This window comes from Salmo salar, unplaced genomic scaffold (genome assembly GCF_965601325.2).
Source record: "Salmo salar unplaced genomic scaffold, fSalSal1 ptg000136l, whole genome shotgun sequence".
In the NCBI taxonomy this organism is placed as follows: Eukaryota; Metazoa; Chordata; class Actinopteri; order Salmoniformes; family Salmonidae; genus Salmo; species Salmo salar.
In genome coordinates this window covers 749,409-821,497 of record NW_027675321.1, presented here as the reverse complement: position 1 = coordinate 821,497, position 72,089 = coordinate 749,409, and the positions used below count along the sequence as shown (strand labels likewise).

At 41.2% G+C, this 72,089-nt stretch overlaps 3 protein-coding genes across 3 annotated transcripts; all 3 read right to left on the bottom strand.

Annotated features, from left to right (window-relative positions):
* Positions 1 to 36,352: 36,352 nt before the first annotated feature.
* Positions 36,353 to 43,108, bottom strand: LOC145866913 (uncharacterized; the record flags this gene model as incomplete). Its single annotated transcript, XM_082970985.1, has 1 exon — positions 36,353 to 43,108. A coding segment is annotated over one exon (1,137 nt), but the record flags the coding sequence as incomplete, so codon positions are not given.
* Positions 43,109 to 49,579: 6,471 nt separating this feature from the next.
* On the bottom strand, positions 49,580 to 55,375 carry LOC145866939 (uncharacterized). The gene is made up of 2 exons (XM_082971002.1): positions 54,895 to 55,375; positions 49,580 to 50,809 (listed from the first exon to the last, which is right to left on the bottom strand). Exons 1-2 carry the CDS (start codon positions 55,109 to 55,111, stop codon positions 49,923 to 49,925), a joined length of 1,104 nt encoding a protein of 367 aa, XP_082827128.1. The 5' UTR covers positions 55,112 to 55,375; the 3' UTR covers positions 49,580 to 49,922.
* A 6,731-nt stretch (positions 55,376 to 62,106) lies between these two features.
* Positions 62,107 to 68,515, bottom strand: LOC145866912 (uncharacterized). The gene is made up of 3 exons (XM_082970984.1): positions 68,506 to 68,515; positions 63,820 to 64,542; positions 62,107 to 63,735 (listed from the first exon to the last, which is right to left on the bottom strand). The coding sequence occupies exons 1-3, from the start codon at positions 68,513 to 68,515 to the stop codon at positions 63,317 to 63,319; spliced, it is 1,152 nt and encodes a 383-aa protein (XP_082827110.1). The 3' UTR covers positions 62,107 to 63,316.
* Positions 68,516 to 72,089: the final 3,574 nt, after the last annotated feature.

Genomic DNA, 72,089 nt, shown 5'->3' with positions numbered 1-72,089 from the left:
TTGTACCTAGTTTCCCTCCTGTTTCATATATTGCTGTTCACTGAACCCTATGATCACTTGGCTACATAGCTGATGCCTGCTGGACTGTTCATTAATCACGGTACTCCATTTTGTTTGTTTTGTTTATCTGTCGGCCCCAGCCTCGAACTCAGGCCCCGTATGTAGTTAACTGACCCTCTCTGCCCATTCATCGCCACTTTACCTGTTGTTGTTGTCTTAGCTGATTAACTGTTGTTGTCTTACCCGTTGTTGTCTTAGCTAGCTCTCCCAATCAACACTTGTGATTGCTTTATGCCTCGCTTTATGTCTCTCTAATGTCAATATGCCTTGTATACTGTTGTTTAGGGTAGTTATCCTTGTTTTATTTTACTGCAGAGCCCCTAGTCCTACTCAACATGGCTCAGAGAACTCTTTTGTCCCAACTCCCACACATGCGGTGACCTCACCTAGCATAACTGGTGCCTCCAGAGGAGAAACCTCTCTCATCGTCACTCAACACCTAGGTTTACCTCCAGTGTACCCGCATCCTACCATACCCCTGTCTGTACATTATGCCTTGAATCTATCCTACCACGCCCAGAAATCTGCTCCTTTTATTCTCTGTTCCCAACGCACTATTCGACCAATTCTGATAGCCTTTAGCCGTACCCTCATCCTACTCCTCTGTTCCTTGGGTGATGTAGAGGTTAACCCAGGCCCTGTGTGATGTCCTGGCCGTGTCTGAATCCTGGCTTAGGAAGGCAACCAACAATTCTGAAATTTCCATCCCCAACCACAACATTTTCAGTCAAGATAGAACTGTCAAAAGAAAGGAGTTGCAATCTACTGCAGAGATGGCCTGCAAAGTTCTGTCATACTTCCCAGGTCCATGCCCAAACAGTTCGAGCTTCTAATTTTAAAAAATGTATCTCTCCAGAAATAAGTCTCTCACTATTGCGGCCTGTTACAGACCCCCCCAGCTCCCAGCTGTGCCCTGGACACCATATATGAATTGACTGCCCCCCATCTATCTTCAGAGTTCATTCTGTTAGGTGACCTAAACTGGGATATGCTTAACACCCCGGCCGTCCTACAATCCAAGCTAGATGCCCTCAATCTCACACAAATTATCAAGGAACCCACCAGGTACAACCCTAAATCCGTAAACATGGGCACCCTCACTGATATTATCCTGACCAACTTGCCCTCCAAATACACCTCTGCTGTTTTCATTCAGGATCTCAGCGATCACTGCCCCATTGCCTGCATCCGTTATGGGTCCGCGGTCAAACTACCACCCCTCATCACTGTCAAACGCTCCCTAAAACACTAATGCAAGCAGGCCTTTCTAATCAACCTGGCCTGGGTCTCCTGGAAGGATATTGACCTCATCCCGTCAGTAGAGGATGCCTGGTTGTTCTGTAATTATAATTTCCTCACCACCTCAAATAAGCATGTCCCTTTCAAAAAATGTAGAACTAAGAACAGATAAAGCCCTTGGTTCACTCCAGACCTGACTGCCCTCGACCAGCACAAAAATATCCTGTGGCGTACTGCACTAACAGCTCCCCACCCCCCCAAGCCTCCCCAGCTTCTTCACCCAAATCCAGATAGCTGATGTTCTGAAAGAGTTGCAAAACTTGGACCCGTACAAATCAGCTGGGCTTGACAATCTGGACCCTCTCTTTCTAAAATTATCCGCCGCCATTGTGGCAACCCCTATTACTAGTCTGTTCAACCTCTCTTTCGTATCATCCAAGATTCCTAAAGATTGGAACGCTTCCGCGGTCATCCCCCTTTTCAAAGGGGGTGACACTCTAGACCCAAACTGTAACAGACCTATATCCATCCTGCCCTGCCTTTCTAAAGTATTCAAAAGTCAAGTTAACAAACAGGTCACTGACCATTTTTTGAATCCCACCGTACCTTCTCCGCTGTGCAATCTGGTTTCCGCGCTGGTCACGGGTGCACCTCAGCCACGCTCAAGGTCCTAAACGATATCATAACCGCCATCAATAAAAGACAGTACTGTGCAGCCGTCTTAATCGACCTGCCCAAGGCTTTCGACTCTGTCAATCACCATATTCTTATTGGAAGACTCAATAGCCTTGGTTTCTCAAATGACTGCCTCGCCTGGTTCACCAACTACTTCTCAGAGTTCAGTGTGTCAAATCGGAGGGCCTGTTGTCCGGACTTCTGGCAGTCTCTGTGGAGCTACCACAGGGTTCAATTCTCGGACTGACTCTAACCTCTGAAAATACTAAAGATGTTGCTCTTGCTGCGGGTGATTCCTTGATCCACTTCTATGCAGACGACACAATCCTGTATACATCTGGCCCTTCTTTGGACACTGTGTTAACAAACCTCCAAACAAACTTCAATGCCATACAACACTCCATCCGTGGCCTCCAACTGCTCTTAAACGCTAGTAAAACTAAATGTATGCTCTTCAACCGATCGCTGCCCGCACCCGCCCGTCCAGCATCACTACTCTGGACGGTTCTGACTTAGAATATGTGGACAACTATAAATACCTAGGTATCTGGTTAGACTGAACTCTCCTTCCAGACTAATATTAAGCATCTCCAATCCAAAATGTAATCTAGAATCGGCTTCCTATTTCGCAACAAAGCCTCCTTCACTCACGCTGCCAAACACCCTCGTAAAACTGACTATCCTACCGATCCTTGACTTCGGCGATGTCATTTTCAAAATAGCCTGCAACACTCTACTCATCAAACTGGATGCAGTCTATCACAGTGCCATCCGTTTTGTCACCAAAGCCCCATATACCACCCACCACTGCGACCTGTATGCTCTCGTCGGCTGGCCCTCGCTACATATTCGTCGCCAAACCCACTGGCTCCAGGTCATCTAAGTCTTTGCTAGGTAAAGCTCCGCCTTAACTCAGCTCACTGGTCACCATAGCAACACCCACACACAGCACGCGCTCCAGGAGGTATAGCTCACTGGTCATCCCGAAAGCCAACACCTACATTGGCCGCCTTTCCTTCCAGTTCTCTGCTGCCAATCACTGGAACGAATTGCAAAATCGCTGAAGTTGGAGACTTATATCTCCCTCACTAACTTTAAGCATCAGCTATCTGAGCAGCTTACCAATTGCTGCAGCTGTCACAGCCCATCTGTAAATAGCCCATCCAACTGTCTACCTCATCCCCATGTTTTTATTTACTTTTCTTGCTCACACCAGTATTTCTAACTATGTGTTTCTATGTGTCGCACTGCTTTGCTTTATCTTGGCCAGGTCGCAGTTGTGAATGAGAACTTGTTCTCAACTGGCCCACCTGGTTAAATAAAGGACTTGTTCTCAACTAGCCTACCTGGTTAAATAAAGGACTTGTTCTCAACTGGCCCACCTGGTTAAATAAAGGACTTGTTCTCAACTGGCCCACCTGGTTAAATAAAGGACTTGTTCTCAACTGGCCCACCTGGTTAAATAAAGGACTTGTTCTCAACTGGCCCACCTGGTTAAATAAAGGACTTGTTCTCAACTGGCCCACCTGGTTAAATAAAGGACTTGTTCTCAACTGGCCCACCTGGTTAAATAAAGGACTTGTTCTCAACTGGCCCACCTGGTTAAATAAAGGACTTGTTCTCAACTGGCCTACCTGGTTAAATAAAGGACTTGTTCTCAACTGGCCTACCTGGTTAAATAAAGGACTTGTTCTCAACTGGCCTACCTGGTTAAATAAAGGACTTGTTCTCAACTGGCCTACCTGGTTAAATAAAGGACTTGTTCTCAACTGGCCCACCTGGTTAAATAAAGGACTTGTTCTCAACTGGCCCACCTGGTTAAATAAAGGACTTGTTCTCAACTTGCCCACCTGGTTAAATAAAGGACTTGTTCTCAACTGGCCCACCTGGTTAAATAAAGGACTTGTTCTCAACTGGCCCACCTGGTTAAATAAAGGACTTGTTCTCAACTGGCCCACCTGGTTAAATAAAGGACTTGTTCTCAACTGGCCTACCTGGTTAAATAAAGGACTTGTTCTCAACTGGCCCACCTGGTTAAATAAAGGACTTGTTCTCAACTGGCCCACCTGGTTAAATAAAGGACTTGTTCTCAACTGGCCCACCTGGTTAAATAAAGGACTTGTTCTCAACTGGCCCACCTGGTTAAATAAAGGACTTGTTCTCAACTGGCCCACCTGGTTAAATAAAGGACTTGTTCTCAACTGGCCCACCTGGTTAAATAAAGGACTTGTTCTCAACTGGCCCACCTGGTTAAATAAAGGACTTGTTCTCAACTGGCCCACCTGGTTAAATAAAGGACTTGTTCTCAACTTGCCCACCTGGTTAAATAAAGGACTTGTTCTCAACTGGCCCACCTGGTTAAATAAAGGACTTGTTCTCAACTGGCCTACCTGGTTAAATAAAGGACTTGTTCTCAACTGGCCTACCTGGTTAAATAAAGGACTTGTTCTCAACTGGCCCACCTGGTTAAATAAAGGACTTGTTCTCAACTGGCCTACCTGGTTAAATAAAGGACTTGTTCTCAACTGGCCCACCTGGTTAAATAAAGGACTTGTTCTCAACTGGCCCACCTGGTTAAATAAAGGACTTGTTCTCAACTGGCCCACCTGGTTAAATAAAGGACTTGTTCTCAACTGGCCCACCTGGTTAAATAAAGGACTTGTTCTCAACTGGCCACCTGGTTAAATAAAGGACTTGTTCTCAACTGGCCCACCTGGTTAAATAAAGGACTTGTTCTCAACTGGCCCACCTGGTTAAATAAAGGACTTGTTCTCAACTGGCCACCTGGTTAAATAAAGGACATGTTCTCAACTAGCCCACCTGGTTAAATAAAGGACTTGTTCTCAACTGGCCTACCTGGTTAAATAAAGGACTTGTTCTCAACTGGCCTACCTGGTTAAATAAAGGACTTGTTCTCAACTGGCCACCTGGTTAAATAAAGGACTTGTTCTCAACTGGCCCACCTGGTTAAATAAAGGACTTGTTCTCAACTTGCCCACCTGGTTAAATAAAGGACTTGTTCTCAACTGGCCTACCTGGTTAAATAAAGGACTTGTTCTCAACTGGCCTACCTGGTTAAATAAAGGACTTGTTCTCAACTGGCCTACCTGGTTAAATAAAGGACTTGTTCTCAACTGGCCCACCTGGTTAAATAAAGGACTTGTTCTCAACTGGCCTACCTGGTTAAATAAAGGACTTGTTCTCAACTGGCCCACCTGGTTAAATAAAGGACTTGTTCTCAACTGGCCCACCTGGTTAAATAAAGGACTTGTTCTCAACTGGCCCACCTGGTTAAATAAAGGACTTGTTCTCAACTGGCCCACCTGGTTAAATAAAGGACTTGTTCTCAACTGGCCACCTGGTTAAATAAAGGACTTGTTCTCAACTGGCCCACCTGGTTAAATAAAGGACTTGTTCTCAACTGGCCCACCTGGTTAAATAAAGGACTTGTTCTCAACTGGCCACCTGGTTAAATAAAGGACATGTTCTCAACTAGCCCACCTGGTTAAATAAAGGACTTGTTCTCAACTGGCCTACCTGGTTAAATAAAGGACTTGTTCTCAACTGGCCTACCTGGTTAAATAAAGGACTTGTTCTCAACTGGCCCACCTGGTTAAATAAAGGACTTGTTCTCAACTAGCCTACCTGGTTAAATAAAGGACTTGTTCTCAACTAGCCTACCTGGTTAAATAAAGGACATGTTCTCAACTAGCCCACCTGGTTAAATAAAGGACTTGTTCTCAACTGGCCTACCTGGTTAAATAAAGGACTTGTTCTCAACTGGCCTACCTGGTTAAATAAAGGACTTGTTCTCAACTGGCCTACCTGGTTAAATAAAGGACTTGTTCTCAACTGGCCACCTGGTTAAATAAAGGACTTGTTCTCAACTGGCCCACCTGGTTAAATAAAGGACTTGTTCTCAACTGGCCACCTGGTTAAATAAAGGACTTGTTCTCAACTGGCCCACCTGGTTAAATAAAGGACTTGTTCTCAACTAGCCTACCTGGTTAAATAAAGGACTTGTTCTCAACTAGCCCACCTGGTTAAATAAAGGACTTGTTCTCAACTGGCCTACCTGGTTAAATAAAGGACTTGTTCTCAACTGGCCTACCTGGTTAAATAAAGGTGAATAATAGTCACATGTTCAACTATCATCAGCTGATCCAGGAAATCATTTTCTGAATGACAGTCAAATGACAAACATCACGACATATGTGAGGTTTGGGTACTACAGTAGGTCTATGTTATTGTTAGGTGAAGTTATGGGCCAATTTGGCAAACACTGTACAAACCCTCATTGTCAGGCTGATGTTAAAGCTAGCCAAAGAGCATTTTACTGTTTGAAGTGTTTTTTAAGTATAAAGCGGTTGATTTGCGATGATGACACAACCATTATATTAAATAGAACATTAAAACGAGCCTTACAATTATAATCCAAAGTAGTGTGAAATGTACTCATAAGCAACCTGGAAATGGAGGTTACTCCCCTGAGTTTTCCCCCATTCACTTTCAGAATACATTGTGAAAAACTAAAATCTTTGCTCACCATTTTTGCTCCAGGCAGATATACTACATCCATAGCTAGTGGTTTCCTCATTACCAGATATACTACATCCATAACTAGTGGTTTCCTCATTACCAGATATACTACATCCATAACTAGTGGTTTCCTCATTACCAGATATACTACATCCATAACTAGTGGTTTGCTCATTACCAGATATACTACATCCATAACTAGTGGTTTCCTCATTACCAGATATACTACATCCATAACTAGTGGTTTCCTCATTACCAGATATACTACACCCATAACTAGTGGTTTCCTCATTAGCAGATATACTACATCCATAACTAGTGGTTTCCTCATTACCAGATATACTACATCCATAACTAGTTGTTTCCTCATTACCAGATATACTACATCCATAACTAGTGGTTTCCTCATTACCAGATATACTACATCCATAACTAGTGGTTTCCTCATTACCAGATATACTACATCCATAACTAGTGGTTTCCTCATTACCAGATATACTACATCCATAACTAGTGGTTTCCTCATTACCAGATATACTACATCCATAACTAGTGGTTTCCTCATTACCAGATATACTACATCCATAACTAGTGCTTTCCTCATTACCAGATATAGTACATCCATAACTAGTGGTTTCCTCATTAGCAGGGAGGTGTTTCTGCAATCAAATTGTGTGCGCATTGCCCTCGTGTTGCAATTTTATTAAACACAGAAAGGGGCCTATAGAGAGAGACCAAAAGTCGTCTGGCACACTGCTTAGAGTTTCAACAACATGAATAACTTATTTCTAGCCTACAATCATCGATGTTACTACTAATGTGAAAACAAGACAAAATATAACTTTTCTTGCTCATTTTAAGGCAAATATCAAATAATTTTAACATTCATTACAGACGTCAATTGTTGTCCAACATCATGGCTCCGCTGTTGGCATCACCTTTTACAGTGGATTTCTGCTGTTGTGGGCCTTTAATCATCTGTCTGACTTTGTTGTTCACACAGGAGAGAAACTTCACTATTGTGGATCCTCTGGGGAGCCTCAACAACCTCATGATGCTGAAGAGGCAGAGAAGAGTCTCTCCAGATCACAACACCTCAAGAAACACCTGCAGAGATCCACAGGGAAGAAATCTAACTGCTACTCTGAGTGTGGGAAGAGATTCACCTCCTCAGCAGGCATTAAAATTCATCAGAGAATCCATACAGGAGAGAAACCTTTTACCTGTACTCAATGTGGGAAGGGTTATAGCTCATCTAGCAGTCTGACAGTACACAAGAGAATACACACAGGAGAGAAATCTTATAGCTGTGGTCAATGTGGGAAGAGTTTTGGTCAATCTCGCCATCTGGTATCACACCAGAGAACACACACAGGAGAGAAACCTTTTAGCTGTGGTCAATGTGGGAAGAGGTTTGCTGCATCTAGCACTCTGACTCATTCACCAGAGAACACACACAGGAGAGAAATCTTATAGCTGTGGTCAATGTGGGAAGAGTTTTACTACATCTAGCACTCTGACACTACACCAGAGAACACACACAGGAGAGAAACCTTATAGCTGTGGTCAATGTGGGAAGAGTTTTGGTCAATCTGGACAGCTGACAGTGCACCAGAGAATACACACAGGAGAGAAATCTTATAGCTGTGATCAATGTGGGAAGAGTTTTACTACATCTAGCACTCTGACTCTACACCAGAGAACACACACAGGAGAGAAACCTTATAGCTGTGATCAATGTGGGAAGAGTTTTACTACATCTTGCGATCTGACTTCACACCAGAGAACGCACACAGGAGAGAAATCGTCTAGCTGTAATCAATGTGGGAAGAGTTTTACCACATCTGGCTCTCTGACTTCACACCAGAGAACGCACACAGGAGAGAAACCTTATATCTGTGGTCAATGTGGGAAGAGTTTTAGTCAATCTAGCTATCTGACAATGCACCAGAGAACGCACACAGGAGAGAAACCTTGTATCTGTGGTCAATGTGGGAAGAGTTTTAGTCAATCTAGCCGTCTGACAGTACACAAGAGAATACACACAGGAGAGAAATCTTATAGCTGTGACCAGAGATAATCTGATAAAAGACTTCTGATCAAACATCAGAAAATACATGAAGGAGTTGTTTCATGATATCAATGAATTAATGTCTCAATGTAGAATGTTTTAACATTGTAGTAGGAGTATTTTAATGATGTCACAATGTAGAACCCTAAACGTTTGTCCCCTGTTCTATTGATTTCAGCATGATATGGATATTAGCCTCAGGGGGAAAATCCAGGCTCTGAAATGGAAGAGTTACTATTTATGTGATTTAACTAAAAGTGACTAACACAAAAAGAGCTGTGTTACATTTACCATGTTGGTGACCCACTGGAATCAAAATGCACCACTTCAAAATGTAGCTAGCTGTTTTCTACAAGTTGTCCTCTAACCAGGGATGTACACATTATTCCCAGATTCTGTGTGCTTTTTGAGCTGTTAGTTTTAACAGGACGTGCAACCTCATCTCCCTCCTCTCGCACAATTGATTTCAACATGATATCTATGAGTTATGACAAATAAGTGTTGTGTTCCTTTGTTTAGCGACCCCTAAATTTAAATGCATCACTCCAAAATGTAGCTGACTGTCTTCTGCAGGTTGTCCTCTAACCAGTGAGGTGAAATATATCTCCCATTTCCATGTGTTTTTTTAGTTGTGTTAGTTTCAACATCACGTACAACCTGATTTCCCCCCTAATGGATATCAGTGATTCATTGCTACTTGTGCAGTTTTATAAAGGTGCTTGTTTAAAAAAAATCCAAGTAATATGATTATTATGGCTGATGTTTGTGTATATTGCACATTTTATGTTTAGGTTTTCAATATCACAAACTCTTTCTGCATATTGGTTATTGATTTGGACCCATTAAAACTGTGTTTTGACATTGGGGATATCCCACCTAGCAACATGTCATTGAAAAGCTGTTGAAAGTAGACTATGCAACCAAATATTTCATATTTACATTTCATGTAACATTTAGTAATGATTATTTTTAATGCAACCAACTGACATTTTTGGTACAATTATATTGACATTGTTGCCCTGCTTTTAGAATATCAGGGTTCATTCTCAGATGTGCCAAACCAAATGTACTAGAGCATGACATTTTGGACTGGGCCTGATCCAACAACATGCCTATCTAGTGAACCCTGAAAAGAGAGAGAAGCTCTGCAGTGAGGTGTGGAAAGTTACTATGGATATTGCAGGAGTTTCATGGTGAGTGTCCATGGTGAGGACATCTTGGTTTCTGATTTTCTCAAGGTGGGCTGTTTTGCGTTTAGCCTGTGAGTTGTCATGGATCTTATCTTGACTGCACGTTTTTCCGTTTTGGAGATATGTGTTGTTTGGGCTCGTTCGAGAGTTCTAGAAGCTAGTGGGGGGAAAAAAAAACATTTTTTTCTTGTTTTTAATTGTTGACATCCTGTAGACACCATGTTTATATTGGTGAAGGTGAAGCATTGTAGTTGATTATAATGTGAAATAAAAGTTGTTTTCTGTTGGTGGTGAGCATTCTCGTAAGGTGTTACAGTCTTTGGTTTTTCCATTTATGTTTTGAGGTTTGGATTTTAGCTCGTTAGCGCGTCTAGCTCGTTAGCAGGTCTAGCTCGTTAGCAGGTCTAGCTCGTTAGCCCGTCTAGCTCGTCAGCCCGTCTAGCTCGTTAGCCCGTCTAGCTCGTTAGCACGTAGGACGCACTGATTGGTGTCACCTCGTTAGTCAGTATGTGTTACACCTGTGCTGGCTTGTCCATCTCGTTAGTGGGAAGGTGTTTCACCTGAGCTGGTCCAGGTTCTATTTAAGAGTGTCTGGCCCAGTGCTCCAGTTGTCTTGATACATGTGGAGAGTCAACACCTTTAGTTGCTCCACCTTTTTGGTTTGCTTCCTGTCTTTAAGTTTGGTGTGGGTTTTTCTTCTGTTTGCCTCTTCTTGGGCAGATTTAGTGGGTCTCATGGTGGGTGTCTTTTATGTCCCAGTTGTTGTTACTAGTCAACTTTCAGTGGACACTGAGAGCAAAATTGCAACATTATGTTATAATACTTTTATTGCATCAAATGGTTGTTTTATGCAACAGAATAGAGGGTTCTTGGAACTATTGTGTCTGTGTGTTCTACTGAGGATGGGCCTCTGGGAGAAAACACTGACAGGAGATTTACAATGTCTTTTGGGTGATAAAACCTAAAGAGACTGCATTCCAGAGCATGAGTTAATGTTTCTGTTCTATATGGTACCAGGGAGAGATGACCCCAGGGCCAGACCCTGGTCTCTACACAGAGTACTGTTTTTACAGCAGATAGTCTCTGCTGAGAATTTATAAGTATCTTTCATACAAATCTTAACCTTGTGACCCGTTCTATACATCTGTTGTTGGTCATGTAGGTTAAAAGGGGTGTGTCTTGGCTGTAAAAGACCTTTGTACTTTTGTATCGTGGTTCTCAACGAATCATCTGGGGGTGATTCATCTCTCAACGAATCATCTGGGGGTGATTCGTCGACCAGCCATCATTTATCGTAGAGCACTCAATTGATTCACTTTATATGTGTACGTTGTATTGACCTGCTCCCTTATAAGTGAATAAAGATTGATTTTAAGAATAACTCTGACTTGTGTCATAAGTTTGTCTCCTCATTTGATATTAAAGAAATTAACCACCACATTTGGCGATGGGAATGTGAATCTTGACTTGGTGACCGCTCCTGACGACCTGGGTAAAGGGTGCATGAGGGATCCCTCAAACTTGGGATCTCAGGGAAACCACACAGACCATTTATGATAGTACGGTGCACCTGTAATTGTTTTAAACCTGTAATTGTTTTAAACCTGGACCCCATTTTAGAAGTATTGAAATATGTACATGTATGAGTTACATTATCCTAGGAACTAACCATGAGATAGAAATGTGAAGATATTCCTGCAGGTTAAAATATTGTTGAAAAACAACTAATTGATTAGGTATGTTTGGGAATAGCATTGTGTGACTGTGATATGAGAGTTGTGTGACTGTGGTATGAGAGTTGTGTGACTGTGGATATGAGAGTTGTGTGACTGAGTCTTAATCTGATGTTTGGATAGTAACATAGAGATCTATAGTTCCTCACAGAGATTTATAGTTCCTCCTAGAGATCTATTGTTCCTCACAGAGATCTATAGTTCCTCACAGAGATCTATAGTTCCTCACAGAGATCTATAGTTCCTCACAGAGATCTATAGTTCCTCCTAGAGATCTATAGTTCCTCCTAGAGATCTATAGTTCCTCCTAGAGATCTATAGTTCCTCACAGAGATCTATAGTTCCTCCTAGAGATCTATAGTTCCTCCTAGAGATCTATAGTTCCTCCTAGAGATCTATAGTTCCTCACAGATATCTATAGTTCCTCACAGATATCTATAGATCCTCCTAGAGATCTATAGTTCCTCCTAGAGATCTATAGTTCCTCACAGAGATCTATTGTTCCACACAGAGATCTATAGTTCCTCACAGAGATCTGTAGTTCCTCCTAGAGGTCTGTAGTTCCTCACAGAGATCTGTAGTTCCTCCTAGAGGTCTGTAGTTCCTCACAGAGATCTATAGTTCCTCACAGAGATCTATAGTTCCTCCTAGAGATCTATAGTTCCTCCTAGAGATCTATAGTTCCTCACAGAGATCTATAGTTCCTCACAGATATCTATAGTTCCTCCTAGAGATCTATAGTTCCTCCTAGAGATCTATAGTTCCTCCTAGAGATCTATAGTTCCTCACAGAGATCTATTGTTCCACAAAGAGATCTATAGTTCCTCACAGAGATCTGTAGTTCCTCCTAGAGGTCTGTAGTTCCTCACAGAGATCTGTAGTTCCTCCTAGAGGTCTGTAGTTCCTCACAGAGATCTATAGTTCCTCACAGAGATCTATAGTTCCTCCTAGAGATCTATAGTTCCTCCTAGAGATCTATAGTTCCTCCTGGAGATCTATAGTTCCTCACAGAGATCTATAGTTCCTCACAGAGATCTATAGTTCCTCACAGAGATCTATAGTTCCTCACAGAGGTCTGTAGTTCCTCACAGAGATCTGTTGTTCATCCTAGATGTCTGTAGTTCCTCACAGAGATCTGTAGTTCCTCCTAGAGGTCTGTAGTTCCTCACAGAGATCTATAGTTCCTCACAGAGATCTATAGTTCCTCCTAGAGATCTATAGTTCCTCCTAGAGATCTATAGTTCCTCACAGAGATCTATAGTTCCTCACAGATATCTATAGTTCCTCCTAGAGATCTATAGTTCCTCCTAGAGATCTATAGTTCCTCCTAGAGATCTATAGTTCCTCACAGAGATCTATTGTTCCACACAGAGATCTATAGTTCCTCACAGAGATCTGTAGTTCCTCCTAGAGGTCTGTAGTTCCTCACAGAGATCTGTAGTTCCTCCTAGAGGTCTGTAGTTCCTCACAGAGATCTATAGTTCCTCACAGAGATCTATAGTTCCTCCTAGAGATCTATAGTTCCTCCTAGAGATCTATATTTCCTCCTGGAGATCTATAGTTCCTCACAGAGATCTATAGTTCCTCACAGAGATCTATAGTTCCTCACAGAGATCTATAGTTCCTCACAGAGGTCTGTAGTTCCTCACAGAGATCTGTTGTTCATCCTAGATGTCTGTAGTTCCTCACAGAGATCTATAGTTCCTCCTAGAGGTCTATAGTTCCTCCTAGAGGTCTATAGTTCCTCCTAGAGGTCTATAGTTCCTCCTAGAGATCTATAGTTCCTCACAGAGATCTATAGTTCCTCCTAGAGATCTATAGTTCCTCTCAGAGATCTATAGTTCCTCTCAGAGATCTATAGTTCCTCACAGAGATCTATAGTTCCTCACAGAGGTCTGTAGTTCCTCACAGAGATCTGTAGTTCCTCCTAGAGGTCTATAGTTCCTCACAGAGGTCTGTAGTTCCTCACAGAGATCTATAGTTCCTCCTAGAGGTCTATAGTTCCTCCTAGAGATCTATAGTTCCTCCTAGAGGTCTATAGTTCCTCCTAGAGGTCTATAGTTCCTCCTAGAGATCTATAGTTCCTCACAGAGATCTATAGTTCCTCCTAGAGATCTATAGTTCCCCCTAGAGGTCTATAGTTCCTCCTAGAGGTCTATAGTTCCTCACAGAGATCTATAGTTCCTCTCAGAGATCTATAGAAACTTCCGGGTTTGGAGCGAGTAGTCGTGCTGCACTTCGCTCCGCAGGTAATATTACATTTCACTACATTACAACGGTTTGATTTGTTTGATCTGAGCAATTTTAGCTAGCTACATAGCTGTCTTTGCTGTCGTTGTATCAAAGATAGTGGTGTAGTTTAGAGAAATTTTCGAGGTTAGCTAGCCAGCTATTTTCGTCCGCCGCGACACCGTTTTCCAAACCTAGTCATCACCACAGCCACTGCTAGCTAGCCTACATTACCAATAGCAGCACTGTAGAAACTAAATAAATTACAACGGAACGATTTGATTAGTGTAGTGTTAGCTAGCTACATAGTTGTCTTTGCTGTCTTTGTATCAAAGATAATTGTGTAGTTTACCGCCAACTTTAGAGAAATTATCGAGGTTAGCTAGCCAGCTCGCAGCGGCGCCGTTTTCCTAACAGTCAACTCCACAGCCACCGCTAGTTAGCCAACTTTACCAATAGCAGCACTGTAGCACTGCAGAAACTAATACATTACAACGGAACGATTTGATTAGTGTAGTGTTAGCTAGCTACATAGCTGTCTTTGCTGTCTTTGTGTAGTTTAGAGTAATTTTTGAGGTTAGCTAGCCAGCTATTTTCGTCCGCCGCGACGCTGTTTTCTAAACCTAGTCAAACTTAGTCAACACCACTGCTAGCTAGCCAACTTTACCGACTAGCAGCACTGTAGAAACTCAATACATTACAAAGGAACGTCTTGATTAGTGTTACGTTAGCTAGCTACATAGTTGCCTTTGTATCATGATAAAGGTGTAGTACAGATAAACTATCGAGGTTACCTAGTCCCTGTGCGCACAACCCACATGGAGTTCCAGGTCTCCGGCAGCCTCTGGAACTGCCGGTCTGTGGCCAACAAGGCAGAGTTCATCTCAGCCTATGCTACGCTCCAGTCCCTCGACTTCTTGGCGCTGACGGAAACATGGATTACCACAGAAAACACTGCTACTCCTACTGCTCTCTCCTCGTCTGACCACGTGTTCTCGCATACCCCGAGAGCATCTGGCCAGCGGGGGGTGGCACTGGAATCCTCATCTCTCCCAAGTGGACATTCTCTCTTTCTCCCCTGACCCATCTGTCTATCTCCTCCTTTGAATTCCATGCTGTCACAGTCACTAGCCCATTCAAGCTTAACATCCTTATCATTTATCGCCCTCCAGGTTCCCTTGGAGAGTTCATCAATGAGCTTGACGCCTTGATAAGTTCCTTTCCTGAGGATGGCTCACCCCTCACAGTTATGGGTGACTTTAACCTCCCCATGTCAACCTTTGACTCATTCCTCTCTGCCTCCTTCTTTCCACTCCTCTCCTCTTTTGACCTCACCCTCTCACCCTCTCACCCTCCCCCCTACTCACAAGGCAGGCAATACGCTTGACCTCATCTTTACTAGATGCTGTTCTTCCACTAATCTCATTGCAACTCCCCTCCAAGTCTCCGACCACTACCTTGTATCCTTTTCCCTCTCGCTCTCCTCCAACACTTCTCACTCTGCCCCTACTCGGGTGGTATTGCGCCGTCGCAACCTTCGCTCTCTCTCTCCCGCTACTCTCTCCTCTTCCATCCTATCATCTCTTCCCTCTGCTCAATCCTTCTCCAACCTATCTCCTGATTCTGCCTACTCAACCCTCCTCTCCTCCCTTTCTGCATCCTTTGACTCTCTATGTCCCCTATCCTCCCGGCCGGCTCGGTCCTCCCCTCCTGCTCCGTGGCTCGACGACTCAGTGCGAGCTCACAGAACAGGGCTCCGGGCAGCCGAGCGGAAATGGAGGAAAACTAGCCTCCCTGCGGACCTGGCATCCTTTCACTCCCTCCTCTCTACATTTTCTTCCTCTGTTTCTGCTGCTAAAGCCAATTTCTACCACTCTAAATTCCAAGCATCTGCCTCTAACCCGAGGAAGCTCTTTGCTACCTTCTCCTCCCTCCTGAATCCTCCTCCCCCCTCCCCCCTCCTCCTTCTCTGCGGATGACTTCGTCAACCATTTTGAAAAGAAGGTTGACGACATCCGCTCCTCGTTTGTTAAGTCAAACGACACCGCTGGTCCTGCTCACATTGCCCTACCCTATGCTTTGACCTCTTTCTCCCCTCTCTCTCCAGATGAAATCTTGCGACTTGTGACGGCCGGCCGCCCAACAACCTGCCCGCTTGACCCTATCCCCCCACTCTCCTCCAGACCATTTCCGGAGACCTTCTCCCTTACCTCACCTCGTTCATCAACTCATCCTTGACCACTGGATATGTCCCTTCCATCCTCAAGAGAGCGAGAGTTGCACCCCTTCTCAAAAAACCTACACTCGATCCCTCCGATGTCAACAACTACAGACCAGTATCCCTTCTTTCTTTCCTCTCCAAAACTCTTGAGCGTGCCGTCCTTGGCCAGCTCTCTTGCTATCTCTTTCAGAATGACCTTCTTGATCCAAATCAGTCAGGTTTCAAGTCTGGTCATTCAACTGAGACTGCTCTTCTCTGTGTCACAGAGGCTCTCCGCACTGCTAAAGCTAACTCTCTCTCCTCTGCTCTCATCCTTTTAGACCTATCTGCTGCCTTTGATACTGTGAACCACCAGATCCTCCTCTCCACCCTCTCCGAGTTGGGCATCTCCGGCGCGAACCACTCTTGGATTGCGTCCTACCTGACAGGTCGCTCCTACCAGGTGGCGTGGCGAGAATCTGTCTCCGCACCACGTGCTCTCACCACTGGTGTCCCCCAGGGCTCAGTTCTCGGCCCTCTCCTATTCTCGCTATACACCAAGTCACTTGGCTCTGTCATATCCTCACATAGTCTCTCCTATCATTGCTATGCAGACGACACACAATTAATCTTCTCCTTTCCCCCTTCTGATAACCAGGTGGCGAATCGCATCTCTGCATGTCTGGCAGACAAATCAGTGTGGATGACGGATCACCACCTCAAGCTGAACCTCGGCAAGACGGAGCTGCTTTTCCTCCCGGGGAAGGACTGCCCGTTCCATGATCTCGCCATCACGGTTGACAACTCCATTGTGTCCTCCTCCCAGCGTGCTAAGAACCTTGGCGTGACCCTAGACAACACCCTGTCGTTCTTCGCTAACATCAAGGCGGTGACCCGATCCTGTAGGTTCATGCTCTACAACATTCGTAGAGTACGACCCTGCCTCACACAGGAAGCGGCGCAGGTCCTAATCCAGGCACTTGTCATCTCCCGTCTGGATTACTGCAACTCCCTGTTGGCTGGGCTCCCTGCCTGTGCCATTAGACCCCTACAACTCATCCAGAACTCCGCATCCCGTCTGGTGTTCAACCTCCCCAAGTTCTCTCACGTCACCCCGCTCCTCCGCTCACTCCACTGGCTTCCAGTTGAAGCTCGCATCCACTACAAGACCATGGTGCTTGCCTACGGAGCTGTGAGGGGAACGGCACCTCCGTACCTTAAGGCTCTGATCAGTCCCTACACCCTAACGAGGGCACTGCGTTCATCCACGTCTGGCCTGCTGGCCCCCTAGCTCTGCGGAAGCACAGTTCCCGCTCAGCCCAGTCAAAACTGTTCGCTGCTCTGGCACCCCAATGGTGGAACAAGCTCCCTCACGACGCCAGGACAGCGGAGTCAATCACCACCTTCCGGAGACACCTGAAACCCCACCTCTTTAAGGAATACCTAGGATAGGATAAAGTAATCCTTCTAACCCCCCCCTCCCCTAAAAAGATTTAGATGTTCTATTGTAAAGTGGTTGTTCCACTGGATATCATAAGGTGAATGCACCAATTTGTAAGTCGCTCTGGATAAGAGCATCTGCTAAATAACTTAAATGTAAATGTATAGTTCCTCTCAGAGATCTATAGTTTCTCACAGAGATCTGTATCAAATACAATTTATTTATATAGCCCTTCTTACATCAGCTGATATCTCAAAGTGCTGTACAGAAACCCAGCCTAAAACCCCAAACAGCAAGCAATGCAGGTGTAGAAGCACGGTGGCTAGGAAAAACTCCCTAGAAAGGCCAAAACCCAGAAAGAAACCTAGAGAGGAACCAGGCTATGAGGGGTGGCCAGTCCTCTTCTGGCTGTGCCGGGGTGGAGATTATAACAGAACATGGCCAAGATGTTCAAATGTTCATAAATGACCAGCATGGTCAAATAATAATAATCATAGTAGTTGTCAAGGGTGCAACAAGTCAGCAACTCAAGAGTAAGTGTTATATATTATATGCAACATTTTGCTGCGTGGCAATACTGTGTTGGGATTCTGAAGGGCATTTATACAAAAGAGGTAGTCTAGACACTGTATTAATACCATTATGCATTTGAATCCCATCTAGAGCTACCATCTAAGATATTAATTTCCCTCCACAAGGGGGCGGACATGTAACGTTTCCAAAATGGGATAGTATTGTACATGTAACGTTTCCAAAATGGGATAGTATTGTCTATGTAACGTTTCCAAAATGGGATAGTATTGTACATGTAACGTTTCCAAAATGGGATAGTATTGTACATGTAACGTTTCCTAAATGGGATAGTATTGTACATGTAACGTTTCCAAAATGGGATAGTATTGTACATGTAACGTTTCCAAAATGGGATAGTATTATCCATGTAACGTTTCCAAAATGAGATAGTATTGTACATGTAACGTTTCCAAAATGGGATAGTATTGTCCATGTAACGTTCTGCCCCCTTGTGAGTTAATAGTATTGCATGCTGTAGCAGGCTATATAAAGAGGAAGACCTCCATTGACGATTCAGTTCGTTGTAACATCTGGTCTGGACAGGTCACCGTCCTTAGTTAGTTAGTTAGTTAACGAAGCTAGTTGTACATGTAGATTGGAAACTTACGTTAATGAGTGTAAAGCCATGTTGTCTTTATGGAAACGATATACAATATATGGGAAAGAATATGGTTGAGGAAATAATCCAAACCTAGTTGTGCCTAGTTAGGACATAACGTTAGCTAGCTAGCTAACGGTACTGTACTGTAGCTCATACAACGCCGACGGTCAAACCCGGCTTTCTAATATTTACGTTCATTAACTATAGTAACGTTATGGAAGATATTCACAGAAAACCATCATTGTCTTCGTTATTCATTATTAGTATGTTATATTATTATAATAAATGATTTCGAGACATATTCAGAGCCAAACATCAACCCAACCTAACCTTTTTAACTGTTGTCGCATCCAAACTTGTCACCATCGTTTTCAGTTGTAATTGCGAAGTTCCCGGAAGAAGTCCAGCAACAACGGAGGTTCCTCGATGAACCCACCTTCTAACAAGTTCTTTGAAGAACCTTTTGGGGCTGTTTTTCATTGACCAAGAACCCTACGGTTCTTAGGGGATCTGAGAACAACTCCAGTTGAACCCTTCATTTTTAGAGTGTAGTCGGCTCTATTTACTCTCAGATTCAAACATGATGATTAGCATCAACGATCAAGCTGCTGCTGCTCCAATACAGTATGAGGTGAGATGGTGAACTGACGTTCAACTGGGCAGTCAGCTGCTGCTGCTCCAATACAGTATGAGGTGAGACGGTGAACTGATGTTGAACTGGGCAGTCAGCTGCTGCTGTTCCAATACAGTATGAGGTGAGACGGTGAACTGATGTTGAACTGGGCAGTCAGCTGCTGCTGCTCCAATACAGTATGAGGTGAGACGGTGAACTGGGCAGTCAGCTGCTGCTGCTCCAATACAGTATGAGGTGAGACGGTGAACTGATGATGAACTGGGCAGTGAGCTGCTGCTGCTCCAATACAGTATGAGGTGAGACGGTGAACTGATGATGAACTGGGCAGTCAGCTGCTGCTGCTCCAATACAGTATGAGGTGAGACGGTGAACTGATGTTGAACTGGGTAGTCAGCTGCTGCTGCTCCAATACAGTATGAGGTGAGACGGTGAACTGATGTTGAACCGGGCAGTCAGCTGCTGCTGCTCCAATACAGTATGAGGTGAGACGGTGAACTGATGTTGAACTGGGCAGTCAGCTGCTGCTGCTCCAATACAGTATGAGGTGAGACGGTGAACTGATGTTGAACCGGGCAGTCAGCTGCTGCTGCTCCAATACAGTATGAGGTGAGACGGTGAACTGATATGAGTCTGGTCTTTCATTGTTGGTATTGAAAAAGCCTACTGCACATTGTGGTGGAAATTCTAACCAATCAGGAGAGACTTTGTCATTTCTTCAAACAATCAACCTTTATTTGATAAGAATTGCAATAATGTAGCTGGTCAGCCCTACACTCTGAGGTGGAAGGCCGAGAGCTCGATGACACAAGGAGTACAGAAGCCTTATATAGTCAAACTATCTTGTGCATATAGAAAACACATGATCTTGGTATGTGTACGTGTGTGGAGAACGAGACACAGACTAACTGTGAATTGGTCGTCTCGTTCTGTAGCAACAGCTAGTTATTCTAGTTTTCCAGTGAGGTGTCAAAACAACAGGAAATCACTCTAGACACAGTTCCTCTGAAGTAGATCAACGGTTCCCTGAATTGGGCCAAGCTCCTTTGGCCTGTCTGTCCAGAGGGTGTGTGGTTGCAGACCCACACAAACATACACATAAACTTCTCAACCTTAAAGAGATCCTTCAACACATTAGAAGTCATATCAACTTAAAGAGGTTAACATAGATTTTTCCCTCACAACATTGCACAGAGATAAATCAGATCCAGACTGAACTGTGTAATGTAGTAGGGAGTTGTAGTTTCTCTAGAGATAAATCAGATCCAGACTGAACTGTGTGATGTAGTAGGGAGTTGTAGTTTCTCTATAGATAAATCAGATCCAGACTGAACTGTGTGATGTAGTAGGGAGTTGTAGTTTCTCTAGAGATAAATCAGACCCAGACTGAACTGTGTGATGTAGTAGGGAGTTGTAGTTTCTCTAGAGATAAATCAGATCCAGACTGAACTGTGTGATGTAGTAGGGAGTTGTAGTTTCTCTATAGATAAATCAGATCCAGACTGAACTGTGTGATGTAGTAGGGAGTTGTAGTTTCTCTAGAGATAAATCAGATCCAGACTGAACTGTGTGATGTAGTAGAGTTGTAGTTTCCAACAGGTCAATATTCTACATAGTTTAGGGCATAAAACTTTCTAATTAACTACAATGACCATAATCCACTGCGCCTACTTGTCTTGTCTGTGTTTCTTTTACACCTGCGTTAAGTTCTAAATAAAGAGTAAAAACTCATATGATAAGTAAAGCTCAAACCAAGTTTATTCACCCACTGAGTCACAGCTGCATAAGACCAAGACATATTCACACAAGCTACTGGTATTAACCCTTTATGCTGAGTCTCCTCCTTACTGGTATTAACCCTTTATGCTGAGTCTCCTCCTTACTGGTATTAACCCTTTATGCTGAGTCTCCTCCTTGCTGGTATTAACCCTTTATGCTGAGTCTCCTCCTTGCCGTGTATTAACCCTTTATGCTGAGTCTCCTCCTTACTGGTATTAACCCTTTATGCTGAGTCTCCTCCTTACTGGTATTAACCCTTTATGCTGAGTCTCCTCCTTGCTGGTATTAACACTTTATGCTGAGTCTCCTCCTTACTGGTATTAACCCTTTATGCTGAGTCTCCTCCTTACTGGTATTAACCCTTTATGCCGAGTCTCCTCCTTACTGGTATTAACCCTTTATGCCGAGTCTCCTCCTTACTGGTATTAACCCTTTATGCCGAGTCTCCTCCTTACTGGTATTAACCCTTTATGCCGAGTCTCCTCCTTACTGGTATTAACCCTTTATGCTGAGTCTCCTCCTTACTGGTATTTAACCCTTTATGCTGAGTCTCCTCCTTACTGGTATTAACCCTTTATGCTGAGTCTCCTCCTTACTGGTATTTAACCCTTTATGCCGAGTCTCCTCCTTACTGGTATTAACCCTTTATGCTGAGTCTCCTCCTTACTGGTATTAACCCTTTATGCTGAGTCTCCTCCTTACTGGTATTTAACCCTTTATGCTGAGTCTCCTCCTTACTGGTATTAACCCTTTATGCTGAGTCTCCTCCTTACTGGTATTAACCCTTTATGCTGAGTCTCCTCCTTACTGGTATTAACCCTTTATGCTGAGTCTCCTCCTTACTGGTATTAACCCTTTATGCTGAGTCTCCTCCTTACTGGTATTAACCCTTTATGCTGAGTCTCCTCCTTACTGGTATTAACCCTTTATGCTGAGTCTCCTCCTTACACCTCTGTTGCTAGGCAGAACTTTAGTGATATCAGTTCTTCCTCACTTCATCTGACCTGACCTCGGCCTAAATTCCTCACTCCTCCCCACCTCACGGCTGTCCTGTTGACTTGTTCCAGACTGTGGCCCTTCTCCTCCCCACCTCACGGCTGTCCTGTTGACTTGTTCGAGACTGTGGTCCTTCTCCTCCCCACCTCACGGCTGTCCTGTTGACTTGTTCCAGACTGTGGTCCTTCTCCTCCCCACCTCACGGCTGTCCTGTTGACTTGTTCCAGACTGTGGTCCTTCTCCTCCACACCTCACGGCTTTCCTGTTGACTTGTTCCAGACTGTGGCCCTTCTCCTCCCCACCTCACGGCTGTCCTGTTGACTTGTTCCAGACTGTGGCCCTTCTCCTCCCCACCTCACGGCTGTCCTGTTGACTTGTTCCAGACTGTGGTCCTTCTCCTCCCCACCTCACAGCTGTCCTGTTGACTTGTTCCAGACTGTGGTCCTTCTCCTCCCCACCTCACAGCTGTCCTGTTGACTTGTTCCAGACTGTGGCCCTTCTCCTCCCCACCTCACGGCTGTCCTGTTGACTTGTTCCAGACTGTGGTCCTTCTCCTCCCCACCTCACGGCTGTCCTGATGACTTGTTCCAGACTGTGGTCCTTCTCCTCCCCACCTCACGGCTGTCCTGTTGACTTGTTCCAGACTGTGGTCCTTCTCCTTCCATAGGATCCCTGACGTCTAACAATAACACATTCTGACAGAATGTAAACGTTCTACATCCCCTTCTCTCAAACAGTGACATGAATAAGGATATTTCATATTTTCAAGTTCAGAACCCATCACCTGCTATGTAAAAGAGACAGAAGAATGCACAATGGTCAATGCTATCTGGGATCCTTGGGACATCCCTACCCTAAACTTAACCCTAACCTTAACCCCTACCTTAACCATTTTAAATGTCAACTTCAACGGGCTATGGACGTCCCAAGGATGTATCTCTACCTGAAAATACATGATCTAAGTGATTGATAGTTGGTATTCAGCAGTCATAAAGCCTTATTTACTTTAATGAACTACTAAAATAGTGATTTAGTCAGACAGCATAGACAGCAGCTCTACACTTTATTGACTGACTGATCCATTCATCCTTCCATCCCTCCTCAGCCTTCCTCTCCTCTGAAGACCCAGTGAGGGTGGAGCTCAGTCAGAGAGCTGTTGAGGGACTGGTTAGGAAGAACACTTCTACAGCCAGAGAGGTGAGAGGTCACACATGGTTTAGATGGTAAATATTTATGTCCCCTTAGTGGTTCATCATGTCAGCAAAAGGGAATATGTTCCATCATCTATGTTTATTTACATTAGTACAAATTGTCCACTGATATTGGTGTAATTTCTCACTCCTTTTGGCTGTATGAAAGTTAATTTCCCCTCAGACACACACATTTGTTCTTTGATATTATGAAGGTCATTTGTGTCAAATGTACTTTTCCCCTCATTCACCCCATCTCTTTACATTGCTTATGTATATTCAGTGGCCTGACTGTGTCAAAGGCCCATCCCGGTAGATCTGAACCTAATGCAGCTTGGAGTGATCGGATGACAGAAGTCACATGTAGGTGCCAGGTGTAACTGAGGCCATAGATGCTCCATATCCATTACTTTGAGTGTTTTATATAATATAACTAAATGTGTTTCTGTGTTGCAGGGACAGTCAAGAAATGGAACAGCAAGGCCACAGAACATGACATAAGCAGAGCTGTGGGAGACCACCTCAAGCCCCTGGTAGAGCCGGGGGTGGTGTTTACCACTCCACCACGCCTTCAGCAGGCTGGAAAAGTGGGATTGATCTGGTTGATCCATTTGTTTGTTTCAATGTTTAATAGTTGAATCCTTTGTTGATTTCAACACTATTTTTGATATACATCATTTATACTGTTTTTCATACTAAGATGGACCAAGATATATATTTTTTGTTTAAAAAAATTACATGTATTTAACTAGGCAAGAACAAATTCTTATTTACAATGACGGCCTACCGGGGAACAGTGAGTTAACTGCCTTGTTCAGGGGCATAACAGATTTTTACCTTGTCAGCTTGGGGATTCAATCAAGCAAATTTTCAGTTACTGGCCCTACGCTCTAACCACTAGGCTACCTGCTGCCCAAAATATGTGTTGCTTTTGCAAGAGTCTGTTGATTGGTCGGTCATTGGGTTGATTCATTTCGCAATATATTCAAATCAAGCTTTATTTATATAGCAAATTTCAGACATGGCTTCACGGAAAGAAAAAAATGAATAAAAACTCACATTTACTACATAACAAACTTAAGGATAAAAAACAAGATTAAATGGAAGACTAATGAACATTCTAAGGAAATGCCATTTGATTAAAATATTAACAATATGATGCAACGTCCAACCCAAAATAGAAGTTTGTTTGTTGTTACGTTCCCCAGCAGGAAACCAGAAATGTCCCTTAAACAGAAGAGGAACTAACAAAGAGTCACTGACAACAACCACAACTAAACAGGTGGGTTTTAGGAGGGGCTCTGAAAGACACTATGGGGGTGTCCACTGGAAGTTGACTAGTAACAACAACTGGGACCTAAAAGACACCCACCATGAGACCCACTAAATCTGCCCAAGAAGAGGAAAACAAAAGAAAAACCCACACCAAACTTAAAGACAGGAAGTAAACCAAAAAGGTGGAGCAACTAAAGGTGTTGACTCTCCACATGTATCAAGACAACTGGAGCACTGGGCCAGACACTCTTAAATAGAACCTGGACCAGCTCAGGTGAAACACCTTCCCACTAACGAGATGGACAAGCCAGCACAGGTGTAACACATACTGACTAACGAAGTGACACCAATCAGTGCGTCCTACGTGCTAACGAGCTAGACGGGCTAACGAGCTAGACGTGCTAACGAGCTAGACGTGCTAACGAGCTAGACGTGCTAAAGTCCAACCTCAAAACATAAATGGAAAAACCAAAGCCTGTAACACCTTCCCCCTTAAGACAACAAATATATCCTACATTTCTTTTGGACAAATTTGCTCACCACCAACAGAAAACAACTTCCATTTCACATTATAATCAACTACAATGATTCACCTTCACCAATATAAACATGGTGTCTACTGGATGTCAACAATTAAAAACAAGAAAAAAACACGTATTTCTAAATAATAATATACAATAGTATTATTTGTTTCTCCTTTTTCTTTCTATAGAATCCTAAAACTCACTAGCTTCTAGAACTCTCGTCTTCCTAAATCCCACTAGCTTCTAGAACACTCGTCTTCCTAAATCCCACTAGCTTCTAGAACTCTCGTCTTCCTAAAACTCACTAGCTTCTAGAACACTCGTCTTCCTAAATCCCACTAGCTTCTAGAACACTCGTCTTCCTAAAACTCACTAGATTCTAGAACTCTCCTCTTTCTAAATCCCACTAGCTTCTAGAACTCTCGTCTCCTTGGAACGAGCCCAAACAAAACTCATCTCAATACGGAAAAACATGCAGTCAAAATAAATAAAGATCCATAGCAACGCACTAGCTAAACGCAAAACACAAATCTTATATCCATTTGGGGGGAAATCAGGTTGAACCTGCTCTTGAAACTAACACAACAAAACAAAAAACACATGGAAATGGAGATATATTTTACCTCACTGGTTAGAGGACAACCTGCAGAAGACAGTCAGCTACATTTTGGAGTGATGCATTTAAATGTAGGGGTCCCTAAACAAAGGAACACAACACCTATTTGTCATAACTCATCGATGTCATGTGGATTTTTTTTTCTTTTTACCGTTGTTTTACCAGTTAAGTTGACTGAGAACACATTCTCATTTACAGCAACAACCTGGGGAATAGTTACAGGGGAGAGGAGGGGGATGAATGAGCCAATTGTAAGCTGGGGATGATTAGGTGGTCGTGATGGTATGAGGGCCAGATTGGGAATTTAGCCAGGACACCGGGGTTAACACCCCTACTCTTACAATAAGTGCAATGGGATCTTTAATGACCTCAGAGAGTCAGGACACCCGTTTAACGTCCCATCCGAAAGACGGCACCCTACACAGGGCAGTCACTGCCCTGGGGCATTGGGATATTGTTTAGACCAGAGGAAAGAGTACCTCCGACTGGCCCTCCAGCAGCATCTGGTCTCCCATCCAGGGACTGACCAGGACCAACCCTGCTTAGCTTCAGAAGCAAGCCAGCAGTGGGATGCAGGGTGGTATGCTGCTGGCAATCAATTGTGCGAAAGGAGGAAGATGAGGTTACACGTCCTGTTAAAACGAACAGCTCAAAAACCACACGGAATCTGGGAGTAATGTGTACATCCCTGGTTAGAGGACAATTTGTAGAAAACAGCTCACTACATTTTGAAGTGTTGCGTTTTGATTCAAGTGGGTCACCAACATGGTAAGTGTAACACAACTCTTTTTTTGTCCGTTATTTTTTTGTTAGTCACTTTTTGTTAAATCTCATAAATAGTAACTCTACCATTTCAGAGCCTGGATTTTCCCCCTGAGGCTAATATCCATATCATGTTGAAATCAATAGAACAGGGGACAAACGTTTAGGGTTCTACATTGTGACATCATTAAAATACTCCTACTACAATGTTAAAACATTCTACATTGTGAGATTTCATTTCATTGATATCATGAAACAATTCCTTCATGTATGTATTTTCTGATGTTTGATCAGAGATCTTTTATCAGAGTATCTCTTGTCACACTGATCACAGCTATAAGGCTTCTCTCCTGTGTGTGTTCTCTGGTGAAGAGTCAGAGTGCTCAATGCAGCAAAACTCTTCCCACATTGACCACAGCTATAAGGTTTCTCTCCTGTGTGTGTTCTCTGGTGCACTGTCAGCACTCCAGATCGACCAAAACTCTTCCCACATTGATCACAGCTATAAGGTTTCTCTCCTGTGTGTATTCTCTGGTGTGATACCAGATGGCCAGATTGACCAAAACTCTTCCCACATTGACCACAGCTATAAGGTTTCTCTCCTGTGTGTATTCTCTGGTGTAGAGTCAGATTGCCAGATCCTGTAAAACTCTTCCCACATTGATCACACCTATAAGGTTTCTCTCCTGTGTGTATTCTCTGGTGTAGAGTCAGACTAAGAGATGCAGCAAAACTCTTCCCACATTGACCACAGATATAAGGTTTCTCTCCTGTGTGTGTTCTATGGTGCACTGTCAGCCCTCCAGATACACCAAAACTCTTCCCACATTTATCACAGCTATAAGGTTTCTCTCCTGTGTGTGTTCTCTGGTGTATTGTTAGATAGCTAGATGTAGTAAAACTCTTCCCACATTGATCACAGCCGTATGATTTCTCTCCTGTGTGAATTCTTTTATGTATTTTAAGGTTTGATGAAGAGTTGAATCTCTTCCCACAGTCAGAGCAGCAGTGAGTTCTCTTCCCTGTGTGTCTCTGCTGGTGTTTATTGAGGTGTTCTGATCTGGAGAGACTCTTCTCTGCCTCGTCAGCATCATGAGGTTGTTGAGGCTCCCCAGAGGATCCAAGATAGTGAAGTATCTCTCCTGTGTGAACAACAAAGTCAGACAGATGATTAAAGGCCCACAACAGCGGTAATCCACTGTAAAAGGTGATGCCAACAGCGGAGCCATGATGTTGGACAACAATTGACGTCTGTAATGAATGTTAGAATTATTTGATATTTGCCTTAAAATGAGCAAGAATAGTCATATTTTGTCTTGTTTTCACATTAGTAGTAACATCAATGATTGTAGGCTAGAAATAAGTTATTCATGTTGTTGAAACTCTAAGCAGTGTGCCAGACGACTTTTAGTCTCCAATATAGGCCCCTTTCTGTGTTTGCTAAAATTGTGGCATGAGGGCGATGCACATGCAATTTGATTGCAGAAACTCCTCCCTGCTAATGAGGAAACCGATAGTTATGGATGTACTATATCTGCCTGGAGCAAAAATGGTGAGCAAAGATTTTAGTTTTTCACAATGTATTCTGAATGTGAATGGGGGAAAACTCAGGGGAGTAACCTCCATTTCCAGGTTGCTTATGAGTTCATTTCACACTACTTTGGATTATAATTGTAAGGATATTTGAATGTCCTGTTTAATATAATGCTTGCTAAAGCATTAAGAATTATGTGTAATTATTGAAGAACCGCGTTAATGACAGTATCCATTTGGGTGTTGTCAATAAAGTTAAGATTTTATTTATTTATTTAACCAGGTAGGCCAGTTGAGAACAAGTTCTCATTTACAACTGTGACCTGGCCAAGATAAAGCAAAGCAGTGCGACAAAAAAACAACAGAGTTACACGTTGGATAAACAAACGTACAGTCAATAACACAATAGAAAAATCTACATACAATGTGTGCAAATGGAGTACGGAGGCAAGGCAATAAATAGACCATAGTAGTGAAGTAATTACAATTTAGCAAATTAACACTGGAGAGATAGATGTGCAGATGATGATGTGCAAGTAGAAATACTGGTGTGCAAAAGAGCAAAAAAGTAAATAAAAACATGGGGATGAGGTAGGCAGTTGGATGGACTATTTACAGATGGGCTGTGTACAGCTGCAGCGATCGGTAAGCTGATCAGATAGCTGATGCTTAAAGTTAGTGAGGGAGATATATGTCTCCAACTTCAGCGATTTTTGCAATTCGTTCCAGTCATTGGCAGCAGAGAACTGGAAGGAAATGCAGCCAAAGTAGGTGTTGGCTTTGGGGATGACCAGTGAGATATACCTCCTGGAGCGCGTGCTATGGGTGGGTGTTGCTATGGTGACCAGTGAGCTGAGTTAAGGCGGAGCTTTACATAGCAAAGACTTATAGATGACCTGGAGCCAGTGGGTTTGGCGACGAATATGTAGCGAGGGCCAGCCGACGAGAGCGTACAGGTCGCAGTGGTGGGTGGTATATGGGGCATTGGTGACAAAACGGATGGCACTGTGATAGACTGCATCCAGTTTGCTGAGTAGAGTGTTGGAGGCTATTTTGAAAATGACATCGCCGAAGTTAACCTGTTAGGGCTAGGGGGCAGTATTGACACGGCTGGATAAAAAACATACCCGATTTAATCTGGTTACCACTCCTACCCAGTAACTAGAATATGCATATACTTATTACATATGGATAGAAAACACCCTACATTTTCTAAAACTGTTTGAATGGTGTCTGTGAGTATAACAGAACTCAAATGGCAGGTCAAAACCTGAGAGATTCCTTTACAGGAAGTGGCCTGTCTGACCATTTCTTGAACTTCTTTTCCATCTCTATCATTTACTAAGGATCTCTGCTCTAACGTGACACTTCCCACGTCGTCCATAGGCGCTCAGAGCCCGGGAAAAAACAGAATGTCGTCATTCCAGCCCCAGGCTGAAACACATTATCGCCTTTCTCAAGTGGCCGATCAAGGGACACTGGGCTTAGGCGCGTGACCCGACCGCCCCCGCCTTTGGGATTTTTTCCTCTGTTTGCCGAAAAGGAGATTCCCTGTCGGAATATTATCGCTTTTCTACGAGAAAAATGTCGTAAAAATTGATTTTAAACAGCGGTTGACATGCTTCGAAGTACGGTAATGGAATATTTAGAATTTTATTGTCACGAATTGCGCCATGCGCGCGACACTTCTTTACTATTTCGGATAGTGTATGGAACGCACGAACAAAACGCCGCTATTCGGATATAACGATGGATTATTTTGGACCAAACCAACATTTGTTATTGAAGTAGCAGTCCTGGGTGTGCATTCTGACGAAGACAACAAAAGGTAATCAAACTTTTATAATAGTAAATATGATTATGGTGAGTGCTAAACTTGCCGGGTGTCTAAATAGCGAGCCCGTGATGCCTGGGCTATGTACTTAGAATATTGCAAAATGTGCTTTCACCAAAAAGCTATTTTAAAATCGGACATATCGAGTGCATAGAGGAGGTCTGTATCTATAATTCTTAAAATAATTGTTATGCTTTTTGTGAACGTTTATCGTGAGTAATTTAGTAAAATGTTAGCGAATTCCCCGGAAGTTTGCGGGGGGTATGCTAGTTCTGAACGTCACATGCTAATGTAAAAAGCTGGTTTTTGATATAAATATGAACTTGATTGAACAAAACATGCATGTATTGTATAACATATTGTCCTAGGGTTGTCATCTGATTAAGATCATCAAAGGTGAGTGCTGCATTTAGCTGTCTTCTGGGTTTTGGTGACATTATATGCTGGCTTGAAAAATGGGTGTCTGATTATTTCTGGCTTGGTACTCTGCTGACATAATCTAATGTTTTGCTTTCGTTGTAAAGCCTTTTTGAAATCGGACAGTGTGGTTAGATTAACGAGAGTCTTGTCTTTAAATAGCTGTAAAATAGTCATATGTTTGAGAAATTGAAGTAATAGGATTTTTAACGTTTTGAAAATCGCGCCACAGGCTGCCAGTGGCTGTTACGTAGGTGGGACGCAAGCGTCCCACCTAGCCCATAGAGGTTAACCTCTATGGGCTTTTTACATGCTAATGTAAAAAGCTGGTTTTTGATATAAATATGAACTTGATTGAACAAAACATGCATGTATTGTATAACATAATGTCCTAGGAGTGTCATCTGATGAAGATTATCAAATGCGCACAACAGTAAACCGATAATCTCATAGATAACCTCACCTGAATACCATATTCATAATGTATCAAATATAATGTGCTGCATTTAGCTGTGGTTTTGGTTTTTGTGACATATCAAACGCTGTTTAAAATCAATTTTTATGCTACTTTTCTCGTAAAATAGCGATAATATTACAACCGGGCAACGTTGTATTCATTCAAAGGCTGAAAGAAAAAAAAATTGAATTCTCGTGAACGCGCATCTCAGTCTCACTGTCCCCAGGCTGACTGATCACAAACAGAGCTGCTGTACTTTGCCCAGAGACAGCAGACACCCCATTCCACTTTCTGGTGGCTTTAGAGAGCAAATGGAAGCCTTAGAAAGTGTCACGTTACAGCACAGATGCTGTAATGTCGATAGAGATGCAGAAGGACAACAAATTATCAGACAGGGCCTTCCTGTATGGAATCTTCTCAGGTTTTTGCCTGCCATATGAGTTCTGTTATACTCACAGACACCATTCAAACAGTTTTAGAAACTTTAGAGTGTTTTCTATCCAAATCTACTAATTATATGCATATTCTAGTTTCTGGGCAGGAGTAGTAACCAGATTAAATCGGGTACGTTTTTTATCCGGACGTGAAAATACTGCCCCCTATCCCAAACAGGGTAAACTATCATTATAACATCATGGATGAATTCTAGAATATACTATATAGCCTAGAAACCTGGTTAAACTATCATTATGACCTCATGGATGGCCAGTCCTTGTATTCATAGTGTAGTGAATTCAGGGGGAGGCCCTGAGCTGAACTCAAACCTGGGTCCAGTGACTGTCAAGCCAACACCTTATAACTGTTACGCCAAGATGTCTGAACTTCTTGACGAGGTCCCTATGAATTTGAGAGTGGTTACATTTCTCCTTCCCCCATCCCTCAGCTGTTCACCAAACCAAGTCTCTGGGCAGCCATTTTGTTTCTGTTTTAAAACTAGGTTGCCCCTTTAAAAAAGCCACACAATCAATCAACCAATCTGCAGTCCAAACAATAACAAAGCTGTCATTCCACCACTGTTTTGGTTATAAGATGATGATGGGGTTGGAGAAATGTAACTACTCTCAAATTCATAGACAGACCTATGGATACAAGGACTGACCATCCATGATGTCAACATTATAGTTTTAACCATGTTGAGGCTATACAGTGTTGGTTTACATTGTTTCTAAACATTGGAGTAAAAAAAGTTTCTTTGGGGGTTCTGATGGGGTACAACAGTCGAACTAAGCTCATGAGGCATGTGTTATATTCTTCAAGAATCAATGGCTATAAATTAATAATTTAAAAGTCGCAATATGGATGTAGCTATTGCATATTTCAGCTTTAACACCACACATCAGTTCAACAACTGCAGAGTTTGTGCCTCTGTATTTAAGACAGTACTTACTAGTGTTAATCAGGGAACGGTTTCTCAAAACCATCTTATGGCTAAGTTCACCGTTAGAACCATTGGACGCCTTAAGATGCATTTGGGAAACCGGGCCCAGATGTCCAGTTTCCTCCTCTATCGATGTAACAGTCATCTCCCCCTCTTCCTAAACTGCATCCTCCTCTTCTTTTACTGTGACATCCTCCTCCTCTTTCACTCTGAACGCGTCTTTTTCTTCTTTCACAGTAACGGCCTCACCCTCTACTTCTTGTTTTACTGTGATATTCTCTTCTTTAGCAGGAGGAGAGTAGCTCAGTGAACTCATGGTCGGAGATGTTAGCTAGCTAGGCTAATGCTAACTTAACCAGCCCGCTAGCTGAATAATAACAACAACACCGTAAATATGAAATTAAATCGGATAACTAACTAGACGACAGAAGTGGGTTTAAAACACAGTGGCTAATATACACTAATGCGTCTAAAGAGCTTTATCGGTTTGGCTATTTTGTCTAGCAAGCTACCGTGGTGTCCGACTAACTGTTGCTGCTGTTGAAAGAAGCGTTCCGTCCACTAGATTATACGTCTCACCAACAGCATCGCCTTAAATTCCCAGACCGCCATCTGCTGACTGGAGTGGGTAACGCAGTTGAGTAAAATGTTTATTTGTCAGACAAAAGTTAAAGGGTAGGAATAAGGGACATCGCTGGTCCTAAAATATTCATTAGCCCCCCCCCCCCTAAATAAATCAATATCAATATATTTTTTCTGTGACTTTTTTTTTTTCGTCAACCGTTCCATCGCATCTTAAACTTCTAGTCCCTGGGCAGGTTATTAAAAACAATTACAATATAGACAATCATTGAACAGTGAGCACACACAGAGCAACATAGGACAAGCAAGACATAGCATAAAGACAGAGCAACATAGGACAAGCAAGATGTAGCATACAGACAGAGCAACATAGAACAAAAAGCAACAAGACAAAATCTATAAAAGCAACAAAGTGTTTCCACACCTCACAAGCTCCAGACAACATGGAAAGTGGTAATACACAGCTAGGGATTATGTTCACAAGTCTGATTGACCTTTAGCCATGTCTTCATGCAATTTGTGAAAGTGTGATGTGTGGTGCAGTTATGTGTGTCTGATGGCAGTGTATTCCAGACATGGGACGCTCTCACAGAGAAAGCGGATTTACTAAAGGTGCTTTTCCTTAAGGGAACTATACAGTCACCTCTCATGGCAGACCTTGTGGATCTGCTGCCATATGTTTGGGTTTTCTGTTTAACAAAAATACTGAGTGGAGGGGGAGCCAGGCCATTTAGGATCTGGAATACAAGACATGCGTCGGTGTATTGCACAAGATCTTCCCAACTCAGGAGCTCATGCTTTCTGAGGATGTAACAGGTATGATTTCATCCATCTCAAGGCATCGGGGGAAAAGTTGAACTTGGACAATTTTGTGATGAGAATCTCATGGTTAACAGTATCGAAAGCCTTCCTTAGGTCCAGAAACACAGCCCCAACAACGCCCCCTTTGTCCATCTTGGACTTCACATTTTCCAGAAGAAAGAAGTTAAAGCAGAAGAAAGCAGTTATGTTATAAATACAAGTTCAATCTGTACTTCAATGCACATCTGTTGTGCATTATAAAAACAGAGGAAGAAAGAGGAGGTGGTGAGAGAGGTGTAAAAGACAGAAAGGGAAAGAGGTAAGCACATAGGAGCAGGGAAGGCAGCACATGATTAATGAATCACAGTGCTACATAAATATTCTCTCAGTTCATCACAATTACATAATAGTGTCTCTAGTCGGCCCAAAGGTTCTTAAAAGCAGGTGAGGTGGTGATGATGGGACTGGGGGTTGGCATTCTCTCACATCAAAACATATCTGCAGACGAGAGACAGATGGAGAGAGAGAGAGCATGTTTAAACCTTGTGTTTTTATTTTTTATTCTAACATTGTTAGTCATCAATCAGGAGGTGAAATGTAAAACTGACCTTGGATCATTAACTCTGGGACTATTGCATCTCTGTCTGTATTTCAATGTAAAGCATCTCTTTAATAATACTTCCTGTATAATATAAACTGACCTGCAGATCCCCTCCTGGTCCTCGTGTCCATCCTCATGAAGTTACGCAGGACACAGGTAGCCTTCACACACCTGAATTCCTCCAGGAGGCAGTCCCAGATGACCCTGGTCACCCAACCTTGCAGTGCCCTACACGGTAACTGTAGGCAATCGTTTTGAAGGAATCTCCAGTTACAAGGTATCTGTAGGAATATGGAAGACAATGTAATTATTAGACTGTTACATCACCAGGTCATTGTGGATTACTAAAGTATAATGTCCCTGATAACAAATCATGATAACATTGGATTGATAGATGCATGGGCACACATATGTACATGTGTAGCATGTGACAATAACAGGATCATATCAAGGATAGCATCACAAATGAATACATAAATACCACTTGAAGCTTGATGATGAGTTTGAATCATTTGAATCAGCTGTGCAGTGTGAAGGCAAAAACAACAATGTGCCCCTCTTTGAGTCCCCAGGACTGAGAACCACTGCTCTTCATTGGGACCTCTTCATATGTAGACTGGCTTTCATAGAGCTCTTTATCTGAGGACAGAAAACCTCACAAGAAACAGACTTCATTATAGTCAAATTACACCACACTGAATATTATGTTACTATTATCTCCGTCCTCACTTCTAGGGACAGGAACTACACAAAAGTACCTGCCCTATCCAGAATAGCCTCCTCTCTCACTGACAGTTGGGGCTGCTATCCTTTCACCCTCCTCCATGGCTGTTAGCTAGCTACCTACAAATGCATGTGGAGTTTGTTTTTTACAATGATAAATACATCAAGATAGCTAGCTAAAATGAAGTTAGGTAGCTGGTGATATTTAATTATATCTATACAGAATGTGATATTTAATTCTATCTAGCTATCTATCTATACAGAATGTGTAGTTGGCTAGATAGCTAGCTCATTTAGCAGCTCATTTGAGTTAGCCTGCACTGTAGCTAGTTAGCTAATAATACATCGGGTTTTTTTACATTTTCAAAATCTATTTACTTACTTACTTGAATAGGTTCTTCCAGCAATGTGGACAACTGGAAACAGGGCAGTAAAGTTTGTCACCAGAGCGTTTTAGAGGATATTACTATTGAACTATATACCCATTTAAGAACCAGACCTTCATACAAACTTGCTCTGCTGAATTCTTGACGGAGTCACAATGGGCGGCCTAAGAGGCATCTAGTCCATCTGCTGACTGGACGCAGTTCAGTAAAATGTACATTTTATCTTCAGACAACAAGTTAAAGGGGTCAAATACTTATTTCACTCATTAAAATGCAAATCAATTTATAACATTTTTGACATGCGTTTTTCAGGATTTTTTGTTGTTGTTATTCTGTCTCTCACTGTTCAAATAAACCATTAAAATGATAGACTGATCATTTCTTTGTCAGTGAAAGTGTAAGTGGGCAAACGTACAAAATCAGCAGGGGATCAAATACTTTTCCCCCCCACTGTATCTCAGTCTATGCTGCTCTGACATTGTTTATCCATATATTTATATATTCCTAATTCCATTCCTTTACTTAGATTTGTGTGTATTAGGTATTTGTTGTGAAATTGTTAGATATTAATTGTTAGAAATTACTGCACTGTGGGAACTAGAAGGACAAGCATTTCACTACACCTGCAATAACATCTGCTGAACACCTGTATGTGACCAACAACATTTGATTTATTATGAAGGTAATTTGTGTCAAATTTACTTTTCCCCTCATTCACCCCATCTCTTTACATTGCTGATGCATAATCAGTGGCCTGACTGTGTCAAAGGCTCATCCTGGTAGATCTGAACCTAATGCAGCTTGGAGTGATCAGATGACAGAAGTCACATTTAGGTGCCAGGTGTAACTGAGGCCATAGATGCTCCATATCCATTACTTTGAGAGTTTTATATAATATGACTAAATGTGTTTCTGTGTTGCAGGGACAGTCAAGAAATGTAACAGCAAGGCCACAGAACATGACATAAGCAGAGCTGTGGGAGACCACTTCAAGCCCCTGGTAGAGCCGGGGGTGGTGTTTACCACTCCACCACGCCTTCAGCAGGCTGGAAAAGTGGGATTGATCTGGTTGATCCATTTGTTTGTGTCCGTTTCCAGTAGTTGAATCCTTTGACATATTGTTGAATTAAACATTTATCTTCAACAAATGCACTGGGTTGGTTGAAAAGTGATACTAAACGTACATACCAGCACTATTTTGACATAGTGGGAAATATACTGAATTTATACTTTTTTCATAATAAGATGGACCAAGATACGTATTGGTTTTGCAAGAGTCTGTTGATTGTCAGTCATTATGTTAATTTCTTTTGCAATATGTTCAAATCAAGCTTTATTTATACAACACATTTCAGACATGGATGCTTCACAGGAAAAAAATAAAACAATGAAAATAAACAGAAATATTTACCACAACAAACATAAGATTAACAACTGAAAGACGAATTAGCATTCTAAGGAAAATCCATTGATTAAAATATTAATTGGATGCAACATCCAACCCAAAATATAAGCATGTTTTTTGGAGGGGCTCTGAAAGACACTATGGGGGTGTCCACTGAAAGTTGACTAGTAACAACAACTGGGACCTAAAAGACACCCACCATGAGACCCACTAAATCTGCCCAAGAAGAGGAAAACAGAAGAAAAACCCACACCAAACTTAAAGACAGGAAGTAAACCAAAAAGGTGGAGCAACTAAAGGTGTTGACTCTCCACATGTATCAAGACAACTGGAGCACTGGGCCAGACACTCTTAAATAGAACCTGGACCAGCTCAGGTGAAACACCTTCCCACTAACGAGATGGACAAGCCAGCACAGGTGTAACACATACTGACTAACGAGAAGACACCAATCAGTGCGTCCTACGTGCTAACGAGCTAGACGTGCTAACGCGCTAGACGGGCTAACGAGCTAGACGGGCTAACGAGCTAGACGTGCTAACGAGCTATACGTGCTAACGAGCTAGACGTGCTAACGAGCTATACGTGCTAAAGTCCAACCTCAAAACATAAATGGAAAAACCAAAGCCTGTAACACCTTAAGACAACAAATATATCCTATATTTTTGTTGGAAAAGTTTGCTCACCACCAACAGAAAACAACTTCCATTTCACATTATAATCAACTACAATGCTTCACCTTCACCAATATAAACATGGTGTCTACTGGCTGTCAACAATTAAAAACAAGAAAAAACACGTATTTCTAAATAATAATATACAATAGGATTATTTGTTTCTCCTTTTTCTTTCTATAGAATCCTAAATCCCACTAGCTTCTAGAACTCTCGTCTTCCTAAAACTCACTAGCTTCTAGAACTCTCGTCTTCCTAAATCCCACTAGCTTCTAGAACTCTCGTCTACCTAAAAAACACTAGCTTCTAGAACTCTCGTCTTTCTAAATCCCACAAGCTTCTAGAACTCTCGTCTACCTAAAACTCACTAGCTTCTAGAACTCTCGTCTTCCTAAAACTCACTAGCTTCTAGAACTCTCGTCTTCCTAAAACTCACTAGATTCTAGAACTCTCCTCTTTCTAAATCCCACTAGCTTCTAGAACTCTCGTCTCCTTGGAACGAGGCCAAACAAAACTCATCTCCAATACGGAAAAACGTGCAGTCAAAATAAATAAAGATCCATAGCAACGCACTAGCTAAATGCAAAACAGAAATCTTATATCCATTTGGGGGGAAATCAGGTTGAACCTGCTCCTGAAACTAACACAACAAAACAAAAACACATGGAAATGGAGATATATTTTACCTCACTGGTTAGAGGACAACCTGCAGAAGACAGTCAGCTACATTTTGGAGTGATGCATTTAAATTTAGGGGTCCCTAAACAAAGGAACACAACACTTATTTGTCATAACTCATCGATATCATGTTGAAATCAATTGTGCTGAGAGGAGGGAGATGAGGTTGCACGTCCTGTTAAAACTAACAGCTCAAAAACCACACGGAATCTGGGAATAATGTGTACATCCCTGGTTAGAGGACAACTGGTAGAAAGCTGCTAGATACATTTTGATTCAAGTGCGTAACCAACATGGTAAGTGTAACACAACTCTTTTTTTGTTAGTGACTTTTTATTAAATCTCATAAATAGTACTCTTCCATTTCAGAGCCTGGATTTTCCCCCTGAGGCTAATATCCATATCATGTTGAAATCAATAGAACAGGGGCAAACGTTTAGGGTTCTACATTGTGACATCATTAAAATACTCCTACTACAATGTTAAAACATTCTACATTGTGACATTATATCATTGATATCATGAAACAACTCATTCATGTATTTTCTGATGTTTGATCAGATGTATTTTACCGGAGAATCTCTTGTCACACTGATCACAGCTATAATCAAATCAAATTTAAATCAAATCAAATCAAATTTATTTTTATATAGCCCTTCGTACATCAGCTGATATTCTCAAAGTGCTGTACAGAAACCCAGCCTAAAACCCCAAACAGCAAGCAAAGCATGTGAAAGAAGCACGGTGGCTAGGAAAAACTCCCTAGGAAAAACTCCCTAGAAAGGCCAAAAACCTAGGAAGAAACCTAGAGAGGAACCAGGCTATGAGGGGTGGCCAGTCCTCTTCTGGCTGTGCAGGGTGGATATTAAAACAGAACATGGTCAAAATGTTAAAATGTTAAAATGTTCATAAATGACCAGCATGGTCAAATAATAATAATCATAGTAGTTGTCGAGGGTGCAACAAGCACGTCCGGTGAACAGGTCAGGGTTCCATAGCCGCAGGCAGAACAGTTGAAACTGGAGCAGCAGCACGGCCAGGTGGACTGGGGACAGCAAGGAGTCATCATACCAGGTAGTCCTGAGGCATGGTCCTAGGGCTCAGGTCCTCCGAGAGAAAGACAGAAAGAGAGAAAGAGAGAATTAGAGAGAGCATATTTAAATACACACAGGACACCGGATAAGACAAGAGAAATACTCCAGATGTAACAGACTGACCCTAGCCCCCCGACACATAAACTACTGCAGCATAAATACTGGAGGCTGAGACAGGAGGGATCAGAAGACACTGTGGCCCCATCCGATGATACCCCCGGACAGGGCCAAACAGGCAGGATATAACCCCACCCACTTTGCCAAAGCACAGCCCCCACACCACTAGAGGGATGTCTCCAACCACCAACTTACCGTCCTAAGACAAGGCCGAGTATAGCCCACAACGATCTCCGCCATGGCACAACCCAAGGGGGGGGGGGGGGGGGGCGCCAACCCAGACAGGAAGACCACGTCAGTGACTCAACCCACTCAAGTGACGCACCCCTCCCATGGACGGCATGGAAGAACACCAGTAGGCCAGTGACTCAGCCTCTGTAAAAGGGTTAGAGGCAGAGAATCCCAGTGGAAAGAGGGGAACCGGCAAGGCAGAGACAGCAAGGGCGGTTCGTTGCTCCAGCCTTTCCGTTCACCTTCACACTCCTGGGCCAGACTATACTTAATCATAGGACCTACTGAAGAGATAAGTCTTCAGTAAAGACTTAAAGGTTGAGACTGAGTCTGCGTCTCTCACATTGGTAGGCAGACCATTCCATAAAAATGGAGCTCTATAGGAGAAAGCCCTACCTCCAGCCGTTTGCTTAGAAATTCTAGGGACAATTAGGAGGCCTGCGTCTTGTGACCGTAGCGTACGTGTAGGTATGTACGGCAGGACCAAATCGGAAAGATAGGTAGGAGCAAGCCCATGTAATGCTTTGTAGGTTAGCAGTAAAACCTTGAAATCAGCCCTTGCCTTAACAGGAAGCCAGTGTAGGGAGGCTAACACTGGAGTAATATGATCACATTTTTTGGTTCTAGTCAGGATTCTAGCAGCCGTATTTAGCACTAACTGAAGTTTATTTAGTGCTTTATCCGGGTAGCCGGAAAGTAGAGCATTGCAGTAGTCCAGCCTAGAAGTAACAAAAGCATGGATTAATTTTTCTGCGTCATTTTTGGACAGAAAATTTCTGATTTTTGCAATGTTACGTAGATGGAAAAAAGCTGTCCTTGAAACAGTCTTGATATGTTCTTCAAAAGAGAGATCAGGGTCCAGAGTAACGCCGAGGTCCTTCACAGTTTTATTTGAGACGACTGTACAACCATCCAGATTAATTGTCAGATTCAACAGAAGATCTCTTTGTTTCTTGGGACCTAGAACAAGCATCTCTGTTTTGTCCGAGTTTAAAAGTAGAAAGTTTGCAGCCATCCACTTCTTTATGTCTGAAACACAGGCTTCTAGCGAGGGCAATTTTGGGGCTTCACCATGTTTCATTGAAATGTACAGCTGTGTGTCGTCTGCATAGCAGTGAAATTTAACATTATGTTTTCGAATGACATCCCCAAGAGGTAAAATATATAGTGAAAACAATAGTGGTCCTAAAACGGAACCTTGAGGAACACCGAAATTTACAATTGATTTGTCAGAGGACAAACCATTCACAGAGACAAACTGATATCTTTCCGACAGATAAGATCTAAACCAGGCCAGAACTTGTCCATGTAGACCAATTTGGGTTTCCAATCTCTCCAAAAGAATGTGGTGATCGATGGTATCAAAAGCGGCACTAAGATCTAGGAGCACGAGGACAGATGCAGAGCCTCGGTCTGACGTCATTAAAAGGTCATTTACCACCTTCACAAGTGCAGTCTCAGTGCTATGATGGGGTCTAAAACCAGACTGAAGCGTTTCGTATACATTGTTTGTCTTCAGGAAGGCAGTCAGTTGCTGTGCAACAGCTTTTTCTAAAATTTTGGAGAGGAATGGAAGATTCGATATAGGCCGATAGTTTTTTATAATTTCTGGATCAAGATTCGGCTTTTTCAAGAGAGGCTTTATTACTGCCACTTTTAGTGAGCTTGGTACACATCCGGTGGATAGAGAGCCGTTTATTATGTTCAACATAGGAGGGCCAAGCACAGGAAGCAGCTCTTTCAGTAGTTTAGTTGGAATAGGGTCCAGTATGCAGCTTGAGGGTTTGGAGGCCATGATTATTTTCATCATTGCGTCAAGAGATATAGTACTAAAACACTTTAGTATCTCCCTTGATCCTAGGTCCTGGCAGAGTTGTGCAGACTCAGGACAATGGAGCTTTGGAGGAATACCCAGATTTAAAGAGGAGTCTGTAATTTGCTTTCTAATGATCATGATCTTTTCCTCAAAGAAGTTCATAAATTTATTACTGCTGAAGTGAAAGCCATCCTCCATTTGCGAAGGCTGCTTTTTAGTTAGCTTTGCGACAGTATCAAAAAGAAATTTCGGATTGTTCTTATTTTCCTCAATTAAGTTGGAAAAATAGGATGATCGAGCAGCAGTAAGGGCTCTTCGATACTGCACGGTACTGTCTTTCCAAGCTAGTCGGAAGACTTCCAGTTTGGTGTGGCGCCATTTCCGTTCCAATTTTCTGGAAGCTTGCTTCAGAGCTCGTGTATTTTCTGTATACCAGGGAGCTAGTTTCTTATGACAGATGTTTTTAGTTTTTAGGGGTGCAACTGCATCTAGGGTATTGCGCAAGGTTAAATTGAGTTCCTCGGTTAGGTGGTTAACTGATTTTTGTCCTCTGACGTCCTTGGGTAGGCAGAGGCAGTCTGGAAGGGCATCAAGGAATCTTTGGGTTGTCTGAGAATTTATAGCACGACTTTTAATGCTCCTTGGTTGGGGTCTGAGCAGATTATTTGTTGCAATTGCAAACGTAATAAAATGGTGGTCCGATAGTCCAGGATTATGAGGAAAAACATTTAGATCCACAACATTTATTCCATGGGACAAAACTAGGTCCAGAGTATGACTGTGGCAGTGAGTAGGTCCAGAGACATGTTGGACAAAACCCACTGAGTCGATGATGGCTCCGAAAGCCTTTTGGAGTGGGTCTGTGGACTTTTCCATGTGAATGTTAAAGTCACCAAAAATTAGAATATTATCTGCTATGACTACAAGATCCGATAGGAATTCAGGGAACTCAGTGAGGAACACTGCATATGGCCCAGGAGGCCTATAAACAGGCCTATATAAGATTTCTCTCCTGTGTGTGTTCTCTGGTGTCGAGTCAGAGAGCCAGATGTAGTAAAACTCTTCCCACATTGACCACAACTAGAAGGTTTCTCTCCTGTGTGTGTTCTTTGGTGTAGAGTAAGATAGCCAGATGTAGTAAAACTCTTCCCACATTGACCACAGCTATAAGGTTTCTCTCCTGTGTGTCTTCTCTGGTGTCGAGTCAGAGAGCCAGATGTAGTAAAACTCTTCCCACATTGACCACAACTATAAGGTTTCTCTCCTGTGTGTGTTTTCTGGTGTATAGTCAGAGAGCCAGATGCAGCAAAACTCTTCCCACATTGATTACAGCTATATTGTTTCTCTCCTGTGTGTGTTCTCTGGTGTAATATCAGGCTGTCTGGCCAAGTAAAACTCTTCCCACATTTATTACAGCTATAAGGTTTCTCTCCTGTGTGTACTCGCTGGTGTCTAGTCAGATGGCAAGATGAAATATAAGTCTTCCCACATTGATCACAGCTATAAGGTTTCTCTCCTGTGTGTGTTCTCTGGTGTACAGTCAGGTCACTAGATGAAATAAAACTTTTCACACATTGATTACAACTAAAAGATTTCTCTCCTGTGTGTATCCTCTGGTGTGATAACAGGTTGCTTGACTGAGTAAAACTCTTCCCACATTGAGTACAGCTGTACGGTTTCTCTCCTGTGTGTATTCTCTGGTGTAGAGTCAGATAGAAAGATGTAGTAAAACTCCTCCCACATTGATCACAGCTGTAAGATTTCTCTCCTGTGTGAATTCTCAGGTGTACTTTTAGTGCTTTTAATCTTAAGTAACTCTTCCCACAATCAAAACAGTGGTGAGATTTCTCTCCTGTGTGTGTTCGCTGGTGTATTTTAAGTTCTGATGAAGATTTGCAATGTTTTCCACAGTCAGAGCAGCAGATAGATTTCTTCCCTGTGGGTCTCTGCTGGTGTTTCTTGAGGTGATAGAATCTGGACAGACTCTTCTCTGACTCGTTAGCATCATGATGTTGAGGCTCCCCAGAGGATCCATGATAGTCACGTCTCTCTCCTGTGTGAACAAGTCAGACAGATAGTTAAAGGCTCACAACAGCAGAAATCCACTGAAAAAGGTGATGCCAACAGCGTAGCCATGATACTGTACAACAATTGACGTCTGTAATGAATGTTAAAATTACTTGACAATTGTCTTAAGACAGTCAAGTGAGCAACAATAGTCATATTTAGTCTTGTTTTCACATTAGTAGTAACTAGAAATAAGTAAAAGGTGTTGAACTCCTAAGCAGTGTGCCAGGCGACTTTTGTTCTCAAATATAGGCACCTTTCTGTGTTTGCTAAAATTGCGACAAGGGTGATGCGCACACAATTTGATTGCAGAAACACCTCCCTGCTAATGCAGAAACCGCTAGTTATGGATGTAGTATATCTGCCTGGAACAAAAATGGTGAGCAAGTGGCCTAAGCTGTGCCATTAGAGATTCTGGGTTCGAGTCCAAGCTCTGTTGCAGCCGGCCGCGACCGGGAGGCCCATGGGGCGACGCACAATTGGCCCACCGTCGTCCGGGTTAGGGGAGGGTTTGGCCGGCAGGGATATCCTTGTCTCATCGCGCACTAGCGACTCCTGTGGCGGGCCAGGCGCAGTGCACGCTGACCAGGTTGCCAGGTGTACAGTGTTTCCTCCGACACATTGGTGCTGCTGGCTTCCGGGTTGGATGGGCATTGTGTCAAGAAGCAGCGCGGCTAGGTTGGGTTGTGTTTCAGAGGACGCATGGCTCTCGACCTTCGCCTCTCCAGAGTCCGTATGGGAGTTGCAGCGATGAGACAAGACTGTAAGTACCAATTGGGGAGAAAAAAGGGGTGAAAAAAATATATATATTTAAAAAATGGTGAGCAAAGATTAGTTTTCACAATGTATTCTGAATATTACAGCACAAGATCAGGAGTGCTACTCAAGGAAACTCACATTAAGCTCTGTGTCTATTCACTACTTCACCACCGTGGGGGAAACTCAGGGGAGTTCTCATAGGCTGACAGCAAATAAAGCCTCCATTTCCAGGTTGATTATGATTATTATTATCATTTGACACTACTTTGGATTATAATTGTAAGGCTCGTTTGAATGTCCTGATTTAATATAATGTTTGTGTTATTGTCAAATGTACTACTTTATATTTAAAAACGACTTCAACCAGTAAAATGCTCATTGGCTAGTTTTCCATCAGCCTGACATCAGCCTGACAATGAGATTTTGTCCACTAAGTGTATGCCAAAATGGTCTATAATCTCACCTAACAATAACATAGACCTACTGTAGGACCCATAACTTCACCTAACAACAACATAGACCTAGGACTATAAATCATTTAATATTTTAGGTGAAACAAGGAGACTAAAATGTCTTTGTCATGACAATTCATAACCTGATCACCAGATCATTTTGTGAATAATCCCACTAGGCTACTCTGTGATGTGTTGTCATTCTAAATGTCCTGAACAAAGGAAAATAGCTCTGTGTGTTGTACAATAGCCTATCCATCAAGGAACAGTTCTCTACACATTATGAGCTAAGTATCTCCGTTTCCAAACGGACTAACGAGACCCTACTGTAAATCAAGCAGACAATAACACATTATAAACATCAATTTGTTAGGGATGTTGGATCCAACATGGAGCACGGCATAACTGTCTTTACCAGAGTAATGAATGAAGAAGCACTTTGGTTGTTGTTGCATGTCGTGATGTTTGTCATGTGACTGTCATTCAGAAAATGATTTCCTGGATCAGCTGATGATAGTTGAACATGTGACTGTAACTAAACAGCTACAGTATTAAGTATTATGTGTAATTATTGAAGAACCACATTAATGACAGTATCCATTTGGGTGTTGTCAATAAAGTTAAGGTGACTCTTGGTTAGAACCATTGGATTTAGCAAACTCTGAAATGATTTAGGATTTCTGTGCCCATGAAAACTGTTTTCCCAGCGTAACATAAGGAAACACTAAATGTTACGTAGGTAGAGAGCATTTCAGAGATCTGAATACAGAAAACTGTCCTAACAGGACAATAACCTAAACCACAAGGCCAAATCTACACTGGAGGAGCTTACCAAGATGACATTGAATGTTCCTGAGTGGCCTAGTTACAGTTTGGACTTAAATCATCTTGAAAGTCAATGCAAGACTTGAAAACGGCTTTCTAGCAATGATCAACAACCAACTTGACAGAACAGGAAGGATTTTAAAAAGAATAATGAATATTCACATGAAGATCAGTCTCCTATTGGATGACATCACGACTTCCCATCAAGCCAACTCCTTGGAGGCCTCACTATGACATCACTCACTCCTTCTAGTTTGCAGTTGTTAAAAAAACACTATTTTGCTCAAAACATTTATTTGTTTCATGTTTCAACAGGAAAGGTTTTTTTTTAATCACTGGAGGACGTCATGAACAATTCCGACAGTACAAAAACATATTTGAGTGTAGAATGCCCTTTTAAAAATCACACATTAGTTCAACATCTGCAGAGTTTGTGTCCCTGTTTTATTAGATAGTACTCACTGTATTTACTGGTGTTAATCAGATCAATGTCCCTGTTTTATAAGATAGTACTCACTGTATTTACTGGTGTTAATCAGATCAATGTCCCTGTTTTATTAGATAGTACTCACTGTATTTACTGGTGTTAATCAGATCAATGTCCCTGTTTTATTAGATAGTACTCACTGTATTTACTGGTGTTAATCAGATCAATGTCCCTGTTTTATTAGATAGTACTCACTGTATTTACTGGTGTTAATCAGATCAATGTCCCTGTTTTATTAGATAGTACTCACTGTATTTACTGGTGTTAATCAGATCAATGTCCCTGTTTTATTAGATAGTACTCACTGTATTTACTGGTGTTAATCAGATCAATGTCCCTGTTTTATTAGATAGTACTCACTGTATTTACTGGTGTTAATCAGTTCTCCAGTCTTCTCTTCTTCGTCCTCCTCTAATGTGACAGTAATCTCCCCCTCTTCATCCTTCATTCCAAAAACGTCTTCATCTTCTTTCACTTCATCCTCCACTCCAAAAACTGCATCTTCCTCCTCTTCTTTTACTGTAACATCCTCCTCCTCTTTCACTCTGAACGCTTCCTCTTCTTTCACTGAAACGTCTTTCTCTTCTTCTTTCACGCTAACAGCCTCACCCTCTACTTGTTTTTGTATTGTAACAGCCTCCTCTTCCTCCTCCTCTTTCACCAGAGCTTCTTTCTCCGTCCAGCAGGCCTCTTCTTTAACAGAAGAGTAGCTTAGTGAACTCATGGTCGGAGATAATAGCTAGTTAGCATTAGCGACTAGACTAGTGCTAACTTAACCAGCCAGCTAGCTGACTTACAACGTAAATATTACATAAAATGGAGTACTATGTTTAAATCACAGTGGCAATTAAACCACGAAATTGTCTAAAGAACTTGAATGTTCCGACTTTGTCGGCTAGCGAGCTACCGAGGTGGCTGCAGTTGCTGAAGAAGCGTTCCGTCCACTAGATTATACGTCACACTAGAAACATCGCCTGAAAGACACATATCGCCATCTGCTGTCTGGAGGGAGGAAACGCAGTTGAGGAGGGAAAACTATTTTTATTCTTCATTGAATTATAATATTATAAAGCAGTTTAGGGAAACGTTTTTTCCTCTCCATTAAATATGAATATTATATCAACACGTACAAAGAGCAACAAGTGTTGTTTGATTAGTTCAGATTTTTTTATGAGAATTTAAAACAAACTCTACATCTACTCCACATCTGTATTTCTGATTCAGTCAAATAACTACATATCAAAATAAGCACCTAGTTATTGATACCCTTGATAAAGATGAGAAAAAAATTACTGTATAAAATAAATAAATAAACTTTACCCACTACCAGGATATTTTAGCCCAAAACCTGGTTACCTCTCTGCTAGGAGGCTGAGACTTGGCCATAAGTGGATCTTCCAGCAAGACACATCAACATCAAAGAAGAAATGGTTAATTGAGCACAAAATCAACATTTTTAATGGCCATCTCAGTCTTCGGACTTGAACTCCATTGAAAACCTGTGGTTTGAATTGAACAGGGCAGTCCACAAGCGCAGACTAAATAAATCAAGGACATGGAGAGATTCTGTATGGAGGAATGGTCTAAGGTCCCACCCAATGTGTTCTCTAATCTCATAAAACATTTCAGTGTCATTATCCTCCCAAGGGGAGGGTGCTGGAGTATTGAAAACATGGGTGGCAATAATTCAGACCCCAACCTTTTGAGAATTACATTTTAAACTAAATCTCTTTCTCTGAGCAATTGTATTAGTATAAAATAATATAATTTCCTTTTTTTGTGTTGGTGTAACAATACATCATGTAGATGTATATAATGAACAGACTAGGTCTATACTGCTCCTACATGGTGTAACAATACATCATGTAGATGTATATAATGAACAGACTAGGTCTATACTGCTCCTACATGGTGTAACAATACATCATGTAGATGTATATAATGAACAGACTAGGTCTATACTGCTCCTACATGGTGTAACAATACATCATGTAGATGTATATAATGAACAGACTAGGTCTATACTGCTCCTACATGGTGTAACAATACATCATGTAGAAGTATATAATGAACAGACTAGGTTCTATCCTATTCTACTGTATCTTAGTCTATGTATTACTCATCACATATGTATATACTGTATTCTATCCTATTCTACTGTATCTCTCTATGCATTACTCATCTCATATGTATATACTGTATTCTATCCTATTCTACTGTATCTGTCTATGTATTACTCATCTCATATGTATATACTGTATTCTATCATATTCTACTGTATCTGTCTATGTATTACTCATCTCATATGTATATACTGTATTCTATCCTATTCTACTGTATCTGTCTATGTATTACTCATCTCATATGTATATACTGTATTCTATACTATTCTACTGTATTTTAGTCTATGCCACTCTGACATTGCTCGTCCAAATATTTATATATTCTTAATTCCATTCCTTTACTTTAGATGTGTGTATTTGTTGTGAAGTTGTTACATATTATTGCACTGTTGTCCTTGAGTGGTCCAGCCAGAGCCCGGACTTGAACCCGATCAAACATCTCTGGAGAGACCTGAAAATAGTTGTGCAGCGATGCTCCCCATCCAACCTGACAGAGCTTGAGAGGATCTGCAGAGAAGAATGGGAGAAACTCCCCAAATACAGTTGTGCCAAGCTTCTAGCGTCATACCCAAGAAGACTCAAGGCTGTAATCGCTGCCAAAGGTGTTTCAACAAAGTACTGAGTTAAGGGTCTGAACACTTATGTAAATGTAGGATTGGGCCGTTGTCATCAAACTTCCATGATTAGTAAGAATTAGGGTAGATTTATAGGACTATTGTTTTTATGATTCATACATACTTTCCTAACCCTAAAATGTACCTAAATAATCTACAAGATCAGAGTATTTTTAAATCTACCAGTTGGTGTTGAAACAGAGACGAATGATGACTTTCTTGAATTGATCCCTAGTTTCTGACTCCGTGTATTCTATTGAGTCCGTCAACAAAATTAGAATGAAAAGGTATTTAAAGGCACAACATTCTAATTAAAGGTATTACCGTATTTAAAAGAATGGCTTAAGATGAAATGGACTCTAAACCCTATTGAATGAAAACTCCATGACAAAATCTGTTGGCCAACAACTGTGAGGGTTTTCAGCCAGGTATCAACACATGCAGAGTGTGAGTAAGCAAGACATACATTCCTAAATGGGGATCGGCCCCAGTCTCCTGGTAAAACACCAGAACCCTCCCCCTACAGCATTTATGTTCATTTTGAGAAAGTAGCACTACAGTCTCCGGGTAAAAAACTACTTTTGGGTAAAAAAGACGCGACACCTGTCTATGAATTTGAGAGGTTACATTGATGCTCCAGATACTCAACTAGTCTAAAGCAGACCAGTTTTATTGCTTCTTTAATCATAACAACAGTTTTCAGCTGTGCTAACATAATTGCAAAAGGGTTTTCTAATGATCAATTAGCCTTTTAAAATGATAAACTTGGATTAACTAACACAACGTGCCATAGGAACACAGGAGAGATGGTTGCTGATAATGGGCCTCTGTACGCCTATGTAGATATTCCATTAATAATCATCTGTTTCCAGCTACAATAGTCATTTACAACATTAACAATGTCTACACTGTATTTCAGATCAATTTGATGCTATTTTAATGGACAAAAAATGGCTTTCTTTTAAAAACAAGGTTATTTCTAAGTGACCCCAAACTGTTGAACGGTAGTGTACATCTACATCCTCCCATGTTGCTGAACCACTGATCAATAACTCCCTATTACAGGAAAAAACACTATTTCCATTGGTTGTTAGTACTGTACTGACCTCTCGTCCTCTGTCTCTCTCGTACTCTGCCTTGTGTATTTATCTTCAAAATATTCTTATAGTCCAAACATAGAACCAAATAGACTTCCCAAAAATAATATGGCATTTACTTTATTTCACATTTATTTAATCAGATATGTCAATTGAGAACCAATACGCATTTACAATGACAATCTGAATGAAGAAATACTAATATCAATCTATTTAATAATTAACATGTTTGAAATATCCCAATTATATAGTGAACAACATTTAGGGGTTTACACTTGCATTCAATCAATCTTAAGTTCATAATCAAAACATTTTTTTTTACTCTTTTAATCCGATTTTCGACATGATCATGTCTTGAGCTGGAAAAACATGTAGACCTATTTTTCAGTATGATTTCATTCATACAATATTATTTAATGTAGAATGAACAAAAACACAATTTCTCAATCAAAAACATAAGTCAGAACACAGCCTCTCTATTCTCTCGTGTGATTTCAGGTCCTCTGACTGGGAAAATGTCTTTTCACAATGAGAGCAGTGGTATGTCTTCTCCTCCTGTGTATTAGTATGTTGGAAAGGCTTTTCTCCTGTGTGTGTTCTCTCATGCTTTTTCAAGCTCCCTAACCGGGTAAAACTCTTTTCACATCGGGAACATTTGTAAGGCTTTTCTCCTGAGTGTATTCTCTCATGCGCTTTCAGACTCCCTCGATGGGTAAAACTCTTTTCACAATTGGAACAGTGGTAAGGCTTTTCTCCTGTGTGTATTCTCTCATGCTCCTTCAGGCTCGCATACCACCTAAAATTCCTTCCACAGTGGGAACAGTGATAAGGCTTCTCTCCAGTGTGTCCCCTCTCATGTGGTTTCAGGCTCCCTAACTGAGTAAAACTCTTTACACAGTGGGAACAGTGGTACGGCTTCTCTCCAGAGTGTCTTCTCATATGTATTTTCAGGTTCCCTAACCCAGTAAATATCTTTCCACACTGAGAGCAGTGGTAGGTCTTCCTATCTTCTGTGTGTATTTCTTCATGTTGTTTCAGGTACCGTAACTGGGTAAACCTCTTTCCACACTGGGAACATTGGAAACTCTTTTCTCTTGTGTGTGTCCTCTCATGCTCTTTTAGGTTCCCTAACTTGGTAAAACTCTTTCCACAGTGGGAGCATTCGTAAGGGTTTTCTCCTGTATGCGTTCTCTCATGTACTTTCAGGTTCCTTAACCACTTAAAACGCTTTCCACACTGGGAACAGTGGTGTTGTCTCGCTGGTTTGGGCGTCTCTGGGTCTGGTTCCCCTAAAGGAGTCTCCCTGCTGTCAGAGTGAGAGTCTGGTCCCTCTCCTACCAAAGACAAACAGAGTTTTTAGTTAAATATTAAACAGAGAACTGAATTAAACCTCCATAAAATAAAACTGTCTTCCTGTGAGGCTAGATTCCTCAAAAACCTGAAGTCAGTTTTCAGAACATTACATAATTTAATAAAAACTTGGTGGCCGCCCTAATAATAATAATAATGTAGAACATAAAATCTAATCTTTCTCACATGTTTATAGGCTGAGCAGAGCTCTACAATAGGGAAAGGGGGATACCTAGTCAACTGAATGGATTCAACTGAAATGTGTGTCCCGTATTTAACCCAACCCCTCTGAATCAGAGAGGTGTGCGGGGCTGCCTTAATAGACATCCACGTCATCGGCAGCCAGGGAACAGTGGGTTAACTTCCTTGCTCAGGGGCAGAATGACAGCGTTTTTACCTTGTCAGCTCGGGGATTTGATCCAGCAACCTTTCGGTTACTGGCTCCTACCTGCCAGGCTACATAATGTCGTATTTTAGGCTGAGCAGAGCTCTATAATAATAGATAATGTCATGTTTATAGGCTGAGCAGAGCTGTATAATAATAGATCATGTTTATAGGCTGAGCAGAGCTGTATAATAATAGATAATGTCATGTCTATAGGCTGAGCAGAGCTCTATAATAATAGATAATGTCATGTTTATAGGCTGAACAGAGCTCTATAATAATAAATAATGTCATGTTTACAGGCTGAGCACAGCTCTATAATAATAGATAATGTCATGTTTACAGGCTGAGCAGAGCTCTATAATAATAGATAATGTCATGTTTATAGGCTGAGCAGAGCTCTATAATAATAGATCATGTTTATAGGCTGAGCAGAGCTCTATAATAATAGATCATGTTTATAGGCTGAGCACAGCGCTATAATAATAGATAATGTCATGTTTATAGGCTGAACAGAGCTCTATAATAATAGATAATGTTTATAGGCTGATCAGAGCTCTATAATAATAGATAATGTCATGTTTATAGGCTGAACAGAGCTCTATAATAATAGATAATGTCATGTTTATAGGCTGAGCAGAGCTCTATAATAATAGATAATGTCATGTTTATAGGCTGAACAGAGCTCTATAATAATAGATAATGTCATGTTTATAGGCTGATCAGAGCTCTATAATAATAGATAATGTCATGTCTTCAGGCTGATCAGAGCTCTATAATAATAGATAATGTCATGTTTATAGGCTGAGCAGAGCTCTATAATAATAGATAATGTCATGTTTACAGGCTGATCAGAGCTCTATAATAATAGATAATGTCATGTTTACAGGCTGATCAGAGCTCTATAATAATAGATAATGTCATGTTTCCAGGCTGATCAGAGCTCTATAATAATAGATAATGTCATGTTTACAGGCTGATCAGAGCTCTATAATAATAGATAATGTCATGTTTACAGGCTGAGCAGAGCTCTATAATAATAGATAATGTCATGTTTATAGGCTGAACAGAGCTCTATAATAATAGATAATGTCATGTTTATAGGCTGAACAGAGCTCTATAATAATAGATCATGTCATGTTTATAGGCTGAACAGAGCTCTATAATAATAGATAATGTCATGTTTATAGGCTGATTAGAGCTCTATAATAATAGATCATGTTTATAGGCTGAGCAGAACTCTATAATAATAGATAATGTCATGTGTATAGGCTGATCAGAGCTCTATAATAATAGATAATGTCATGTTTATAGGCTGAACAGAGCTCTATAATAATAGATAATGTCATGTTTATAGGCTGATCAGAGCTCTATAATAATAGATAATGTAATGTTTATAGGCTGATCAGAGCTCTATAATAATAGATAATGTCATGTTTATAGGCTGAGCAGAGCTCTATAATAATAGATAATGTCATGTTATAGGCTGAACAGAGCTCTATAATAATAGATAATGTCATGTTTACAGGCTGATCAGAGCTCTAGAATAATAGATAATGTCATGTTTACAGGCTGATCAGAGCTCTATAATAATAGATAATGTTTATAGGCTGATCAGAGCTCTATAATAATAGATAATGTCATGTTTATAGGCTGAGCAGAGCTCTATAATAATAGATAATGTCATGTTATAGGCTGAACAGAGCTCTATAATAATAGATAATGTCATGTTTACAGGCTGATCAGAGCTCTATAATAATAGATAATGTCATGTTTATAGGCTGATCAGAGCTCTATAATAATAGATAATGTCATGTTTATAGGCTGATCAGAGCTCTATAATAATAGATAATGTCATGTTTATAGGCTGATCAGAGCTCTATAATAATAGATAATGTCATGTTTATAGGCTGATCAGAGCTCTATAATAATAGATCATGTTATAGGCTGATCAGAGCTCTATAATAATAGATAATGTCATGTTATAGGCTGATCAGAGCTCTATAATAATAGATAATGTCATGTTTATAGGCTGATCAGAGCTCTATAATAATAGATAATGTCATGTTATAGGCTGATCAGAGCTCTATAATAATAGATCATGTTTATAGGCTGATCAGAGCTCTATAATAATAGATAATGTCATGTTATAGGCTGATCAGAGCTCTATAATAATAGATAATGTCATGTTTATAGGCTGATCAGAGCTCTATAATAATAGATAATGTCATGTTATAGGCTGATCAGAGCTCTATAATAATAGATAATGTCATGTTATAGGCTGATCAGAGCTCTATAATAATAGATAATGTCATGTTTATAGGCTGATCAGAGCTCTATAATAATAGATAATGTCATGTTATAGGCTGATCAGAGCTCTATAATAATAGATAATGTCATGTTTATAGGCTGATCAGAGCTCTATAATAATAGATAATGTCATGTTATAGGCTGATCAGAGCTCTATAATAATAGATCATGTTTATAGGCTGATCAGAGCTCTATAATAATAGATAATGTCATGTTATAGGCTGATCAGAGCTCTATAATAATAGATAATGTCATGTTTATAGGCTGATCAGAGCTCTATAATAATAGATAATGTCATGTTATAGGCTGATCAGAGCTCTATAATAATAGATAATGTCATGTTATAGGCTGATCAGAGCTCTATAATAATAGATAATGTCATGTTATAGGCTGATCAGAGCTCTATAATAATACATAATGTCATGTTTATAGGCTGATCAGAGCTCTATAATAATAGATAATGTCATGTTATAGGCTGATCAGAGCTCTATAATAATAGATAATGTCATGTTATAGGCTGTATTTGATCCATTGTTAATAACATTTTGTTGGTGTCCCACTTCATCTCTAAAGTAATAATTACCATATTTTCTAAATGATAATTCTTTAGTTCAGCCTTTCCTTGAAATGGCTATTTTATTTTATGTTTTTTTGTAGACTTACAAACGTTTGCTAATATGTTCAGTCTCCCCAAAACGCTTGTCCTTTTGCTAATATGTTCAGTCTCCCCATAACACATGTCCATTTCATGTCAATAATGCATCTTATTTTATGTATTTCTCCAACATTATTTAGAAATCTGCTTTTTGTTGGTATACACACTCCACACAAGGCCTACAATAGACACACATCAAAAGTTTCATTTATAACTTGTTTGCCATTCTGTGAGACAATTAAGTTGTTATTTTGTGGTGGGAGGGACTCTGATGGTATACACATGTTACAGTTAAGCAATAAGACCAGAGGAAGTGTGGTATATGGCCAATATAGCATGGTTAAAGACTGTCCTTATGTACAACACAGCACAACGTGCCTGGATACAGCCCTTAGCCGTGGTATATTGGCCATATATCACAAACCAGAGGTGGCTTATTGCAATTATAAACTGGTTACCAATGTAATCAGAACAGTAAAAATGCATGTTTTGTCATACCCATGGTATACGGCCTGATATACCACAGCTGTCAGCCAATCAGCATTCAGGGCTTTAATCTCCCATTTTAAAATGTAGCTTTAACATTATATTATAACATAAATTGCTATAGTACAGAACAACATTTTCAAGTATAGAATTTTAGTAGCATGCTGCTTTAAAACAACACATTCGTTTAAAATTGTTGGACAGTTAGAGCCCGTTTTTAAGACAGTACTTACTGATGGTAATCAGATCTCCTGACTCCTCTGTCAATATGACAGTAATCTCTCCCTCTTTCTCCTCCTTCATTCCAAAAACAGCATCCTCCTCTTCTTTTACTGTAACAGCCTCCTCTTCCTTCTCCTCTTTCACGACAATGTTCAGCCCCAGAGCTTCTTTCTCCGTCCAGCAGACCTCCTCTTCTTTAACAGGAGGGGAGTAGTTTAGGGAGCTCATGTTCGGGGATGTTAGCTAGCTAGCTAGCTAGTTAGCATGAGCGACTAGTTTAGTGCTAGGCTAACTTATCAAGCCAGCTAGTTGACTAACAATGTACCTATAACATGTAAATGGGGGCAATTAACTAGATGTCAGAAGTATATTTAAAACACAGAGGCAAATATGCACAGAAACAGTCTAAATGTTTCTGCGTCACGCTGCAGCATCACCTGAAAGACGCACATCGCCGTCTGCTGACTGGAGGGAAACGTAGTTAAGATACGTTTTTTGTTGTTGTTGCACACAAATTTATTTTTCATTCCTTTCATGAAATAATAATATTATATTGAGACGTTCAAATAGAGCAATGCATATTTTAAGTGAGAATTTAAAACATACTATCATTCACATCTGTATTTAAGGCAGTTTCATATTCATTCATTAATTTGGTCACTGCGCTCAATGCAATGGCACTTACAAATGTAGATCCTTCAAACACCCCCAAACAGGGAAACAGATCCCAATCACAGGTGTTATCAGGTGCACCACTAAGGCAGTTATTTATCTTTTCATTTGTCCTTGTGGTAAAATCTTTTTGGAAGCGAACCCCTTGATTTCGTCCCTACATTATATCGGCATCGAACACGTCACCCTCCCTAGGAGAGGGGGTGACCTCGACAATTTATTGTTAAAAACAAGAGGCTGTCTGGATCTTTAATTTAAAGACCTTTGCTCCCGTCTGTCTCAACGTAGCCATTATTGTAATATTGCTATTCATTGTAAATGTTTGCAGGTCTATGTATCCATTATTGTAATATTGCTATTCATTGTAAATGTTTGGAGGTCTATGTATCCATTATTGTAATATTGCTATTCATTGTAAATGTTTGGAGGTCTATGTATCCATTATTGTAATATTGCTATTCATTGTAAATGTTTGGAGGTCTATGTATCCATTATTGTAATATTGCTATTCATTGTAAATGTTTGGAGGTCTATGTATCCATTATTGTAATATTGCTATTCATTGTAAATGTTTGGAGGTCTATGTATCCATTATTGTAATATTGCTATTCATTGTAAATGTTTGGAGGTCTATGTATCCATTATTGTAATATTTCTATTCATTGTAAATGTTTGTAGGTCTACATAGCCAAATTGTATCTATGATCGTATGCTATCCATTTATGTTTTCATATGTTCTATTTATATCTGTAAATTAACCAATGATATCAGGCCACACTCAGACATGATTACAGACACCTGTGTGTGTCCTTTGACACAATATAAACCAGTTACCTGCAGTGTTTGTCATTATACCGTGATGAAGACAGCTTGTCTGTGGAAACGTTGGTTATTAGGTTATTAAATTATTGCATCTGAGCTCCTGGAGCGTGAGGTTCTCCTTTTCTTTTTCAGGCCACCGGGGTCTGACAACTTGGATGGAAAAATGACTGAGGATAATAGAGGACGACATCGCCACTCCTATTTGCCATATGTTCAATATAAGCCTACTAGAAAGTGAGAAAACCCTACCTTGTCACAACACAACTGATTGGCTCAAATGCATTAAGGAAAGACATTTCACAAATTAACTTTTAATTATTATTTGTTCTGTGACAAATGGTGAATTAGTTATTGATTTATACCACTTTTAAATGGCATTTTATATATTTATGTATTTCTATAAAATCAAAACTGGAATTTTTGTTTAAAAAAAGTTGTAAAAGTATGCTAGACATGTATATAATAAATCTAGTTTGATGTTTCTGTGATAATCAATGAATTAGTTATTGATTTATACCATTTTAAATGGCTTTTGGCCAATGTCTGTTGAATATCTGAATGTGTGAATATAAATCCAATTTTACCTCGGTCTTAACTTTCATTGTCTAGGTCTAATTTTTAGCCATCTTTCTCATTGCTATAACCAGGACATTGTGATTAGGAAACTATGAGAACCACACAAAGTCCAGGGGTTGATCACACTCTACCACTAAGGGTCAGTTTAGTTGGAGCAACGTAAGACAGTCTCGTGTTCCAATTGTATGTTTTAGTAGCATGAATTGTTCCGGTTCACACCGAGGTGAAGAGCGGAATAATGGAAGGAATGAATCACAGCCTGACGCTCATCACCCGTGGAAGGCGGGACTTCCAGTCCGGAGCGATTTCATTGGCCTTTTCAGGTGTGATTTTAGATCCTTCAACCGAAGTCGCGACTCCCTATAGTATGTTGTACCAAAGTTGACTGACCCTGAAGGGAACTACACTGCCATAAATACAAGGAAAGTCAAGTAGTGTTAAATAAAAAAAATAAAAAAAATACAAATCCGGCAAGGCACCAACTTTGAGAAGGGTTTAAAACAAAGGTTTGAGACAATGTATAAATGTTATTGAATGTAGGTATGTTTCTCCTTTAATGTAATGGCATTGAAAACAATTGAAAAAAGGCGAATATCTGTGTTTGACTACCCATACTAACATACTGTATACAACTTACTTAATGAGTATATACTACATACTATTAGTTAATTGTAGTATACTGTAACTACATACTTAATGAGTATATACTACATACTATTAGTTAATTGTAGTATTCTGTAACTACATACTTAATGAGTATATACTACATACTATTAGTTAATTGTAGTATACTGTAACTACAACCTGTTATGGCTAGGGGGCAGTATTTTCACGGCCGGATAAAAAATGTACCCGATTTAATCTGATTATTACTCCTGCCCAGAAACTAGAATATGCATATAATTATTAGCTTTGGATAGAAAACACTCCAAAGTTTCTAAAACTGTTTGAATGGTGTCTGTGAGTATAACAGAACTCATTTGGCAGGCCAAAACCTGAGAAGATTCCTTACAGGAAGTACCCTCTCTGACCATTTCTTGGCCTTCTACACTCTCTTTATTGAAAACTGAGGATCTCTGCCGTAACGTGACACTTCCTACGGCTCCCATAGGCTCTCAGAAGGCGGCAAAATGGTGAATGATGACTCTGCTGTCTCTGGCTGAAAAACAGTGCTGTCACGTCCTGACCAGTAAAAGGGGTTATTTGTTATTGTAGTTTGGTCAGGGTGTGGCAGGGAGTGTTTGTTTTGGGTGTTTTGGGTGATGTTCTATGTTTGTATTGACTGCTATGTAGGTTAAATGTACACTTCAAATGCAGCTGTCCTACAACATATCTGTACCTTCTTGATCCCAATTGCATTGTGTCCATGTTCTGTCCTATAAGAATTTCAAAGGAAGAGAAAATGTGTCAAAGAATAGTCTTACAAGTATTAATATATATATATATATTTTAAATGAATATTGAAAGATAAATGGCATCGACAAACAATGTAATGTAAAATAGAAGAACATATTGGAGAAAGCACTAGCCAATACAGTACTGCCATACAGTAACAGTACTGCCATACAGCCCTAATATCACATTTCAAGATATCTTTGTACACAAATTGTTCAATATTTTATCAGGCTGACTTGAAAGATTATACACAACATTTTGCTGCGTGGCAATACTGTGTTTGGATTCTGAAGAGCATTTATACAAAAGAGGTAGTCTAGACACTGTATTAATACCATTATGCATTTGAATCCCATCTACAGCTACCATCTAAGATATTAATTTCCCTCCACAAGGGGGCGGACATGTAACGTTTCCAAAATGGGATAGTATTGTACATGTAACGTTTCCAAAATGGGATAGTATTGTCCATGTAACGTTTCCAAAATGGGATAGTATTGTACATGTAATGTTTCCAAAATGGGATAGTATTGTACATGTAACGTTTCCAAAATGGGATAGTATTATCCATGTAACGTTTCCAAAATGGGATAGTATTGTACATGTAACGTTTCCAAAATGGGATAGTATTGTACATGTAACGTTATGCCCCCTTGTGAGTTAATAGTATTGCATGCTGTAGCAGGCTATATAAAGAGGAAGACCTCCATTGACGATTCAGTTCGTTGTAACATCTCGTCTGGACAGGTCACCGTCCTAAGTTAGTTAGTTAGTTAGTTAACGAAGCTAACGTTAGTAGAAGCTGCTGCAGCTCCAATACAGTATGAGTTGAGACGGTGAACTGATGTTGAATTACACCTCTGTTGCTAGGCAGAACTTTAGTCACATGAGTTCTTCCTCACTTGACCTGACCTGACCTCAGCCTAAATTCCTCCCTCCTCCCCACCTCACGGCTGTCCTGTTGACTTGTTCCAGACTGTGGTCCTTCTCCTCCCCACCTCACGGCTGTCCTGTTGACTTGTTCCAGACTGTGGCCCTTCTCCTCCCCACCTCACGGCTGTCCTGTTGACTTGTTCCAGACTGTGGCCCTTCTCCTCCCCACCTCACGGCTGTCCTGTTGACTTGTTCCAGACTGTGGCCCTTCTCCTCCCCACCTCACGGCTGTCCTGTTGACTTGTTCCAGACTGTGGTCCTTCTCCTCCCCACCTCACGGCTGTCCTGTTGACTTGTTCCAGACTGTGGTCCTTCTCCTCCCCACCTCACGGCTGTCCTGTTGACTTGTTCCAGACTGTGGCCCTTCTCCTCCCCACCTCACGGCTGTCCTGTTGACTTGTTCCAGACTGTGGCCCTTCTCCTCCCCACCTCACGGCTGTCCTGTTGACTTGTTCCAGACTGTGGCCCTTCTCCTTCCATAGGATCCCTGACGTCTAACAATAACACATTGTGACAGAATGTAAACGTTCTACATCCCCTTCTCTCAAACAGTGACATGAATAAGGATATTTAATATTTTCAAGTTCAGAAGTCAGAACCCATCACCTGCTATGTAAAAGAGACAGAAGAATGCACAATGGTCAATGCTATCTGGGATCCTTGGTACATCCCTACCCTAAACCCTAACCTTAACCCCTACCTTAACCATTTAAAATGTCAACTTCAACAGGCTAGGGACGTCCCAAGGATGTATCTCTACCTGAAAATACATGATCTAAGTGATTGATAGTTGGTATTCAGCAGTCATAAAGCCTTATTTACTTTAATGAACTACTAAAATAGTGAATTTGTCAGACAGCATAGACAGCAGCTCTACACTTTATTGAGTGACTGATCCATTCATCCTTCCATCCCTCCTCAGCCTTCCTCTCCTCTGAAGACCCAGTGAGGGTGGAGCTCAGTCAGAGAGCTGTTGAGGGACTGGTTAGGAAGAACACTTCTACAGCCAGAGAGGTGAGAGGTCACACATGGTTTAGATGGTAAATATTTATGTCCCCTTAGCGGTTCATCACGTCAGCAAAAGGGAATATGTTCCATCATCTATGTTTATTTACATTAGTGCAAATTGTCCACTGATATCGGTGTAATTTCTCACCCCTTTAAGCTGTATGAAAGTGAATTTCCCCTTAGGCATACATACATGTTTTTTGTTATTACCCGAGCCACCTGAGCCACTGCCTGTTCACCCGCTATCATTCAGAAGGCGATATCAGTACAGGTGCATCAAAGCTGGGACCGAAAGACTGAAAAACAGCTTCTATCTCAAGGCCATCAGACTGTTAAACAGCACAGAGAGGCTGCAGCCTACATATAGACTTGACATCATTGGCCACTTTAATAAATGGAACACTAGTCACTTTAATTATGTCCCTTTAATAATGTTTACATATCTTCCATTTCTCATCTCATATGTATAAACTTTGTCTCAGTCTATGCTGCTCTGACATTGTTTATCCATATATTTATATATTCCTAATTCCATTCCTTTACTTAGATTTGTGTGTATTAGGTATTTGTTGTGGACAAGCATTTCGCTACACCCGCAATAACATCTGCTGAACACCTGTATGTGACCAACAACATTTGATTTATGAAGGTCATTTGTGTAAAATGTACTTTTCCCAGCATATCTTTACATTGCTTATGCATATTCAATGGCCGGACTGCATCCAGACTATGTCAAAGGCCCATCCTGGTAGATCTGAACCTAATGCAGCTTGGAGTGATCGGATGACAGAAGTCACATTTAGGTGCCAGGTGTAACTGAGGCCATAGATGCTCCATATCCATTACTTTGAGTGTTTTATATAATATGACTAAATGTTTTTATGTGTTGCAGGGGCAGTCAAGAAATGGAACAGCAAGGCCACAGAACATGACATAATCAGAGCTGTGGGAGACCACCTCAAGCCCTTGGTAGAGCCGGGGGTGGTGTTTACCACTCCACCACGCCTTCAGCAGGCTGGAAAAGTGGGATTGATACAGTTTTTCAGACTAAGGTGGACCAAGAGTTTGTTGATTGGTCAGTCATTGGGTAAATTTGTTTTACAATATGTTCAAATCAAATCAAGCTTTATTTATACAGCACATGTCAGACATGGATGCAACACAATGGCTTCACAGGAAAAAACTATGAAAATAATCAGAAATATTTAGTACACAAATATGAGGATAAAAAACAATAACAACTGAAAGACTAATGAGCATTGTAAGGAAACGCCATTGATTAAAATATCAACAATATGATGCTATATCCAACCCACAATATAACTTGTTTTTTAGGAGGGGCTCTGAAAGATACTATGGGGGTGTCCACTGGAAGTTGACTAGTAACAACAACTGGGACCTAAAAGACACCCACAATGAGTCCCACTAAATCTGCCCAAGAAGAGGCAAACAAAAGAAAAACCCACACCAAACTTAAAGACAGGAAGCAAACCAAAAAGGTGGAGCAACTAAAGGTGTTGACTCTCCACATGTATCAAGACAACTGGAGCACTGGGCCAGACACTCTTAAATAGAACCTGGACCAGCTCAGGTGAAACACCTTCCCACTAACGAGATGGACAAGCCAGCACAGGTGTAACACATACTGACTAACGAGGTGACACCAATCAGTGTGTCCTACGTGCTAACGAGCTAGACGTGCTAACGAGCTAGACGTGCTAACGAGCTAGACGGTGCTAACGAGCTAGACGTGCTAAAGTCCAACTTCAAAACATAAATGGAAAAACCAAAGCCAGTAACACCTTAAGACAACAAATATATCCTATATTTTTGTTGGAAAAGTTTGCTCACCACCAACAGAAAACAACTTCCATTTCACATTATAATCAACTACAATGCTTCACCTTCACCAATATAAACATGGTGTCTACAGGATGTCAACAATTAAAAACAAGAAAAAACACGTATTTCTAAATAATAATATACAATAGTATTATTTGTTTCTCCTTTTTCTTTCTATAGAATCCTAAATCCCACTAGCTTCTAGAACACTCGTCTTCCTAAAACTCACTAGCTTCTAGAACTCTCGTCTTCCTAAAACTCACTAAATTCTAGAACTCTCCTCTTTCTAAATCCCACTAGATTCTAGAACTCTCGTCTTCCTAAAACTCACTAAATTCTAGAACTCTCCTCTTTCTAAATCCCACTAGATTGTAGAACTCTCGTCTTCCTAAAACTCACTAGATTCTAGAACTCTCGTCCCCTTGGAACGAGCCCAAACAAAACTCATCTCCAATACGGAAAAACGTGCAGTCAAAATAAATAAAGATCCATAGCAACGCACTAGCTAAACGCAAAACACAAATCTTATATCCATTTGGGGGGAAATCAGGTTGAACCTGCTCTTGAAACTAACACAACAAAACAAAAAACACATGGAAATGGAGATATCTTTTACCTCACTGGTTAGAGGACAACCTGCAGAAGACAGTCAGCTACATTTTGGAGTGATGCATTTAAATTTACGGGTCGCTAAACAAAGGAACACAACACTTATTTGTCATAACTCATCGATATCATGTTGAAATCATTTGTGCGAGAGGAGGGAGATGAGGTTGCACGTCCTGTTAAAACTAACAGCTCAAAAACCACACAGAATCTGGGAATAATGTGTACATCCCTGGTTAGAGGACAATTTGTAGAAAACAGCCAGATACATTTTGATTGAAGTGCGTCACCAACGTGGTAAGTGTAAGACAACTCTTTTTGTGTTAGTCACTTTTTGTTAAATCACATAAATAGTAATTCTTACATTTCAGAGCCTGGATTTCCCCCCTGAGGCTAATATCCATATCATGCTGAAATCAATAGAACAGGGGACAAACATTTAGGGTTCTACATTGTGACATCACTAAAATACTCCTACTACAATGTTAAAACATTCTACATTGTGACATCATTAAAATACTCCTACAATGTTAAAACATTCTACATTGTGACATTAATTCACTGATATCATGAAACAACTCATTCATGTATTTTCTGATGTTTGATCAGATGTCTTTTACCGGAGAATCTCTTGTCACACTGATCACAGCTATAAGATTTCTCTCCTGTGTGTATTCTCTGGTGTCGAGTCAGACAGCCAGATGTAGTAAAACTCTTCCCACATTGACCACAGCTATAAGATTTCTCTCCTGTGTGTGTTCTCTGGTGTCGAGTCAGAGAGCAGGATGCAGCAAAACTCTTCCCACATTGATCACAGCTATAAAGTTTGTCTCCTGTGTGTGTTCTTTGGTGTAGAGTAAGATAGCCAGATGTAGTAAAACTCTTCCCACATTGACCACAGCTAAAAGATTTCTCTCCTGTGTGGATTCTCTGATGAATTTTAATGCCTGATGAAGAGGTGAATCTCTTCCCACAGTCAGAGCAGTGAGTTCTCTTCCCTGTGGATCTCTGCAGGTGTTTCTTGAGGTGTTTTGATCTGGAGAGACAGCCAGATGTAGTAAAATTCTTCCGACATTGACCACAGCTATAAGATTTCTCTCCTGTGTGTCTTCTCTGGTGTCGAGTAAGAGAGCCAGATGTAGTAAAACTCTTCCCACATTGACCACAACTATAAGGTTTCTCTCCTGTGTGTGTTCTCTGGTGTAGAGTCAGAGAGCCAGATGTAGTAAAACTCTTCCCACATTGAATACAGCTATATTGTTTCTCTCCTGTGTGTGTTCTCTGGTGTAATATCAGGCTGTCTGACCGAGGAAAACTCTTCCCACATTGATTACAGCTATAAGATTTCTCTCCTGTGTGTATTCGCTGGTGTCTAGTCAGATGGCAAGATGAAATATAAGTCTTCCCACATTGATCACAGCTATAAGGTTTCTCTCCTGTGTGTGTTCTCTGGTGTAGAGTCAGAGAGAAAAATGTAGTAAAACTCCTCCCACATTGATCACAGCTGTAAGGTTTCTCTCCAGTGTGAATTCTCAGGTGTACTTTTAGTGCTTTTAATCTTAAGTAACTCTTCCCACAATCAAAACAGTGGTGAGATTTCTCTCCTGTGTGTGTTCGCTGGTGTATTTTAAGTTCTGATGAAGAATTGCAATGTTTTCCACAGTCAGAGCAGCAGATAGATTTCTTCCCTGTCGGTCTCTGCTGGTGTTTCTTGAGGTGACAGAATCTGGACAGGCTCTTCTCTGACTCGTTAGCATCATGATGTTGAGGCTCCCCAGAGGATCCATGATAGTCACGTCTCTCTCCTGTGTGAACAAGTCAGACAGATAGTTAAAGGCTCACAACAGCAGAACTCCACTGAAAAAGGTGATGCCAACAGCGTAGCCATGATACTGTACAACAATTGACATCTGTAATGAATGTTAAAATTACTTGACAATTGTCTTAAGACAGTCAAGTGAGCAACAATAGTCATATTTAGTCTTGTTTTCACATTAGTAGTAACTAGAAATAAGTAAAAGGTGTTGAACTCCTAAGCAGTGTGCCAGGCGACTTTTGTTCTCAAATATAGGCACCTTTCTGTGTTTGCTAAAATTGCGACAAGGGCGATGTGCACACAATTTGATTGCAGAAACACCTCCCTGCTAATGCAGAAACCGCTAGTTATGGATGTAGTATATCTGCCTAGAGCAAAAATGGTGAGCAAGTGGCCTAAGCTGTGCCATTAGAGATTCTGCGTTCGAGTCCAAGCTCTGTTGCAGCCGGCCGCGACCGGGAGGCCCATGCGGTGACGCACAATTGGCCCACCGTCGTCCGGGTTAGGGGAGGGTTTGGCCGGCAGGGATATCCTTGTCTCATCGCGCACTAGCAACTCATGTGGCGGGCCGGGCGCAGTGCACACTGACCAGGTCGCCAGGTGTACGGTGTTTCCTCCGACACATTGGTGCTGCTGGCTTCCGGGTTGGATGGGCATTGTGTCAAGAAGCATCGCGGCTAGGTTGGGTTGTGTTTCGGAGGACGCATAGCTCTCGACCTTCGCCTCTCCAGAGTCCGTATGGGAGTTGCAGCGATGAGACAAGACTATGTACCAATTGGGGAGAAAAAAGGGGTGAAAAAAAATATATATTTAACAAATGGTGAGCAAAGATTAGTTTTCACAATGTATTCTGAATATTACAGCACTAGATCAGGAGTGCTACTCAAGGAAACTCACATTAAGTTCTGTGTCTATTCACTAATTCACCACCGTGGGGGAAAACTCAGGGGAGTTCTCATAGGCTGACAGCAAAAATAGCCTCCATTTCCAGGTTGATTATGATTATTATTATCATCATTTGACACTACTTTGGATTATAATTGTAAGGCTCGTTTGAATGTCCTGATTTAATATAATGTTTGTGTTATTGTCGAAAATGTACTACTTTATATTTAAAAACGACTTCAACCAGTAAAATGCTCATTGGCTAGTTTTCCATCAGCCTGACATCAGCCTGACAATGAGATTTTGTCCACGCCAAAATGGTCTATAATCTCACCTAACAATAACATAGACCTACTGTAGGACCCATAACTTCACCTAACAACAACATAGACCTAGGACTATAAATCATTTAATATTTCAGGTGAAACAAGGAGACTAAAATGTCTTTGTCATGACATTTCATAACCTGATCACCAGATCATTTTGTGAATAATCCCACTAGGCTACTCTGTAATGTGTTGTCATTCTAAATGTCCTGAATAAAGGAAAATAGCTCTGTGTGTTGTACAATAGCCTATCCACCAAGGAACAGTTCTCTACACATTATGAGCTAAGTATCTCCGTTTCCAAACGGACTAACGAGACCCTACTGTAAATCAAGTAGACAATAACACATTATAAATATCGATTTGTTTGGGATGATGGATCCAACGTGGAGCACGGCATAACTGTCTTTACTGATTTCCTGGATCAGCTGATGATAGTTGAATATGTGACTGTAACTAAACAGCTACAGTATTAAGTATTATGCGTAATTATTTAAGAACCGCATTAATGACAGTATCCATTTGGGAGTTGTCAATAAAGTTAAGGTGACTCTCGGTTAGAACCATTGGATTTAGTAAACTGAAATGATTTAGGATTTCTGTGCCCATGAAAACTGTTTTCCCAGCGTAACATAAGGAGACAATACATGTTACGTAGTTAGAGAGCATTTCAGAGATCTGAATACAAAAAACTGTCCGACAGCAAGATCCAGTATATAAGTTAAAGTTCATCATATGACAAGCTTAACGTTATGACTATAACTACTGTTCCCTGAAGGAGGGGAACTAGGTACAACATACTATTAAATCCACACGTTATGACTATAACTACTGTTCCCTGAAGGAGGGAAACTAGGTACAACATACTATTAAATCCACACCTCGCTGGAAGCCCCGCATTCCACAGGTGATGAGAGTGAGACTCGGATATATTCCTTAAATGATTTAATCCTTAAATTTAATACCTCACTTCACCGACCCAGGAAGTGGCGGAGCCAAACAGGTGTTGTAACTCGTTCATAACTGGCACGCAGATCGGTAGAAATGGTAAGATAAATTGGCACTTCAAACGGAAATGAAAAAAGTTTGCCTATTTTACCGGAAACTTCAGGAGCATAACGTCAGAATTAACGAAGGCCAGCTGCAGGTGGGGAATTGGTTATTTTCTTCTGGTTATATTGATCTCTGGCTTCCTCAAGTAATTTGTGTGTGTTAATTATTTAATCAAACGCTTGAAGCATCAGTTCAATTTAAGTTCTGCACATACAATTGATTTTATTAAACACATGGGGTGTGTCTATATGAACAAATACACGTCGTAAAATTTCAACCAATCAATTGGTAGAAAGAATACAGTAGGTTGTATCTCTCTAGGTCATGCCAGTAGGTTACAGCAGGTTGTAACTCTCCAGGACATGCCATACCGACAACTTTGATAAAAACACTATTGGAGTTGTCTCCAGATCGCTATGCATATTCATGCTAGTAGCTTAGCATCTCTCTCCATTGAATACAGGCGGTTGACGACAACAACCCTCATAGAATATAAACAATAGATTACAATATTAAGATGTATCCACCAATCCAAAGACAGGATAGGCGAGAGCGAGACAACCCACAATGCTGCTTTGTGGACAACGACTCCCCTTGTCAGGGCGGAGAGACATCTTGTCAGTATATCCATAATCTTTGGTGTAGCCAACCCAACTCTCACATGGCTCTAATGGGGGGAACGGTGTGTAGTAAAACATCACTACATTAAAATCACTACATGCCGTGGCCCCCAGTCTGCGGTCAGCAGATAGACCCTTCTCAAATATATATGTTAAGTCACTTTTTGGAAACGGAACGGAGAAAACAAGGAAGGGGTAGCTTGTCTCTACGCCGTCTGATTCTAGACATATCAGTCATCATCCCAGGACCCTCCGTTGAAGAGGTATTGATGAGCCAACTCCGAATATCCAAAGTTTAAAACTAATTGAAGGCGGTACTTACTGGTGTTAATCAGATCTCCTATCTCCTCCTCTTCATCTTGCAATGTGACAGTAATCTCTCCTTCCTTCTTCACTCCAAAAACAGCATCATCCTCTTCTTCCTCTTGTTTAACTGAAACGTCTTTCTCTTCTTCTTTCACTGTAACAGCCTCACCCTCTACTTCTTGTTTTACTGTAACATCCTCTTCTTCTTTCTCCTCTTTCACGACAATGTTCAGCCCCAGAGCTTCTTTCTCCGTCCAGCAGACTTCCTCTTCTTTAACAGGAGGGGAGTAGTTTAGGGAGCTCATGTTCGGGGATGTTAGCTAGCTAGCTAGCTATCATTAGCGACTAGGCTAATGCTAACTTAACCAGCCAGCTACTATAGCTGACTAATAAAAAATAACGTAATATTAAATTAAATAGGTTAACAAGTAGATACGACAGAAGTGTGTCTAAAACACAGTAGCTAATATAGACCGAAAGCGTATAAATAGCTTGAATCTTTCGGCTATGTTGGCTAGCAAGCTACCGAGGTGGTTGACGAGCTGTTTATGAAGAACCGTCCACTAGATTATACGTCACGCTGCAGCATCGCCTGAAAGACGCACATCGCCGTCTGCTGACTGGAGGGAAACGCAGTTGAGGATCAGATTTTATTTTCAGACAAAGATTATTTTACATGGATTTAATTAAATAATACTATTATATTGAGACATACAAACACAGGGATGTGTTGGTTGATTAGTGAGAATAAAACATGTTTACCACAGCACATTTAAGGCAGTTTAATTAAGTCAAACAACATCTAAATAAGTAGCCATCTACTATCGGTTGATACTGCTCCTACATGGACTAACAATACATCATGTAGATGTATATAATGAACAGACTAGGTCTATACTGCTCCTACATGGTGTAACAATACATCATGTAGATGTATATAATGAACAGACTAGGTCTATACTGCTCCTACATGGTGTGACAATACATCATGTAGATGTATATAATGAACAGACTAGGTCTATACTGCTCCTACATGGTGTAACAATACATCATGTAGCTGTATATAATGAACAGACTAGGTCTATACTGCTCCTACATGGTGTAACAATACATCATGTAGATGTATATAATGAACAGACTAGGTCTATACTGCTCCTACATGGTGTAACAATACATCATGTAGATGTATATAATGAACAGACTAGGTCTATACTGGTCCTACGTGGTGTAACAATACATCATGTAGATGTATATAATGAACAGACTAGGTCTATACTGCTCCTACATGGTGTAACAATACATCATGTAGATGTATATAATGAACAGACTAGGTCTATACTGCTGCTACATGGTGTAACAATACATCATGTAGATGTATATAATGAACAGACTAGGTCTATACTGCTCCTACATGGTGTAACAATACATCATGTAGATGTATATAATGAACAGACTAGGTCTATACTGGTTCCAAATAATCCATAGTTATATCCAAATAGCTGCGTTTGGTCTTGCGATCAAGACACTATCCTAAGGGTGAAGCACCGGCGCGTATCGTGAATTTTTTTTCTCAAAATATTCCATTACCGTACTTCGAAGCATGTCAAACGCTGTTTATAATAAATTTATATGCGATTTTTCTCGTAAAATAGCGATAATATTCCGACCGGGTCGACGTTGTTTTTGTTGAAAGACTGAAAATGTAAAATGGACTCTTCACGTGCACACGTGCGCCCGTTTCATTGTTCTCAGATCGACCACTATCCAAATGCGCTACTGTTTTTCAGCCAGGGACTGCAGAGTCATCATTCATAAACAGGTTAAACCGCAGCCGTCGACACAGCAGTTCTTAAAAGAGGAAGTAAACATAGACAAATCTATGTTAAAATTGTCAGTCTAGAGCATCAGTGAAAGGGATTTCGAAATGGGAGAAGTTAGGAGCAATTTATATAAGGACGGTATTTGGTATCATGATAAGTTACCAATACTACCTAAGTCAATGTTTAGAGATGCAGCAAGATTGACACATGGGCAGAGCCATGTGTCAACAGGGGGGGATAGTAGAGCAGGTTCGGAAACACTTTGTGGCCTATTGGATAACGAACTATTTAAAAAAAAAAAATTATAATAGATAAGTATATTAAATGGGAAGAAGCGGTCCCAACTTACTGGGTGGACACGATTAGGGTAGTTGGTTTACTAGGATCTATCTCTTTAAATAATGGATTACATTTTAGCTGATCAGGTAAACCATATAGAATGCCAGAGTTAGGGAGGCCAGAACAGGTAGACATAGAAGTTGAAGATATACTAACAGAACACATGGTTAACCAAACCCGTATGTCCGAGACTTTATGTCCAACAGGTGAATTACAGAAGACGATTCACTCAATCCAACCAGGAGACTGGGTGTGGATCCAGTCCCTGAGGAGAAAAGAACTGGAAGCAGCCACGGTGGGAGGGCCCATACCAAGTGTTCCTGGTAATAGCCTTCGCGGTGAGAATAGCTGAAAGAGCTACCTGGGTTCATATCACACATTGCGGGAGGGTAAGACACACTGACACTGTCGAACAATCACAGAGTTAGGAGAAGAACCGAATACCTATAAGGTTCGGGGGTTACCTCTCTAACGAAGATTCCCTAACCCGCCCGATCCTCACTGTGTGCGTTCATAGAAGTGAAAGTGTGAGTTGGCCTCTAGCCAGTGATACATTCTCCAGGAGGGGGTGGGGCTTTACAGGGGTACTGGTCAGTCTGAGCTGTCTGATTGTAGGAGCCATATTCCTAATACACCATGAACCACTCGAGAAGTCAGAAAGTGGTAACTTGACCCATAGTGTAGAAGATGAGGAGTTTTTATGGCCTAGGTACAAAAGGTCACTCGATCTGGATAAAAAGGAAGTGAGAGTAGAGTTAGGGAAGGATGTCTCAATAGAGTTCCATGCAGACCAAATGGGGTCCCTAACCTCCTGGCAGTCTAGGACTCGGACTTCATGGGGAAGATATCTGTGTAGATCCCGGTGTAACTCATGGAATCAGGTCATAGCTCACACAGAGAGAGAAGGCTATGTCAATCCACACACCCAATATAGAAACAGATGGAGTATAGTGAAGGCCAGTGTTTTTGACTGCAATCCAGAGCAAGGGAAGTATTGCTTGAAGATAGGAATGACCTTTAAAAGCATAAAGAAAGAGGATTTAGGGTTATGGTATGTTGGCCTTGACCAGACCATTGTCAACACTGCAATACCATTCTGAGTAGTAGAGGTTAGGACATGGAATTAATTTACCAAGGGGAATGGCCTGTATGGTAAAACTGTTCATGAAGGCAAGGAAGCCAGACAGTTGCACTGATCTGCATTTTCTGTATGCTATGTGCCCATTAGATCCAGACTTCCTCCTTTCACAGTCGCAGGAGGAGACTATTATTGTGTGGCTCGACACAACACACACGGATGGAACGTAGGGGAAGTAAGAACATGCAATAGGACAGAGAATGTTACAACTGACAAGACAATGAGGGACCTGACTGGGTGGTTGATTTCCGAGGACTTTAGTAAGATAAAAAGGCCGAGAGAGGATGTCTGGTGATTGTGGCCAAACCTGCCTGCAAATTGGACTGGTATTTGTGCGTTGGTACAGTTAGGCATGCCCTTCACCCTTATACAACACAAAGACCTAGTGTCAGGTGAAAGAGAGAGGAGGAGTGCTCCGTCAGGGTCCTTTGACGATAGAATTTACATTGATAGCATTGGGGTTCCAAGGGGGGTGACTGATGAGTTTAAAGCTAGGAATCAGATATGCGCTGGATTGGAATCAAGTCATTTTTGGTGGTCGACTCTCAATAGAAATGTGGATTGGATAAATTACATTTATTATAACCAACAGCGTTTCATCAACTATACCAGAGAGGCAATTCAAGGGTTAGCAGAACAGACAGCTGCGACCACTTTCATGGTATTGCAGAATAGAATAGCTTTGGATATGCTTCTGGCTGAAAAGGCTGGTGTGTGTGTGATGTTCGGATCTGAATGCTGTACTTTCATCCCTGAGAACACAGCTCCAGATGGATCAGTGACCAAGGCCCTGACCGGTCTAAACAATTTAGCTCAGGAGTTAGCAGAAAATTCCGGGGTGGACACGGCATTCACCGGATGGTTTGATAGTACGTTTGGAAAATGGAAAAAGGTTGTAATCACTGTGTTGTGGGCTGCTTTCACCTGTATGACTGTGTTGATATTATGTGGTTGTTGTTTGGTCCCTTGTGCGAGAGGTCTCATTTCCAGGGCTCTGGAGAGATCGATGACGGAGCAGATGATGAGATACGGACCGATTCCAAGTTCAG

Excerpts from the sequence above, each read along its gene's own strand:
- LOC145866939 (XM_082971002.1), bottom strand. The coding sequence starts at position 55,111 with ATGAGCTCCCTAAACTACTCCCCTCCTGTTAAAGAAGAGGAGGTCTGC. Across the intron at positions 50,810-54,894 it reads AGGAGATCTGATTACCATCA|GAGAGGGACCAGACTCTCAC; the intron begins GTAAGTACTGTC and ends TGTCTTTGGTAG.
- LOC145866912 (XM_082970984.1), bottom strand. Across the intron at positions 63,736-63,819 it reads AGGAGAGAAATCTTATAGCT|GGAAGAGAACTCACTGCTCT; the intron begins GTGGTCAATGTC and ends AGAGATCCACAG.